The sequence below is a fragment of the Rattus norvegicus genome, chromosome 2, assembly GCF_036323735.1.
Source record: "Rattus norvegicus strain BN/NHsdMcwi chromosome 2, GRCr8, whole genome shotgun sequence".
NCBI classification, from domain to species: Eukaryota; Metazoa; Chordata; class Mammalia; order Rodentia; family Muridae; genus Rattus; species Rattus norvegicus.
In genome coordinates, this window is record NC_086020.1 from 194,545,401 (window position 1) to 194,606,348 (window position 60,948).

The following is a 60,948-nucleotide window of genomic DNA, read 5'->3' on the forward strand; positions in this document are numbered from 1 at the left end:
CCTTTGCTCTCCTGACATTTATAAGGTGGTACTAGAGGGGAGTGGAACAGGTGGGATCCTTAAAGACAGGAACTCGGGGCTGGAGAGATGGCTCAGCTGCTAGGCACATCTACTGTTCTTCTGGGGAACCTGAGATCAGTTTCCAGCACCCGCATTAGAGGCTCACAAATGCCTGCCATTTCTGCTCCAGGCCTGAGACCCTTTTTTCTTGCCTTCATGGACATAAACACAGAGACACACACACACATACATATGCATGATTAAAACAAAATAAATCTTAGAAATAAAATCAGAAACTTTTTTTTTAATTCCCCATCACTTACATCCTGCTGGAACACTGTAGGTACTGGGGAGCACTGTTGGCTGACCAGGAGATTGGAGAGCACCCGCTGAGATGTCCCATGAGAGATTGTTTCAGAGCGCGCATGGGCGCACGCACGTTAGTACAGACACACACACACACACACACACACACACACACACACACACACACACACACAGTGACAAGACTGTCAGTAACTGTTTCCTGCATCTAAAGAGTTACATTGGCTTTTTTCAATTGATCCAGCAGAATTACTGGCACTTGCAACTTTATTTCCCTTTGGGAAATGTTACTGATCTTAAAAAAAATCTACTTCATTATAAATTGAGAGCCTCCTGTCCACGCCATCCCCACTGGCACCCGATTCCTGGACTTGTGCAGATGAGAGACAGGAAAAGTTTCTGTTTCCCCTGTTCTGTTCCCCCATCCACCCACAGGGCACAGTGTCTGCTGCAGCTCCTTAGATGTTGTATTGCCCCAGGGCAGAAACCATTCCTTGTTCTCACACTCAATGTGCACTCTCAGGCCCAAGCTAACTGTGAACCCAAAAGGTGAGGCGATCATCAGACTACTCTTCAGAGACAGCCATTTTCAACTCACACTTTCTTCCTAGAGTGTGGGAGGTACCTGTTGTGAAGGCAGTATTGGGCAAGAGTGTGTGTAGTCATGTTCGTAGACACACCAACACAGCACACTCGTACACAGCCACATATACACACATGCACACATATACACACATGCACACATATACACACATGCACACATATACACACATGCATGAACACGCACACACACAGGCACATATGCACTCATGCACACATACATGAACATGCATAAACACGGGCACATATATATACACACATGCACACATACGCACACATACATGAATACACACACACAACACACAGAAACACATACACACACGCATCAACACATGCATGCACACATGCGCACACACTCTTATGTGGGCCAGCCAAGAGTGGCTTTCTTCCTCCCTCAAGTTCTCCTGTCTAACATTCCTCTGGTCTTATCAGGAGAGGAGCTCCTGGCCTTCAGAGTGAGTGTTGTCAATGCAAGAGACAGTCAGTTAATTAGAGACAGCGTCTCCATGAATAACCATGCAAAATGTTTACTGCTGGGGTTCCAATAGCAACAGTCTATGCGATCTCTTTCTTTCCCTTTTAATCCATTATGTAAACCTTTTAAAGAGTAGCCTAGGAAACAAATTCTGAAGAGTGTTTTTCAGCCTCATATATTAGAGTAGATCAGCAATTTTCAGGTTAAGGACAACTTCGGTTTTCGTGATTAGACGGGAGGGGGCCAAGCAGAGTTGACGCTAACCTACGATACACAGGGCCCCTACAACAAAAGATTACGGTGCTGAGAGTAAAATTCCCTAAGTCAAGTGGATATTTGGTCTGTCGTTATTATGCTACTGTGTGGGGAAGCAAACGCTGAGCGACTGTTAGCAAGCATGGAACACTGCAGACTAAAATAATCTTCCAGGGCGAAGGACTCTTCTGAAGCAGGCTGTCTTCCAATACAGGTTTTCATTCCATCGTTTAGAATTTTTCATTTCTCCTTAGAGTGTGATCTCTCACTGTTAATCATATTTTTTTTATTATTCACAAACGAATCGAGTTTTTATTACTCTAGGCAAGTAACAGAGAGGGAGCAGGGGAGCTAGAGATTTTTTTTTGTTAGATTTTTTTTTGTTTGTTAGATGGAGCGGCTGGCTCACTTGCCAACTGGTTGCCGCAGACTGTGTTTTCTGCAAATGGCTGCACGGCATCTCCCACCCCGCCTAATGCTCTTCTTACGACGCGAGTCTGGCATTGCTTCCCTGTAGAGGTAGGCAGCCTCTTCCCTGAAGTGGAATCTAGGAGTGTTTATGACTAAAGTTAGACCATGAGCCAGGTCATATAAGGAACGTAGCCTCCTCTGGTTCCTTGGATCCTAGTCAAGGAGGGAGGTGTGCAGGCAACCACGTGTGTGGGTGCTCTAGTCAGCAGCCCCAGGAAAGGTATTGTGACAGCCAGCATTAATCAGCAGACACCCCAGTGAGCAAGGCTGGTGGCTTCCTCCCTCTACCCAGAGTTACTCACCATCTCTAAACCTTTCCAAGCTTAGGAGGGTTGGGGGTAGGGAAGCTATCTATACAGGGGCTTTTTAAGGGCCTAAATAGCTTCTGTAGGCATAATAAAGTTGTTTTAAGCCACGAAGTTTTGGAATAATTGTCATGTAACAAGATAAGCATGGACTAGTAGCTCTCCCTCAAATATACATCACATGTATTTTATGATGAAAGTCCTAAATCACCGCCTATTGGGGACTTCTGGAAAAACTGCTAAGTAGTCAAAACTACAAATTCTTCATTTTTCAATGCCACAGATCTAACAAAGGGGTAAACAGGAAACGGGCTATTAGACTTCTATCCCACACCTAAGGTAGACATCACTATTGAATCCCAGAACTCTTTCTGGAGACACAGAGATCAGGCCCTAAAACCGATTCTCAAGAAAGCTCTCAGCACAACAAACCAGAGGCTGGGGCTGACCGTCTGAAATCTCTTAGCCATACTCAGAATTCTTTGAGCACACCGAAGCTGGGCTTCGGAGCCGTCTCCCCAGACAGGAGATTTAACTGTTATTTAACCAGGTGCACACACCAGATGTGTGCTTCACAGAGCTGGTTGCAAACTTTGTTATATCAGCTTGGCAGAACACCGGCAATGCCAGCTTACCATGGGGTTCAGGAATTTGGCCATAAAGTAATAGTAATCTGTTGATACCAAGAGCTACTTTTATTAAAAAAAATTATTAAAAAACAATCTCAAATCCCTGGTATAGCAGAAAAAAATGTTTAGCCCCTTTAAAATTTTGGAAAAGTCTCCAAAACAACTGAGCAGAGTCACACAGTGAGATGGACCCTCAAGTTCCACCCAGGGCTTGAAGGGCCGCCAGTGCTGGAGCTCGGTTCCTGAAGTGCGGTCTTTGGTTTTATCTGGATGAGGCACACGCGTGTGTGTGTGTGTGGGGGGGTGCTCTTGTGAGTGACTTTAGATGTTTGTGTGGTGCACATCATTACAAGTCTGACAGAGTGAATATGCCCTCTCCTTTTCAATTTTCTGTTTGTGAATTCGATGGCTTCAACCTCGAACTGACAGCTAAAGTCTCTCTCTCTCTCTCATCTACCAGAGATGCTGGGAGGCCTGAAGTTGTTTATTTTGAAAAGGAATGTAATAACGGTTATTTGAAGAAAATGACTGAGGTGACTGAATTCCTGGGCAGGCAGGCAGGCCGGCAGGCCGCACCACTTGACTGAAGCACTATTTAACCGAAGATTTCAAAGATTCTGGTGACAACTCCATCGCTTGCTCTTTTCATGGTAACTTCGTTTTTTTTAAAGCTTTGAATCAAGTCACCTACAGAAGGGAGACAAGGCAGACAGAAGGAGAGCCGCCACCATGCTGAGTTTCTCAAACTGGCCTTCGGAGAACTTCTCTTTGAAACGCTCTTTAATCAAGGCAATAACCCTGAGACGCTGTTAGCTCAGAGTTGCCCCCTGTACGTCTCTGCCTTCTCTCCTGTGTCCCCTTCTTCCTGTCAAATTCCCTTGTGACCCACCAGTTTTCTCCCTGACAAACCAACAAGCCTTGTCTTGTGTGTACAGATTCAGGTTATGATTTTCCTCCACAATGCCTTCCAGACTCCTCATTGTCCATTCTGTTCTTCTAGAAACCTTGTGACTCCTTCATTAGCTGACAAACTAGTTCAAGAACTTTTCCTACTAACAGTTAGTGCCCCAAAGGAGGAACGACTATACCTGAGAACCAAATAAATCGCAAAAAAACATATTTGCAGAACTGGAGTTAGGGGCACTTGCTGCTCTTCCAGAGGACCCAAGTTCAGCTCCCGGCGTCCCACATGGCACCTTAAAATGCTCTGTAGCTCTAGCTTTAGGGAGCCCAAGGCTCATGCATGGTACCCACACATAAATGCAGGGAAAACATTCATACATGTATAATGAAATGCTTTAATCTTCTATTTAAAAAGCAAATGGATTTAGGTGTTTTATTCATTTAGATGATACTATAAAAAATTTAAATTCCAGGGGCCAGGGAAGATAACTCAGTTGGTAAAATGTCGGGAAACAACCATGCGTGCATGAGTTAAGTCCCTGATACCCATGTAAGAAGCCAGTGTCTTGACTCTCCATGGGTCTTGGCTGCTGCTATTGGTCTTGACCTCAAGAGAGTTAAGATGACTTTTCTGGGCAGCCATAAGGAACAAGGGCATTTCACTGCCTGGTTTCTGGTAGCTAGCATGAAGTACAGAACACACGTTTGGAGGGCACCTATTCCTGAGTTCTCGGCGTGCAATTTGATTTGTAAACCTGAGGGGTGCCCACTGACACACTCGTCATTAAATGTGCACGGAAATGTTTCTCGGGTATGTTATATAACCTCTTGTCTCCTTAAGCTGGATATTCTAAGCATAATTTAGCCTTTAGCCCTTCCTTATATACTCAAGGCTCACCAATGTGAACATTAGCTACAGTTAACCAGCCGGTAAGACAGCAATGCCCTCGAGGGCTGTTGAAGTACATAGGGCTGTTTTTAACCTACATTGTAAGTGGTCCCAGGCTACTGTGCTATTTGAGTTCATGTGTCTGCTTTTCATAGATTTTTCTGCCGTGCTGTCAGCCTCTTGGTTATTGACTCTCGATGCTATTAGGATCTTCCGACATTAGTATTTCTTTCTCATCTTAGATTAGCTACTTACAAAGAATGAAGCCCTAATTCATAGGCGCATTTTGTCAGAGCAATGAGTCAATAAATATCCATTCTTATGGTTGAGGGGGATTTCTTAGGAGTAGGCAACATGAATTTAGTGAACTGAATCTATAACATTTCTGTTAACTTTCTGATTCTCTGGGCCAATATTGATGAGGCTGTTAGCTAATTAACGCTCTGGAAGCATCCATTGGTACCTGCGCTTTCTCAGTTCCTTTCAAGGGAAATTGTCCGACTAAGACACCCTTTGCTTCTCAGGTAGGTGCGTTTTGTTGGAGTAAACCACAATTTACAAATCCATCACACATGCTGTATGTGATTGGCTGGTAGGGGGCCCCTGACCCTAGGCCAACCAGATCACAGACTGGCCAGTCACCCTGCTACAAAGATAAGTGGTGTTTAGCCAATCGTAGGCTAGGGGATGAGAATCCAGAAACAAGGCAGAGTGCTTAGTATGGCATTTGAAATAGCACATTAGGGGTAGATGTGTATCCCTGAGGTCACAGCCCATATGATGTTGTGAAACAGCAAAAACTATACGCAGCCAGGTGGAGGAAGGCAGAAGCCATGGGAGGAAACTCAGCAGGGCCGAGGCAGGGCAAGTGTGTGACATTGTGTGTGTGTGTGCCTTTACAGTCAACTCCATTGTTCTTGAGGCTGAGTAAGTCTATATTTCCCATCCAAAACAACAACTATGAAAAGTAACTTATTGTTTCCTGTATAAGCAAAAAGACAAGCTGTGACAAGAGAGTTCAAACTGGGAGACACTTACAACCAGCATTAACACAAAAGATGAGCTCATTAAGAAAAAGGCTACAGCTCATAACTATGCCTGACGCTGGCCGGCAGCCTAGTACAGCTGGAATAATCAATCCATCAAAGCAACCAGAACCAGAAGCAAAGACTGAGAATCTACATGATGAAAATGTAAAAGCAATCAGAAGAAAGCTCCTGAGTCCTGTGAAGGTTCTTTCTAATTAGGCAATTACAGCTGGTATATAACACCTGGCTCCCCCCTCCTCTCCTTCCCCCTCCCCTGCCCCTTGTGATCTTATAAGGGAGTGTCACTATTCCCTGTGAGGTCCTACAGCAGCCTGTGCAAAAAGCCTCACCTAGACAGGTGCTCCCACGGGAGTCAAATAGGGAAGAAGACAGATCAGAGGAAAACAGTTACAAAAAGGAGCCAACCAAGAGACTACAATTCATCCCTTAACACTTGCTGAATGGAGGATGCGGCTCAGTGGATGCTTCATGACCTTCTCAGGACACCCAATAGGGGTCTTCAGAACACGGTCCTCACACTATCAGGAAGCCTGCCTAAGCCAGGAACTGGCAGGCCACACATTGCTGGAAGCCTCAGGCCTCCTGGGACTTTGAAGCAGCCTCTCACACCACAGAAGGTGGGGCAGCCCTTCCAACAGGTGATGCCTGTGTTCTGAGGGAATACTGCTGAGACGAAGGCTGATGCAAGACTGAAAGGCAGTCAGGGTCCTCACTGGCAAAAGGAAAGAATGGCTGAGCAAGATGATAAACAAAACTGAGTAGCAAACGCCTAGGAGAGGGTTGACAGCAAGACAAACAACCAGGCTGTGCTGAAGGCTGTCCTGACTGCTCACCTAAAGGAGCCTGGGCCAGGGTGAGCTGAAACCTAGTTATGCCCAGGCAATGGAAAAACAGCGACATATTCTGCCTTTAATTAATATCTAAAAGAAGCTGAGCAGCAATGGTGCATCCCTTTGATCCCAGCACTCAGGAGGCAGGGGCTGGCAGATCTCTGTGAGTTCAAGGCCAGCCTCTTCTACAGAGTGGGTTCCAAGACAGCCAGGTCTACACAGAGAAGACCTATTTCGTGGGAGAAAAATGGCTGAAAGAAAAAGGTAAAAAAGAGAAAGAAAGGGCAGGAGAGAGGGCTCAGTAGGTAAAGGCACTTGTTGCCAAGTCCAAAGACCTGAGATTGATCCCTGGGACCCACACGGTAGGAGAAAACCAACTCCTACCATACAAGTACAAACACACAGTCAATCAGCTAAATTTTAAAGGGAAGGAACACAAAAGATAAAGAGCAGAGGGGACAGAGAGAAATCATTTAAGAGTGCAATTCAAGATTGCGATACAATCTGAGTAGTTAATGTCATCCCCAGAAATTTTACCTCTTTGGGAGAGGAGGGTAGGCATTAAAGACAGACTCTTACCATGCAACCCTGGCTGGTCTCAAACACAGTGGTCCTCCTGCCTCAGTCTCTCAAGGTCTGGGATTATATAATTGACTTACCCCTTTCCTCTCACTAAGGAAACCTTTAAAAAAAATTGAAGTAACCCTCAGGAAGCCAACAAGAGGTTTCACGAGATGATAATTAACAAGTCAGCAACTCTTCATCAAGATGCTAGAGCCTAATTTGCATAGCCCACTGCAGCTTTGCTAATTCACCCCTTGGAAATCAGAGTTTGTAAAACTGAGCATGGTATGTGTGGAGACATATGGCAGGAAGGAAAGCAAGGCGTCTTAGTCAGGGTCTCTGTTGCTGCAATGAAACACCATGACCAAGAAGCAAGTTGAGGAGGAGAGGATTTATATTCAGTTTATATCACCAAAGTCAGGACTGGAATTCACACAGGGCAGGAACCTGGAGGCAGGAGCTAATGCAGAGGCCACGGAGGGGTGCTGCTTACTGGCTTGCTTCCCCTGGCTTGCTCAGCATGTCTTCTTACAGAACTCAGGACCACTAGCCCAGGGATGGCACCACCCATAATGGGCTGGACCCTCCCCCTTGATCACTAAACTGACAGCTGGATCTCATGGAGACATTTCCTCAACTGAGGCTCCTTTGTCTGTGATAACTCCAGCTTGTGTCAAAACCAGTACAGTACACAATGTAACCTACCCTTCTGTCACAGGGACAAGTTCTCTTTCAGAGGAACTATTAAAGGTTCTAGGGTAGGACAGAAGTGAGCCAAGAAGTGAAGGGTCAGGAACTCCTGGATGGCCCTGGGTGGCAGGCAATACATGCTGAAGAGCAGTGGGGGTAGAAGTGGACCCTTCTGAAGAGACACATGGCAGCATCCTCAGTACTGAGCTGTCTGACCCATCAGCACCACCTACACCTGCTGGCTGAGCTGCCTCTTTGAAGCCAGAACAGATCATTTTCCTGAAGCCTTTTCTTATTTCTTGAGAAGTCATGGGCATCTCACTGCGTTGCCTAGACAGGTCTCACACTTGGGACCGTAAACTAACGTAAACTATCCTCCTGCCTCAGCCACCCAAGTGCCAGTACTACAGGCATCTACCACCACAACCAGCTTTTTTCCCTTTCTATTGGAATATTTCCAACATGCCTAAGAGAAAACAGGGCTAGAGAGATGATTCAGTTAGAGCATTTAACGTGCAAGCATGAAAATCTGCATTTAAATCCACAGCACACGCATAAAAAAGCCAGGCTTGCCGTGCATTTTTTTTTCCTTTTTCTTCAGAGCTGGGGACCAAACCCAGGGCCTTGTGCTTCCTAGGCAAGCGCTCTACCACTGAGCTAAATCCCCAGCCCTGCTGTGCATTTCTTTAACCCCAGCACAGTAAGGCAGAGAGAGGTGGATCCTGGGAGATAACTGATCAGTCAAGGGCGAGCTTCTGATTCAGTGAGAGAGCCTGTCTCAAGGCAAAAAGGCAATAGTAAAAGTGATCCTTCAACTTGCCCATGTGATTGAGCGTATGCGCTCCCTCCCTCTCTCTCTCTCTCTCTCTCTCTCTCTCTCGCTCTCTCTCTCTCTCTCTCTCGCTCTCTCTCTCTCGCTCTCTCTCTCTCTCTCTCGCTCTCTCTCTCTCTCTCTCTCTCTCTCACACACACACACACACACACACACACACACACACACACACACACACAGAGTAAGGCTCCTTGCATCTGCCGGCCAGTTCATGCTCCTTCCCCTTTACCTTGGACCCCTGCAGGCTTTCCTGATCCCACAGCTACTCTGCAGTAAATCCTAGTTAGCATGCCCACTGTTTGAATTTCAGCAAGGATCTTTAAGGACTCTCTTTGTTAAATGATAACCTTGACCACATCGGCTGCTGCCCAGAAAACACTCAGGCACTTCAAATATCTCATCCCCGCTCACATTCCCCAGATGCCTGGTAAGGAGTGCTCCCCAAATCCCTTCCCTGAAGGAGGTAGGAATGACATTTACCACCTCCTACCAAGGGCATAAGGACAAACCAAAGTATGATTCCACCCTTACACTTCCTGGGGAGCCAATGGTTTATTGGGCTCATTACAGAGAGAGTATAGGTGACCCTGAAAGCCTTCACCTAGTACAATGATGGCTTCCTCACTGCACATCAGCGGAGTTACCACCGCCTTTTATAGCCTTCCTAAAGACTCTTGAGGTCAGCATTTGCAGTTAGACAGAACTGCATGCAAATGGGATGAGTGGCTGGATACTCCTGTGAGAGGCAATGACCCTTCCCACGCCCATCTTCTAAGAGGAGATGTCAACCATTCACAGATTGGATGGTGATGGACTCTCAAAGGTATGCGTGGCTGAAACAATGAGGATGGTGGCAGTTTGCCTGGGAAGATGGCACACTACACAAGGCTTTAAAATGTGGTTTGCAAATGTTCATTACACTGAGTCATTGATCTGCTTAGAGGCATTTGCAAGAAAGGCTGTTTGGGCAAATGGTATACTGTATGACACACGACAGCATCCCATACAAAATTTTTTGTTTGTTTGTTTTATTTTGGGGAGGAGTTGCAAGGGCAGAAGGTGGATATGGAGGGATGGAGATTAGTGGGATTGGGGTGTATGGTGTGAAAGTCACAAAGAATCAATAAAAACGAGGTTTGCTTGTTTGCATCCACAGTCAGATCAAATTCACATGCTGTGTTAATGTTTATTTCCATTATCTTTAAACACCCTTCTTTCAAATCTTCTTTTCTTCGAGGTTTTTTTTTCTTCTGTATATAAATTAGATTGTCCTATGAAATCCTCCGGTCTGGACTGATCTCATCACATCTACGCTTGCGTGACTCGCCATGTCCCTGTTTGTGGTGTTAAGATCCAGCGCCTCCATCAGGTTCAAGTTAACACGGTCTACTTCTGTGGGTGGGGTTGGAAGTACCTAAGGTGTGACTGAGTCGTCCATAACGTCAGAAGTCATTGATATCGGATGCCTGGTGAATTCTTCAACAGAAGCTGCAAGGCTCTGGTGTCATTTATCTCATTCCTCACCCACAGATGAGCTGTAAGGCTTCTCCAAAGGGGACCTTCTTTCATTAGCTATTTTGTGACCCTGAAGTACATGCAGAAAATCAACTTGCCCAGCTTGCCCAGTACCTCCCGCTGGCTGAGGCCCAGGGCAAGTCAGCGAGCTCCTTCTCCACATCCCCAGTGGTAAGCTCATCCCACTTCCCACAGCAGCCGTGGAAAGGTTAAAGGAGATCCTGTACAGCGAGTTACCGGCATGCAAGCCTCCCGTGGACTGAATGGCAGTCCTTATTTTCACTTATTTCCTAAAAGGCACCCAGAGAGCTTGCTGTGCGGGTCGTGGGCGGGGCTTGGCTGACATCACTTGTATGACTAGAGGCTCATTGCAGCTATTGGTGGAGCTGTTTCCAAGGAGAGCCCTGGTACCACGCAATGCTCTTTCTTCGTGCCTGCTGCAGTCACCCACAATCTGCTCAGCACAGAAGATGCATGGCGATCCAAGCAAGACAACACCAAGGTCATCTGTAACCAAGACAGTCCCCAAACAGCACTAGGAGGGAAAGGGGGCTAAGAAGTCCCCTTCATGTGTACCAAACGTCCTTTCTCACACTCACACATACACCGCGGTGCGTCTATGCAATCTTAACAGAAGGCTGAGGCGGGAGGACTGACCCGGGGTGCCCAGTGAGTCCAAGGCACTCAATGACTCTACCTTAAAAACGTAAAATGGGACGGGGTACAGCACAGCTGCAGAGCCCTTTCCTAGAATGCAAAAAACTCTGGGTTTGATCCCCAGCACTACGAACACACACACACACACACACACACACACACACACACACACAATGTCCTTCATCTGGAAACTCTTATTAAACTCTTATTAAGAATCTGCTCACTTTACTCATTGTCTGGTTTGGGCGAGCCTGTACATTAATTTAACCTATAGTCAGAACAGTCGGTTGTTCATTTATAACCATGAGAATGGTAGAAGGCTTTTTTAAAACTACTTGCAGATTTAGGGTCTAAAGACATCTTTCTCAGAATTGGCTCTGAGTTTGACTTCTGGATCTCTGTGCATATTAAATCTTTATATTGTCTTTTACACCCTTGTAATGGTCTCCGATTCACAGAGGATCCTTAAAGCTTTGGTTGGTAAAAGCAAGAGGCCATTTGTAAGCATGAATCTGCGCAAAGGTAAATCTCATTTTAGTGGCTTCACACTAGAAGGGGAGTTCCCAAGGTTGTCAGCAGTCTCTGTTGGTAAGCACATATTCAAAAGAGAGACTTCGAGAACAAGGACAGCCTGCTGTGGCCTGAAGGGAGCAGGCAGTTCTCAAAGGGACACAGCTAGGGGCTTCTTCTGTCCCTGTGAAACCCAGGAATGAAATGGGGTACCACCCCTCTTTGCACTCAGATCAAATGCTCAAATTGTGGGATAAGAGAACCTAGTGACTGCACAGTCCTGAGATGGTCCCTTCACTTCTTCAAGCCTTCATTTCCTCACCTATAAAGTAAAAGTCAAAGATGGCTCGTGCCTATAATCTCAGCACTCAGGAGCCCCAGACAGGAGGATTGGGAATTTGAGGCCAATTTACACCACATAGTGAGACCCTGTCTCAGAAAAACAAACAAGGGCTGGAGAGATGGCTCAGTGGTTATGAGCACTGGCTGCTCTTCCAGGGGTCCTGAGTTCAATTCCCAGCAACCACATGGTGGCTCACAACCATCTGTAATGGGATCCGATGCCCTCTTCTGGCACACAGACATATATGCAGATAGAGCACTCATACATTAAATAAATAAATCTTTAAAAAAAAGAAAAAAGAAAAACAAACAAACCAATGGGCAGGTGAGATGGCTCAGTGGTAAAGATAGCTGTGACCTGAGTTTGACCAGGGTCCATGTGGTGGAAGAGGAGAGAGTCAGCTTCTGTGAGTTGCCCCTGACTTCCAAGCAAGCATCCTGTGGCATGTGCACTCCCGCACATAATAAATTTATTATCAACATAATAAAAATATTAATACAAGTAAACGAGCAAACAGATAGCTGTTGCCAATGAGGATCAAATGAGATAAGCTAGAGAAAACACCAAGCGCCATATACAATACCTCTTAAGGGCTCATTCATTGTTAGCTATTGCTGTTATTATAGCTACTAATTTGGTTGTGGACATAGCTATCAAGATTTTTGTTTGGCACAGTATTTCTCTAGAATATTACCTGACAATAAAAAGGTGCAGGCAACAGCAGGCCATACATTTCAGAGAAGAAAGCCAGCCTCCAAGGACCACGTCGATGATCCCTCAACACTCTAGCTAGGATGTCACGTCGGAGCAAAGGTCCACAGCATATTTAAGTTCATTTATATAACATTCTTTAAATGACAAAATTAGAGACAGGGCCCAGATTAGTGGTTGCCAGGGTAACATTAGGGATGATGAGAGGGAAATGCATGGCTTTATGATGGTAGCAGAAAGGACAAGCTGCCTTCGAAATAACTCGGAAGCTTCCTTGCTGTGGGCACGTGTGACCCTGCACAATCCATAAGGGAAAAACACACGTGCAGTGTTGTACGACGATGTCAGTTTCCCAATCCATTCTGTGTTGTCCCTGTGTACTCTAGCCTCTGGGGGAGGGGTCAGGAGACATAACCACTGCATTTCCTGCATTCTCTCTGCACCTTCCTGCGAATCTAAACTCATTCCAAAATAAATTTCAAAACAAAAAGTAAAAATCGATTCTCATTTCAAAAATCGTTTTTAACTTATGAAATCAAAATATAGTACCCAGCTGAATCAAACAGTATGGTAGGATAGCATTTCCATCTTTAGGTAATATAGCTCCCCCTTAGATTTAAAAACTGCATCATTTAATTTGCATTTCAATTTACCTAGTATTAACTCCTCCCATACAATGTCAGAACTCTAAACCCTCTTTGATGCAGATAAACACATTAGAAAACATGTGCAGTCTGCCTTTTCATTAGTGGCATCCTTCCTGTCTAGTACCAATCTGACTTGCGGCTATCTGGGTTTGTTCTGGAAACATCCACGTCTGAAAGACTCTGGTAACCAACTGTATATAACGAAATCTTAAGGGGGTGGGAGGCTGTTTACAGGGTGCTGAGATTTCAGAACGTGCAGTATTTCTTTTTGCTTGCCTGGGCTTCTGAATTTGCTGAAGTAACCCAGGCTATGTCACTTCCACAGGCCTTGCCCCGCAAAAAGGGAAGAGGGTATCTAAGCCCAAAAATAAAAAGTCTTCTTTTAATAGCTTGAACATGTGTGACTGGGTCTCTGATCCCCAACTGTCACTGCCTCTGGGGTGCTCCCCGGAGACCCATCAGTGACCCCGTCCACCCTAAGTGTGCTCCTGAGGAGGGCCCTGTGTGGATGTTTGTTTTGCTTGGGGATCTAACCCAGATCTTTGTGTGTGTATACAAGTACTCTGCCACTGAGCTAGGTCCTCAGCCCCTGCAATCTAATCTTTACCATCCCCTTTTCACCAGGGCAGGGCTCTCCTCCAGATTCTCAGGGGACAAAGGGGAGCAGGGACCTTCTGAGCACAAAGTGGAATGCCGACAGAACAGAGACTCCAGCAGTGGTCTGGTCGTAGAACGACTATTTAACGGACAAGCCACTCTGTTTCATCACTAAATTTAACCTCATCCGGATTCTCTACATCTTATTAGATCAAGGAGCCTCTTATCTCCTTCACAGACAGGAACTACTTTACAGTGACCTTCTCCAGGGCACTAGAAAGGGCAACGGAAGAAAATTCCTCATAGCTGGGTAAAAGGGAGAGAGAAGACATGGGAATAGAAGCAGAGGGATGAGTTGAATCTTCAGAAGGGACAGTCCCAGCACACTCCAATTTCTCTCAGAAGGAAGCATGACTCCCTTTGTATCCCCTTTCACCCCAGAGGAGTAGTATCCCCCCTCCTCAAATACACTTCCTCACCCCTCCCACAGCACCACAACTGTGCAGGGCAGCCGGCTACTCCTTGCAGACTCTTAGAAACTGTGTGGACTCTCAGAAGCTTGCGTCTCTGTAACAAATACTAAGAACTAGAAAAACTTTCAGGTAGAAGTGAGTCCCTTTGACTCAGAAATTCTGAGGTAAAAATCCATCAGACCTCTTAACATGGAGTGATTGGTGGGTTTTCTGCTGCAGATCTTTTGGGGTGGTGGTGGATTGTGTTGAAAATGTGTTGAACAGCTCCCCTCACACCCCCAGTTCCTCAGCCTAGCTTCACTTTATGTTCAAGACAAAGTTATTGATGACATTTCCAGTAAATGGTTTTCAGACTCCCACAATCTTTCAAGGTTCTCGAGTTTATTAAAAAACACTTCCCAAGAACATTATAAGAAAAATGATCTCCTATCATACAGCTCACCATATAATGGGGCCCCCCCCCTTTTCCATCCTGTAGCCACTCTTAACAAAACGTCATGGTTTAAGTGCAGAAATCTCAGAGAATCTTGTGGCAAACTAAAGTGCTTTTAATTCACTCATTTGATTTAAGAAGTAGTCTGAGTAACTCATAGAAAAGCCTTTCTCCAAGATGGGGTATATATCTTTTTTTTCTTTTTCTTTTTCTTCTTCTTTTTTTTTTTCTGGAGCTGGGGACCGAACCCAGGGTCTTACGCTTGCTAGGCAAGCACTCTACCACTGAGCTAAATCCCCAACCCCGGGGTATATATCTTTATGTGCATAACAGACCCCAGAGGTGCTTAATCAATTTCTTTCTCCATGGGGTTGGAGCAAGGACTCAGCCATGGGGACGGCATGTTGCTCTAAGAGAGAACCCGAGTTCAATGCCCAACACCAAAGCAGCAGCTCACAACTGCCCTTAACTCCAGCTCCAGGGGATTGGAAACCCTCCCTGGCCTCCAAGGGCAACACAGTCACATGAACATTTTTAAAAGCAAATCTATGGGTTTTCATAAGACAAGGAGAGCCTGTCTTATGCACATAAAGATATATACCCCGGGGTTGGGGATTTAGCTCAGTGGTAGAGTGCTTGCCTAGCAAGCGTAAGACCCTGGGTTCGGTCCCCAGCTCCAGAAAAAGACAAGGTTTGCTTCGATGGCAGAACACTCCCCAGATCCAGTTACCTCAAACAGAAGCCTGGAAATCCCTCTTCCTCTCCTCCTCACTCTTCTCTTCCCCCTCCCACTCTGTATAGCTAAATTGTTAATTTTTACTAAAAAGCCCAAGAAGCCAGAGCCTCCTGGGCAATCCTGGGGTGACTCACAGGGGCAGGGGAACTGTTCATGCTTTTTCAAATCTACTTTTGGTACCAGAAGTTCTCTCTTTGAGGATGGAACAATGTTTCTAAATTAAAGATCCTGGCCATATTTTTCACAATAACACAAAATTCATTCCCTCTCTCCCATTCCTCCCAACCTTCTCCTCCATTCCTCAGAGGCTCCGTTCCTAAGAAGGGTTCATCTTGGCTCCTTTTCTGAAGTTCACAAAACAGTGGTTTCCTGGTATTTAGTTCACTTCCCCCACATTTTCCTTTTCTTTATACAAAGTAACTCTAAATTGGGAAGTACCTCCATGGAGACAGGGATGGGCAGGAGGAGACGTTTAACTTCACCCCTTCAACACTATTAAAATCACGCTAAGCTCTTCATATAATTTAAACACAATTTTTGTAGCTACAATGAGTATTTGTTTTCATTGTCAGCAAACGCAATTTGTTAAAATATAGAAAACAGTGAAAAGCTAAATGTTGTTCTCATTCTTCAAGTATGTACCTGGAATGTCAAATTCCTCTGGCCAGGAACCCTGTAGGCTCCTGGAAGACAACAGGGAAAAGGAATGTACCTGAGTTGGGGAAATGGTATCTTGGGGTCTAAATGCTCTGACATCTTCTCAAGCAACCCTCACCAGGTACCTGGCAGACATCTTTTTACATGTGTTTTGCTGTTAACGCTGGTCTGTTTGCTTTTAGCTTCTAAATTATTTTTTATTTTGTTTTGGATACGGAGTCTCTTAAATCCCAGGCTGGTTTTGAACTCCTGATCCTCCTGCCTTTCTCCTGACTGCCTGGGCCTCTCAAAAGCTGGACAACCACTGGATAGCCTGAGCCCCAAGCTTCTAAAGTTTAGCTGTTGTCTTCTCTCCTGTTCCGTTAGCCTGAGGATATTTTGCTTGTTTTGGTTCCTATTCATAGACTCTTACAGGATTTTCTAAATAGATAAAGGTTTGTGTGTTCAACTTGGCATCTTTAGGAGTTGCCCACAAATGGCTTGAAATATCTAACAGTCTTTTAATGACTGCATAGTCACCGTTGCAGGTAAGTGGGCCATGATTTATTTGATCTCATCTAACAGGTATGTTTCTGTCTATATTATTTACATTGCTAAGATAAAATACTAAAAACAGACTTGTTCCTAAAAATAGAGGCAACGTATAGACTCTTGGCGGGTACATCTACATACTAGAAGGGTGTCTGTTTCTGTGTCCAGGGCTTAAAGGGGAGCCCCTCCCTGCTCCCTGTGAGTCTTCCCTGTCTTTCAGTTCTCCACTCTCTAAGACTCTTCTTCCTTGAGAAATCCACATCCTCTTTGGCTTTTGCTCTCTATACAGTTCCTCTGGCCCTTGGGGAATCGTGCTCTGAACTCAGCTAGCTTCACACTTACCTAACCAGAATCAGAAGCATCAGAACCTACAAGAAACATCATCATTCAGGGCTCTTTTCAATCCCAGTTTGCATTTTGCCTAAGTTTCCACTTTGGATCTTCTGGGTAGGAACCTTCCTCAGAATGCTGGGCTTTCTTCTTTTTAAGATTTAATTCTATTTTTACGTGATTTGTCTGCATGTATGTTTGCACACCAAGTACATGCAGCACCCACAGAGGTCAGAAGATGGTGTTGGATTCTCTGGACTGGAGTTACCGATGTAACTCCATCAGGTGGGTACTGGGAATTGAACCTGGGTCTTCTGGAGGAGTATCCAGTGCTCTTAGCCACTGAGCCACCTAGCCCAGGATGCCAGGCTTTGCGGTTCAGCCTAGTTAACTTTAATGATCCTAAGCCATGGTATCTCCTCTCTTCATCGGCTTTTTCCGATCGAATGAAGATTTGTGCTTTAGCCCTATTAGTCTGTATCTTAGAATCTCTGAAGCAACTGTGTGATTAAATTCAACTGTGATTTTGTTGTTGGACTACTCTGCGAAGGGAGAGAACTTGACAAATTAAAGAACAAGACAAGCACTGGATATTTTTGTAGGTAAAATGCTCCTATGCATAACAGACTGACTCTTCACTGTCTAAATGTACTGGCTTGAATGTGTCTGTGATCGGGGAGATGTCCTGAACCGGAGCATAGGCCCCTTTCATTGCCTTCTCTTAGGTCCAGGGAAGAATCCTAGCAGATTCCTAATCACTAACTGAAAGTAAAGCCTGAGAGTTTCCCACAGGGTCCAGAGCCCCTTTGGCTCCTAATTTCACTTGTTTTCACTGCCAACTTGACTGGGTTAGAATCACTGAGGGAACACATGTCTGGGCTTTCTGGGAGGCCAATTCTAGAGAAATAACCAAGGACAAAAGACCCATCCAGCTACAGGACTGAATAAAAATGGAAGACGTTTGTCTTTCTCTGCTTCCTGAGTTTGGAAGTAGTGTGACCAGCTACCTCAGGGCTCCTTCCTGCCATGTCTTCCCGCCATGATAGACTATATCAACTCTTAAACCTCCCCTCCTCCCCTCCCCATCTCCCCTCCTCCGATCCCCTCCTCCCTTCCCTCTCCTCCTCCCCTCCCCTCCCTTTATTCCTTCCCCTCTCCCTCCCTTCCCTTCCATCGTCATTCTGTCAGATATTTGTCATAGCAATAAGTAATGAACATTAACATCTCTGCCGATAAAGAAGCCTCCCCAGCACTGCCAGCCCAGCGCCGGGGACCACCAAACGCTGCAGTAGTTTTAGTTTCCATGACATTACCAAGGGCAGAAGATGGGGTGATGGTCCCCCTGACCTTGCTCTATTCCTTGTCCTTGCTGTATCTTTTCTGTTTCACCGTTTTGTATTTTATCTTTGGCCCCGTGCCAGCAAGTCTGTTTCTACTATTCACTCTCTCCTTTTCCCCTTTTCTCCTTTTCATTTACTGTTTCTCCTTGGTCTTTACCTCTTCAGCAGGACTGATTGCGTCAAATTTCAACCACCGAATACCCGTCCACTGCTGCTCCGTTTGATGCACTCAACTTTTTCTGTTTCCAATTCTAGAGATTACTAGGGCTTTTTTAATGTGATTTTCCTCTTTATAGTAGAAATTACTTTTGAATTACTTGTTTCATGGCTCAACTTTTGTCTTCTGTGGTCAGTAACATCTGATGTCAGGGTTAGTCACGTGCAGAAGTGCTTACTACCAACTCGTCCAAAAGACTGTCAAGACTCTGATGCTGTCTTCTACCCATTGCTTTCTTACTTTTATGTGCATATTTTTATGTTTTCTAATATTGATGTTTCTGCGTATGTAAGTCAACATGCCATGTGCATGTCTGGTACCCTCAGAGACCAGAAGACTGTGTTAGATTCCCTGGAACTGGAGTTACAGGCAGGTGTGAGCCCCCATGTAGGTCTGGGGATTTAATCTGGGTCCTCTAATAGAGAATCATTGCTAAGCCATCTCCCCAGCCTCTGTTTTATACCAATCCCAATGCCTCCTGTTTAAAAAGTGTTATTACAAGACAGATTTCAAATATAGATGACAAAAATGCCATCCAGGCTTCCTCCCAGCACTGACCTTCTTAATCCTTGATTCTGCTTTTTGTTTGCTGTGAGGAATGGTCTCACTGGATTTGTAGGCACCACACTACACCAGACCACATCCCCACACACCCACCTACCATCCTCCCACCCCCCATCTCCACCACCTCACCCCCAACACCACCCAAACCCTACCCCCCCGACCCACACACACCTCTTCAATACCACCATCCCACTCTGTATTTCCTTATCCTTATTGAGAGAAACAAAGGTTTTCACTTAATAAAAACAAGCACGGAAGACTAAGAGTGGCCAAGTGAGGCAGTTCGTTTTGCAACATTACACATGCATCAGCCCAGGACAGGAGGACGGATAGCAGAGAATAGTTTTTCTAACTCTAACGCAGCAAGCCCATCCTCCTTACCTTTGCAGCTGAGTGTGGCAGGCTTACACACCGTCTAGATGTTCCCTTCTGCCGCTTACACCCACCTTTGATTTCATTGTTCCAACAAAGATCACGTGTTCATCTCTACATTCTACAGCCTGTTTATTTTAAAGCTTAACCCAACCTTGTCATGGCTAAAGGTCACTAGGTTATCCAGACTGTTGGGGTGTAGGGTAGTTTAGCAGGCTTCCCAATGTTTCCTGTTCATCTGCAACTGGACCTATGAAGACACAAGCCACTTCTATGTTGAAAATGAACCATGGGAGGGGTTGGGGATTTAGCTCAGTGGTAGAGCGCTTGCCTAGCACACGCAAGGCCCTGGGTTCGGTCCCCAGCTCTGAAAAAAAAAAAAGAAAAAGAAAATGAACCATGGGATTTTATCTCATAAGGGACTGCATTTTTCATCACTTAGTTTCAGGTTGCCCTCTCTCCCTGTGCTCTGATCACTGTTGTATCCCTGCTTCTCAGAGCAGTTCCTGGGAGCTGCAGAGGCAGTCACAAGTCAGTGACTGAAGCCATTTAATCTCCACCATGTCTTCGATCACCACCCCCACTTTAAAGATGAGAAAATAGAGGCACAGTACAGTTGAGTGCTTGTAACAGCAGTCCCGTCTGTAGGTGAAAAAGTAAGCAGCCTCCCCCTGCCCCCACTCTTGCTCCACAGTCTTTGCTGGTGATTAGCAAGAGTGCCCAATCTCTGATGTTCGATTATTTTCTAAGCAAAATGGAATTTTATAAAGAAACAAAAAATCCGTAAAGCCATGTGAGGCCCCTTTCAGCCTTATCCATTTCTGCTCTCAGCAGCTTCCCTCACAGGTAGGTAATGGCTGGAGCTGGTGTGTCCCCTTCCCGCCTTTGCCTGTCTGGCTTGCTGTCTGGAGCTGTCTTCCTGTGGCTGCTGAGCCAGAGTGGTGCCTGGGCCTACACAACACTCCCAGATCCACCAAAGGCGAGTATCAACTCTCATTACTTTCACTTTCCTGGTGTTGGAGTGATTTTTTTTCCCTCTCTTTTCTACTTACAGACACTCATTTTTCTAGCTGAAAATAGAAAGTCTTATCAGATTGGAATAACAGCCCTTTTTGCTGTAGTTTTTTCCCCAAAGACTGGATGAATTTGGGCTTCGTCAGAAAGCCATCTGCTGTATACGCACAGACCTATTCCGAGCCAGAAAAAGAAAACGAGGGAGGAGAAAACCCTGGCTTCTCATCTTAATGCGAAGAGCCGTAGTCTGTCGACTCCAACTCCTCACAAGGGAGCTGACCACTGCCCGCATGTGTGACTGGGGCCCTGGACCGGGGAGGTCTCGTTGAGCACAATGCCCTTGCAGCCAACGAAGACAGGACTCTGTCTGAAGAGGGAATCAAGCCAGTCTTCCGAAGACCTACATGGTTTGTGGCCAGCCGCTTATTTCATCCAGACCACACCCTCTCCTGGTCATAACTAACCACTTGTCATTCCTGCTATGTTAGACCTCACCAGTCTCAGGCCAGCACGATGTCAGAAAGACTTTCTGGTTCTCTAGAGACGACCTCATTCTCTCATGGAGTAGCCTTGACACCAAGGAAGCACTCACATCTGCTCCTAAAGACAGGCAGAGGACGAGAGGGAGCACTGTGTTCACTGTGACCAGCGCTCACATTTGCTGCTGTGCACAGAGGGAGTGCTTGCACTTTACTAAGTAGATGAATGGAGGGAGCTTGCCTATTCGTTTCTGTAGATGAGCAGAGGGAACACTGGCTTTCACTGCTGTAGACGAGAAGGGGGAGCACTAATAGTCACTTCAACAGATGAGCAGAGGGAACACTGGCTTTCACTGCTGTAAATAAGCAGGTCCTCCACTAGGGCAGACTCGTGTTCCTGAAGAAAACTCTCATCTCTACCTTTCTCAGGCCAGCACGGCAAAAATTAAAGTCAAGCGGTGTCATAATCTTAAGAATACCCAATGCTTTTGGCTGAGAGATGGCTCAGCAGTTAAAAGCACCAGCTGCTATTCCAGAGAACCCATGCTCAACTTTCAGCATCCATGTGGCAGCTAAAAACTGTTGGTGATTCCAGTCTCAGGGAATTGAATGTCCTTCTCTGGCCCCCATAGACACTAGGTAAGCATGTGGTGCCCAGACATACACGCGAGCAAAACATCCATACACATAAAATGTATTTTTGTTCAAAAAGATACTCGATACTTCTCTAAAATCAATTTAATTTTTAAGGTCTGCATTTTCTTAAGTGCAAAAGTAATGTAAGCTGGTTCTAAAGCATTTAAGGAAGACTTACATACCGGAGAAAGTTAAAGGCCTTTACTGCCCACTGCAGGAGCAGTCACAAGTTTGTTACATATGCTTATAGACTTCACCATCTGCACAGCCGTGACACGTGTAAATCTGTATACCTGGTAGGACAGTGTGCTTTCCAAAGGAATGGCCCTCCCCCTCGCCTCTGGTTTCTATTTAGTGTCTGTTACTGTTAGCATCTCCAGACTGCCAAGTGTCTGCAAGGAACCCCACCACAGTCTTCTGAGATCGAATGGAAACTCTGTCATCCAAGAACATCTTCCTCTTGGTAACTGTTGGGAAGCCATGACCATGTTCCCAACCAGAGATCTTGCCAGCATCCAAAACCTCTCATGCAGGAGCCTCCCGGTTCCACCTTAGGGGGAAGGCACATTCCATTTGGCATTTCTGAGTAAATAACTACAGAGAAAAGATTATCATTCATTATTTTGGAGCACAGCAGTGTTCAGGGACTGGTTCGTGAGGCATCTTGTTGAGTAAATGACTCGGTCATGAAGGGCGGTTCTACTTGGCCGCCATGGAGACAGAAGTGTGGGCCTCTCCACTCTTGGCTGGCTCCCACAGCTCTGGGCTCAGAGCTGTACAGTTTATTCAGCTCTAAGAGCCGAAGCAGACCAGGGGCTCTGTGGCATCGCCCGGAAGTGAGGCTCTGCATGAAAGCCCAGTGTTGTAGCAAGACTCCTCGTGGATGTAGCCATATACAGAACATGTCTGTCCACGCGATCAAGGCTGGTCAAGCATCCACGCAATTCTCATCCATCCAGCAATTCTCTAGTGCACAATCCCCGGGGGATAACCGGCCTCCCAGATGGCTCTGTTATGGTGTGATCAGTTTTTTATTTATTCATTATCCAGTTATATACCCTGGGCTCCTTCATTTCAGAGGGGACAGTTTTCCTCAGAGAGAACTTGTGCCAACTCTTCAATAATGTGTCTCCACTTGAAGGACGTTCATGGTTTTCCCTTCAGTTTTGATTTTTCCTTTCAGCTAGTTTCAGAAGGAAATTCTGATACAGAATAGTGTAGCTGGGTTCTTTGAACGCTCATTGCCTTAATCATAAAAAGGGAAATAGTATTTCCCTCCGGTTTTCCCCCTCCCATTCCCTCCCCCTCTTCCCACCACTCTGGTACTTCATCCATTCTTGTTCTGTGTGGCACAGTTCAGCAGAGCCTTGCCTCAGCCTCCTGAGGGCTGGAATTCCAGGCCTGCACCCCTACACCCAGGATTTCTTTTTAGAAGGTACACTTTTACTTTACGTGTGTGAGTGTTTTGTTCCCGTGTGTGTACGTGTAACATATGCATGTCTACTGCCTCAAAGACAAGAGAGGGTATAGAATCCCCTGGAACCGGGGTTACAGGTCGGGGGAAGCTGCCATCCAGTTGCTGGGAACCAAATTATGAAAAAGCAAAGGTACTCTTAGCAATTGAGCCATCTTTCCAGCCCCTAGCATTTGATTTTTAAATATGGTTTTATAAAAAAAAAATCCTTGTTAATTCTACTCTGCCAAATTACTATATAAAACTAACCTACCAAATATTAAAGTATCTTTCAACATTTCAGTCACCAAATCTATGACATTAGCCAGACAGAGCATAGAGAATACTATAAAATTGTACATGGTTCCAAGCACATAAAGGGTTATATGGGATTAAGCACATTATAATAGTAACACTTCAAATCAATAAAGAGATGTGGTGGTGGAAATACCAGACAATCATTTGAAAAACTAAACCTGGATCCAAATCTTATTTTTATAGCAGAATAAAACCCAGTAATATCGCCAAAGGTCACATATAAAATGTAATCATAAAAATAATAAAAATAAGTTAAGTTTTTAATAATTTTGGGACACAGAGAGAGAGAGACCTTTAAAACTAAAAACATATAAAATTCGAACAGAAAGTTATAGTAGCATTTGCCACATAAAAATGGAAAGAAATGCACCAACATTTTGAATGACAGAGAATAAATTCTTTTTTTTTTTATTTATCTGCAATTATTTTATGCTGGATTTATTCCCGTGCCATGAGTTTTGTTTCTTCAGTTTCCTCTGGGGTATCTTTTTCTTCTGTGTAGCCTCCTCTTCTGGCTTTAGAACAATTGTCCCTTCTCAGTGAGGAGCATCTCAGTGTGGCAGAGGAGCTCATAGATAGGTTATGAGCGCTGTAGGTTCGTCGGCGCCATCTTAGGTGCCGTGTTCACCCGCATGTGTGCGATGATAGAGAATCTAAGTCTAAACCCTTAGTCCAGCATCACTCTCTGCATTTTTCAGCACGTGCAGCAAAAATTCAGCACTCTGTTTTGGCCACCGTCCCTGTGTCCAGCCCCACTGTTTGGCCTGGGCGCACCTACCGACTCCACCGTTATACCGCCAGAACGGCACACACTGCTTCTTTAAAGTGACATCCTTCAGATACTTGGTGGCTTTGCGGATATGCATACCCTTGATGGTCTGGGCAGTTTCCTGGGTATTCTTAAAGCGAACACAAAGGTTTGAACCTCTTGAGTTGCATGATTTTGTGGGGTTTTCTGGATCAAGGGAGTAGCGAGCCATCTTCACAGGTCACCTCTGGCCGCTTACAACAAGAGGGAGAATGAATTCTTAATTTTACCTAAACGCATACATACCTCTGTACAATAAACTTAGTATTCTCACTATAGAGAAAGCCTTAATAAATCAAAAATATTAGCTATCATGGGATATTGAACCCTTCGCTTCTCTCTGTTCATAATTTGATTTTCTTAAAGTAAGGTTTGTTTGGGGGAGGGGACAAACCAGTGCCCAGGGCCCAGGGCCCTGCAAGGCACATTAAGAATTTTTAATGTTAAACCTACTGTTAATTAAAGCAATTAAACATAGATGGACATTTTTAGTAGTTAGATCTGAAGCCTAAAATGCATTTGCAGAATCATCCTATGATTCTAGCCTCTTCTATCAATCATTAATAGCCTTCCATAATCTGTGTCATAATCCAGACAAGCAATATGCCTGAGAAATAGTGGGGAAATCACGAGCACAAATTTATAATGAAGAATTTGTTCTTCAAAACCTGATTCCAATCTGTATCTTTGGATTAATTTGTCTTTAAAAAAAAAATTCTCCAAGGATAACCGTCCGTTTAGCAGAAGCTCTTTCACCCCCAAGACACTCATTTTTAATTCCAAGGTCTTTTCGTCTTAATACAGGTGTCGCCTCGACACCTCTCTCCTTTCTCCTGACATCTAAGTCGTTCCATTAAATAAAATGTATGATTTAAATTTCAATTTTACTGAAGCTGCGGGTAGAATTAAAGGGATCATTCAGATGAGTGATTTCATTGAATGTCACTTCACATGAATTTACATAAAGGTTCAAAAGGAGACTGCACAGCCTCTAAAAATTCTTATGAAGGAGAAAGGAGGAAAATGTATATATATATACATATTGGGCACCTATGGTTGTCAAGCAATGGACTGGATTACTTTATGTCATCCCATTTAGTCCCTTTGGCCAGCAGGTGACACTGGCAGTCTCACACCCAATTTCTAGGGGGCAGAACAACCCCCAAGAAATGAGGTGATCATCAGAGAGTCACAGTCAGCTGACTGCAGCCACACTCTTGGCCTCCCCACACCCCTGCAATTCTAGTGTAGCTATCTCCTCTTAGAGGGAAATTTACACAGCGTCGAGCACAGTTGTGGTCTTCAAGCCACAGATGAGTCCTATCCACTGCTGGGACATAACCGCATTGTCCTCCCTTCAGGTCCAGATGCCCCGTGGGGACCACACCATTACTGCTCCCGAGGCTGAGAGGCCTGGGCCACGGCTGAAGTCGTGACTTCCTTTCCCTCCCCGCCCCTCGGCTAGACGCTGCTGGCATCAGTAGCACTCGTGCTCCCACAGTCACGTCTGGGATGTGGAGAATGAGTGTGTGGAAGTGACCAAGCCCTGCCTGGCTCTGCACAAATGATGTGACATCTCAATGCCCACCTCCTTCCCTGAAGGTTGGAGTCCTCGTCTGGTGGCACCGTGGACTTAATGCTGTGCTGGTGTGTCAGGTGCCCCATGAGTGTGCACCGTTGCTCTCACGGCCACGGCTGTCGGCCTCATCACAGGTCCACTCAGACAGCAGAGTCACCCTTCCTGGTCATTACGTCTCCACCAAACTGGAGCGCTGGACGTTTTTACCTTTGGGACACACTTTCCCACATCCCCACCATGAGACCTATGGTCATTCTGGATTCCAGGATGGCTCCAAGTTAGTCACAAGCTTGTTCTGGGGATAGAGCCAAGTCTTCCCTAGGGTAAATACAACCCCAGATGCCACGCTAATGGCGTCAAGGTTAAATTAAAATTTTTCCTGCCGACAACTGGTCTGTGGATTTCTGAAGGGAAACTCGTCTACAAGACTCAGTGGTGGTAAGGAAGACCATGGCTGGAATGCGGGTGATCCCTTAGGACTCCTCTTAGTATTAATTTTTCCTGCTGACAGTCCTGCCGAGACTTGTTCCAACAGAATAACGGATGGATGGCAAATAAAAGGGCATCTTCCGAGGAAGGCGCAAGCTGCTTTTCCCTTTGCACTGAAATCCCAACGTACTCCTGGGGCAACATGAGGAGGCTAGGAGACCTCTTCCTGGGGTCTCTCTGGCCTGCTCTCTTCCTACCCACTTTCTTGACCTTCCTTAAAGTCTTTGCTGATCCCTATCGTCATCTTATAGCCATGCCTGACTCAGACCACTGTCATCTCTGTCCACATTTGCCACTGCCTAGGACTCTAAGAGATTGAACAAAGAACCTCAGCTACAGGTAGGATAGCTCAATGCTTCCCACCAAACCCCAGCCTCCTTCCCTCCATTAGCTATTCCCCTCCTCTGATGCTCCAACTGCTCCCTCTTTGGGCTCCAGCTTTCGGGGCTGGAGAGATGGTTCAGTGGTTAAGAGCACCTGTTGTGCTTTAGAGAACCTGGGCTCCATTCCCACACGGTGGCTCACAACCATCTGTGTAACTCTAGCACCAAGGGAACCATTGCTCTCTTCTGAACTCTGAGGGTACCTAGGACACACATGGCACATACATGCATACATGAATGCAAAAATATTCATACAAGTAAAATTAAATGAATCTAAGAGAAAAGGGGGGGAATGCCTTCCCCATCTGTGGGGGGTGAGGTGGGGGAGTAGGAGTCATTGATCTCCACAGTTTCAGATATCTCATCAACATTTATGACCTGCCCAAATCTGTTAGCAACAACCCCCATGCTGCTCTCTGTGTGGGGGTGAAGAGAGAACACTCACAGACACTTCCACTTAAGGGCTATCGTCATATTGTTCTATTTTGTACATATGAAAACAGTGTTCTGGGACAATGTCTCTGTGTCCCCTGCCTCTAACCCTTCCCCACAGTTTATTGAGATGTTGAGATGAGCTGGGTTTTCGTAGATGATGGTCCTCACAGCCAGTGAATCAATGAATCCTCAAGTAACATGCCCTGCCCGGAAGGGTGTAATGTCCCGTGGATTATTCTAATGTTATGCATGCTGCTATGCTAGTCCAGGTCCTGGATTGGCTGTGGGGCTCCTGGGCAGCTGACCCGGCTGTCTCTACAGCAGGCTGGGATCCAGCCGCCAGCATGTCTGTGGCTTCTCAAGGTCAAGGGAAGGCTCCATCTTGGAGCACAGGCTCTCAAGTCTGAAGCACAGCCTCAGCAGAATTTGCTTTTGGCTAATTTGTCTTTTTTAGCATCCAATGAGGGAAACTGAACTCATTGTTCTGCTCTTAATAAAATGAAACACAGCCTGCAGAAGCTGGCGGTGTCACTCGGCCATGCAGGCCAGCTTTCTCTAAAATTGATTGATGGCTACACATAAAATGATGTAATTTTTATGTCTCTGGAAATCCCTCATTACATATTTTACCCCTCCTCGAGGGGCCTCAGTAGTGAATGATTCTATGTAGAGAATATTATAGGAAAACCACCCCAAGATGACAGGCACAGGCAGAGAGTTGGGGGGCAGGGGGAAGGGGGAGGGGTCAACACAAACCATCTGAGGGCCTACTGTGTTCCAGAGCGTGCCACACAGTTTGCTCACATACTGCCACTGTAACCCTCTGGGTAAGGTGGAAAGATCTACACCTCAAAGATGGGGAAGGTAAGAATCAGAGATGGTGAGACACTCACCCCAGCTGGTAAGCACCAGGGCCAGGCTGGAGCCCATTGTGGCCTTGCTACAGAGCTTTCTCTTACCCACAGAGGGATCTTGACCTTTAGACCTGTGTTTATTCCTGCATTCAGCCCTCTCACCTGGATCTGTCCATGTGTCAACGATCCCTGGTGTTGTCTGGCCTCACCAGAGTCCCTGGGAAGGTGTGAAATGTCCCACCTCGCGTTACCAGCAGTGAGCAAGCTGGCAGGCAAGAAAGTGCCATGGTATTCTAGGGCAGGGTTCCACAACCTCCCCCCAGGCTTAGAAAGGACATGGGAGTTTCTAAAAACCCCAAATCCTCGGTTGCCTTTGCTCCTTGGTGCCACCGTTCCCTCCAGGCACCATCTCTGAACATCTTCACAGAGGTTTCTCTCATCTTTTCTTACAGAAACCTCTCCAGCCCAAAGCAGACCACAGGAATGGCCTCTGTCACTGGGGACCCCAGAGCTCCCACTCATCAATGCTTGGATTTTCCAGGAGCCCAGAGGCCTTACACCTAAGGAATGGATTTGTGTCCATGGAGCTCTTTGAGTAATGGGCAATCTCAGAGATGCTGGAATAGAGGGGGTGTGGACCATCTTCCTGTGGAGTTCTGCAATTCCGTTTGGCACACAAGTGAAATGGCAAAATCTGCTCTTTAAAGAGCAGCATCTGGATGGAGAGTCTAGGCTTGGTTCAGTGACCTCTGAGGCATTCGCCTGCTCCCGACCCACTCTTAAATCCCTTTAAACACCCTAGAGGGCCACAAAGCCTCGGTGTCCAGCCATGCCTCTGAGCTTGCTGCATGGGTCTTGCTCCTTGGCTGCCCATTTGGCTACTGTCTGGAAATGTCAGGGAGTGTATGTGGGTCAGTATAGACCCCATGACTTGGTCCTAGGGATGAGGGTCTGTGTTAGCGCCATAGATATTCTTGGTTGTCAACTTAACTACATCTGGAATTAACTGAAACACAAATGACCAGGCACAGGATTTTTTCCTTAATAAAATCGTTGGAAGTTGGAAAACACACTTTTAATCCAGATCTTTGAGGTGGGAAGATACAACTTTAATCTGGGCCACCCCTTCTGCCAGCAGCCTATATATGAAGGCCATGGAAGAAGGAAGCTTGCTCTCCTTGCCTGCTTGAATTTGCCCTTTCTAGCAAGTCTATTCCTTCACTGACATTAGACTCTACTCCTTCAGAATTCTGACATATGCTGAAGACCAGCTGAGACATCCAGTCTCGTGGACTAAACAAAGACTGGATTACTTTGATAAAAGACCAAAGGACTAGCTGGATCACAGCCTGTAATCCACTCTAATAAATCCTATATTATCCATCTGTGTCTGTCTATGACTATGTCTATATCCAAAAGAAAGAAAGAAAGAAAGAAAGAAAGAAAGAAAGAAAGAAAGAAAGAAAGAAAGAAAGGAAGGAAGGAAGGAAGGAAGGAAGGAAGAAAGATATTCATTCTATAAATTCTATTCCTCTAGGGAACTCTGAGCTGACTAAAACCAGGTCTCTGTCCCCAAGGAGCTTTGTCTGATAGGGGAACAGGGTGACCTCACCATATGTCCACATATTTTTGCTGCCTACAAGTGGGTGCTGCGAATAGCAAAAGCAGCTAACACATGGGAATGGCTTTGGAAGTGGGCCTGCTGAGTGGACAGTTGCGCTCTGTTTTAAAGTGATGTGTTTGGGTGCAAGTTGGCAAGGAATATATTTGTGTAATTAATCTTTATTGTCAGTTCAACTGGATTTAGTCTTTTGTAGAAGAGATGCCTCTGGTCAAGTGTACCTGCGAGGTTGTTTCCAGAGAAAATTAGCAGATGGGCAGTAAGACCTCCCATGAGGTTCAGTCCTTGGCGCTACAAAAGATGGATGTGGGAAACGTGTGCAAGGCCTTCCAGAAGATACTCTCACATCCGGGTTTCAGACCCATTTCACAGACATTCTTTGGTCACCTGCCTCATGTCTGCTAGGTATACTTGCAGGTCCCAGCATCCAGAGCTGGGCAGCCAGCCTCTCAGGAGCAGATCTACTGCTGGCTGGGCACAGTAATCTCCTTTCTGTTGCTGTGATAAAAGTAACCAAAGGCAACCTACAAAAGAGAAAGTTTATTTTAGTTTATAGCTCCGAGAGATAAGAGTCCATGGTGGGGAGGTATAGGGACATAGCAATGTCTGTCAGGCATGGGAGAAGAGGCAGGAAGCTGAGAGATCCCATCCTCAGTCGCAAACATGGAGTGGAGAGAGTGAACTGGAAGGAGGGTGAGTTATATAAAACCTGCCCCTGGTGACACACTTCCTCCAGCAAGGCTGCTCCTCCTACTCTTCCCCACACAGCGCCTCCAGCTGGGGCCCAAGTGTCCAAACACCCAGCCTATGGAGAGCAGTCTCCATTCTGGCCACGACATCCCCGGTGCCCAGATGCGTCTACAGTGAAATCATTCTTCCATCTTGAAAGCTTTCTCCTTGTCTGTTCTCCGTCTCAGTATGTCTCAGCTTTGCCCCATCTTTTTAGCAAAGGGTGCTCTATCAGTTCTTTGCTTAGACAGAAATGATGAGGTGCCATGCCTCGTTTTCCCTTGCTGTCACCTCTAAAGCCACTCTGCAGCCAACCCCATCTATCAGAGCACAGGAAGGGGCGTGTGTCTGCTGCTTTCCTGTCTCCGTCACACCCAGTCTGTGTGCTTACCTTCTCTGTCTTGGTATCTGGCATCCAGAAACTCTTTACACGTCTGTTGAATAGAGGAAGGTGTGCACTGTGATAAAGTCAGCACAGAACAAGCTTGGATCTCCTATTCCTTAGAACATACTGTCACCTCTCATCTCCTCTCTCCTCCCTTCACTGAAATACTATCTATATTCAGTAAATGACAACTTGACTGTTTCAGCTGTAATCTTATAGAACAACTCACATCACTGCTCCTGCTCCTGGAACATTGCATCCAGACCCCTGAAAACCCATCCTGAACCTTGCTGAAACCTGAATTCCCTCTGTCCACGTGGCCCACCCTGCTCGGCACTCTGCATACCTAAAGGCACCTTCTCCTAGATACCTATTCCCAACATGGTCTATGATCCGCTCAGACTAGTACCTGACAGTTCATCTTTTTTTTTAAAGACTTATTTATTTTATGTATATGAGTATACTGTAGCTGTCTTCAGACACACCAGAAGAGGGCATCAGATCCCATAACAGATGATTGTGAGCCACCATGTGGTTGCTGGGAATCGAACTCAGGACCTCTGGAAGAGCAGTCAGTGCTCTTAACTGCTGAGCCATCTCTCCAACCCTCTGACCATTAATCTTGATGACTAGAATCTGATAGGAGCCTGGAAGACAAGAATACTGAGAGAACACAGAAAATGAAGGGCTGGTTTATAAGGTTTCAGAGAACAAGAACTCTGCCAAAACCTGGGCTAGAGACCGTTTATGTGAACCTGTCTATGTCTGTCCATGTCCTGAGAATCTGAATGGGGTTGGATTTAAAGGTAGGGGGACTAATTCGATAGGAGGAGGAAATTTCAAAACAGGACGTCAGGCAAGCTGTGCAATTCAACTGCTCTTACCCAGAGCTACAGTGAGAGAGAGGGAAGAGGATGCAGAAGGTGTGTGTGTGTGAGCGACTTCACAGCTTCAGGCAAGGAGTGTGAAGATGGCACAATGTTGGTGATTAGTGTTACTAAAGAGAAACCTGGTCTCCTAGTGGGGACCATAAAATGACCTGAGGGACAAGATCCTATCTAGCAAAGTCCCCAACTGGTGAAAATGCAAATTCATTTAAAAGGAGAAAACCTAAAGTGAGAATGGCTCAAAAATACCTACCTATGAATGCTTTGTCCTGGGGTTAACACACAAAGGCTGGGCTCCAAAACCAGCCAGGCTCCATCCCAAGCTAGCTTCAGAACTTGGCAGCATTGATCAAATAGTACTGGTATTGTAGGCATGAAAGGTGACTGAAGAGGTTATGGAGTCTTCTACCATGATTCCCGAAGTTGAGCTAGCTGGGCGAGGAGGTCCCGAGAGGCTACCACAGGAGGCTGTGAAAGTAAAACTAGGTTGCAGTGGAGTCTCCAGGACAGTTAGTATATCAGCTATGCTGGTTAACAGAATAACAATCACATCAACAAATGATAAGGGATGTTGGAAATGCCAAGACCAAGGGGCATCTGCGGAGGAAAGCCACAGACATGAAGTACAGTTGGCACAAGAGAGCAGCTATGTTTGCTGCAGGTAGCAGAGCTGGAGGAGTGGACCACACAAGCCCTTTGGAGCCTGAACAATTCTATCAGTGTTCCCAGAGGTCAGACATCCAGCTGCATGATTGCTAGTTGCCCTGCTAGGTTTCCGTCTACAGTCCGATCAGTTCTTGCTAGTCACCTATCCATCCCTTTTGTAATGGAGATATTTGTTCTACACCATTGTAAACTGAAAGAATAGAATGTGTTTTTAGCTCACAGGAGCTCACAGTTAGGAGATTGCCCAAGTTCATGATGAGGCTTGGACTTTGGACTTATAAACAGTGATGGATTTGTTGAGACCTTGAGGACTTTTGAAGTTCTACTGGATACATCTTATGTCATTAGATGGCCTTGAGCATCTTGGGAGAAGGGTGGAAGATTATGTCTGAAAAGTGTTATGCTCGGGCTGGAGAGATGGCTCAGTGGTTAGGAACACTGACTGTTCTTCCAGAGGTCCTTATTTCAATTCCCAGCAACCACATGGTGGCTCACAACCATCTGTAATGGGATCCAATGCCCTCTTCTGGTGTGTCTGAAGACAGCTGCAGTGTCCTCACATGCATAAAATGAATAAATAACCCCCCCCCCCTTTTTTTTAAAGTGATATGCTTAGGAGTCAAATTGACCGAGGTTAGGGCAGTTAATCTTCACTAACAACTCGATGGGGTTTAGAATCAACATGGAAATAAATCTCCAGGTATGTCTGTGAGGGCTTATCTAGATTGAGCTAAGTAAACTTGTGGGCTGGGGTCCCAGACAAAATAAAAAGAATAAAGTAAGATGCGCACAGACACTCATCTCTCCCTGCTTCCTGGCTGTGAACGTAATGTTCTCTGCGCTGTAAAATTCTCCTGTTAGACGATGCATGGCATCATTCCAAGTACCGGCCCACATTACAATGCTCAACAAATGCTAAGCATTCGAGATCTCAGGAGGAGCAAATGGGGTTGGCACAGGGGTCACAGGCCGAGGTTCTTTCTCTGAAGTTCCTTTTCAGCAGAGCCAGCATGTCAGAACTGGGGCCGAGGAAGACCCTTCCTTACTGCCTGACACACACTGCACGGGTTGCAGCCTGTGTGCTGAGCACCTGCAGGGAAGACTACTTCATATTCACACCACTGAAGCGCTGGCGGGGGAACACAGCCTGGAGAAAGGCTCCCGGCTCCTGACCTGGATAGGCAGGTGACCGGTAGACACTGGAATAGGATATCCTCATCAATAATAAAGGCATTTCTCACAGGCAGGGCACACTCATGTTTTATTTTATTGTTTTATTTTATTTTATTTTCAAGCTGCTCTTAAGAGAGGACAGGAATCAACCTTTAAGAAGATATTTGACAGAAGCACAAACAAAAACATTAAGGGAAGCGTAACAGTCAGGCGCCTGTCCAAAGCCCCACACTGCGCCACAGCAGGAGAGAAACACAAGCTGCCAGGCTTGCAGAGCACAGGAGAACCACGCCAAATGTCTCATGCAAGTGGAAGCCAGGGATGCTGCAGATCAAATATTCAGGGGTGGCTCTGTCATTATCTCTGAAAATTAAGTTAGAAAAGCTTCATTAAGACCTTGGAGTCAGAACAGGCTCTCATCTTGCAAACCTAAACAAAAGTACGCATCCAAAGGGAAGCCCGGCTGCTCAGCAGATCTCAAATCCCAGGCTCAAACCAAGCCTAGTGTGAGCCACTGTCCCTGAGCGGGGAGGCTGGGTGCTCCAGGAGGTCCTCTCAGTCTATGGGTTAGGGGAAGGGGGTGGACAGGCCTCTGCGTGCGACTGGGGTGGCATGCCCGTGAAACGGACGGCCAGCCACCGCAGCACAGTGTGGAAATGGAACTGGGTTGGTGATGGCCTGAGTCGAGAAACTCAGACTGACAAAAACAAGTAACACAGCCCTGAAGCCAAAGTGTGTTCTCCTTGTCCTACCACCAGTCCTCCTGTCTGTCTGCTTCCTCTCTCATAGCAACAAACAATTAAGACAATCGGTTTTATTTTTAAGGTTTTTTTTAAAATGTTTTTATTTGTTGACCCTGGATTATATCTGTGAGCCAGAGGCCAGAAGGCACTAGAGCCCTAGAACTAGAGTTACAGCAGTTGTAAACTGTCAGGTGAGTGCTAGGAAGTGAAGCTGGGCCCCTGAAGAGCCGCAAGTGCCCTTACCCTCTGAGCCATCCATACAGTCCCAAGTTGACTAACGTATTTTTTTAAAAAGAGCCAAAGACCTGGGCTGGCTCAGGAGTTAAAGCATTTGCCACTGCTAATGTGAAGACTGTAGTTCAGACACCCAGAACCCACACAAACGCCAGGTCACTGTGGCAGCCTGCCAGTAGCTCGGCCTTAAAAGGTGGAGACAAGGAACCTCCAGAGCAAGCAGGTTGGCTCTTGAGACTAGCCCCGTCTGGAGTTCTGAATTTGATGGTGAAACCCTTCCTCAGTGGAAGAGCTGCTGAGAATGATCCAGGTATCGACCTTAGGCCTCCACATGCGCACACTTGCACATGCACCCACACTCACATGTGCAGATGCACACATAAACATGCATACATGCTGTATATGTTCCTGTCCCCACCCCTATGCAAGCCATGCACACACACTCGTGGACACACACACCCCATGCCCTCCTCTGGGCTCCTTGAGCACCAGGCATATATCATATATCATATATGTGTGTGTGTGTGTGTATACAAATATATATATATGGTGTACATATAAACATGTAGGCAAAATATCAATACATGTAAAAAGATGATACAAAATGAAATAGAAAGTAAAGAATGGGAAAACAGTGTTTAAAGTCCAAAGGCATGGATGGAAGCATCCATTGTCTATGGTTTCCTTCAAAGAGGAATGTTCCTGGCAGTAACTTGTTCCTAAAACTGAAGGACTTTATTCCTTATATTCTCTAATCAGTTTTCTAAGGCCCAGGGTTCTGGTCAGGGACAAGCACAATAGGCTGGGTATGAGTCTCTTTGGGAAACATGGAAACTGCTTTCAGGGTCTCCCAGGCCAGGTGAGACCTAAGCGCGCGCTCTCTCTCTCTCTCTCTCTCTCTCTCTCTCTCCCTCTTTCTTTTCCTCCTCTTCCTCCTCCTCCTCCTCCAAACAGGGTCTTCTTGGTTATCCTACCTAACCCGGGCTAGCCTAACACGACCAATCCTCCTACCCTATCCCTGTGTGAAATTACGAGCATGACCCAGCACAGTGAACCCTCGAGCGCCGTCTTTAAGTCTGCATGGTAGTTTGAATGAGAAATGTCCCCCACAGGCTCAGGAATCTGAACACTTGGTTCCATCTGGTGGCGCTGTTTAGGGCCGTTTAGGTGGTACTCACAGGAGGGAGGACGGCATTGGGTTTGGGCTTTGAGAGTATATAGCCTGGTCCTATTTCCATTAGCTCTCACCTGCTCTGTGCTCAAGTTTGATGATATAAGCTCCGTTGCTGCCATGTTCCCTACCATGATAGACTCGGAATGATAGCCAAAGTAAACTCCTATAAGTTGTTTCTGGTCATGTTGTTTTTATTTCAGAAATTAACAAAAATAACAAGAATTAATGCCGGCTGCCTTTAGCTTCCATTTCTTCGCTATTTGTCTTCACACTGCCTTTATTTTCTGCAGACAACGTTTTCTTCCCCTGAAACTCAGGACTCAGGATGATTAACTTGACAAAATCTAGAATCACCTGGGAAGAGAGTATCAGTGAAGGATTTCCTATACTGTGTTGGCCTGTGAACCTAACCTGTCTGTAGAGGATTTTCTTTTTTAGTTAATTGATGTAGAAAGACTCAGTGGTCCCACTGTGAGCAGCACCATTCCCTAGGCAGGGGTCCCTGACCTATATAACAGAAACTGGAGCAAGCACGAGTAAGCAACAAGCATGCACACATTTGTTTCTCTCTGCTTTTGACTGTGGGTGGGACATGTCTTGCCTCAAGTTCCTGTGTTGGCTTCCCCTCAATGATTAGCTGTGACCAGAATAAATTATCTCCTAAACTCCTTTTCACCAAGGCATTTTGTTGCAGCAGCAGAAATGAAAGTAGGACCATTCCACTGAAGATGACTGTAAGAGGCTCAGCTCTCCCCAGTACAGATGGTCTTTTCAGTGGTCATACCAGGACCTGAGGCACACTGTCATATGCCCAACTCTGCCAATCACTGTAATAAAAGATAATAAGTCATTCAGATTGGGCAGACAAAGTTCAGGTACCTCCCCTAAGTCAGAGGGGGTTAAGGGTTACCCTACCTGAACCACATGGTCCTCCAAGGAAAAGTAGAGTTATTTCTGCAAGTAGGATAGCAAGCCTAGTAAGAAAAGAGCAAATGTTCTCCCTTTGTGGGTAAGAGAACCCCACTTTGTAAGTGGGTAAACTGATGCTCTCGATAATTAGAAAGAGAATGAATTGTATTGGCCTATGTTGGAATTCATTTCCAGGAAACACCCTGAGCCCTCTCAAGGACCACCTTGAAAGCATTGTGAGTAGACGGCTGGCATTCATGGGAACTTCTCTTCCTCACACCACCTGAGAGTCAAACAGCAAGTAACCCAGGCACCCGCTCAGAGGATTCTTCTCAGCTCTGGACCCCACACGCTGGCAAGACGGGTTCTCCCAGCCAGAGACCCCTCAGCTCCATTTCTAGCTTGTAGGTCCAATGTCTGTGTTTATTCAACAGGCCCAGTGAAGCAAAACAGTCCTCCAGTTCCACCATGGCCTCAGACAGCAGGGAGGGCCTTGATAAATGTTCACCGAGGTCCTTCCACAGCAGGTAAAAGTATAGATAGATAGATAGATAGATAGATAGATAGATAGATAGATAGATAGATAGAATGTAGATCAATGGTATATATATATGTATATATATATATATATATATATATATATATATATATATCTTTATGAGCGTTCTAGAAAACACACATGTAATCAAAGACCCACACCCATGGCCATGCACAACTGTTTCCACCCAGTTAGTAACTGCTGAGTATTTGACAATTGCTTTCCAAAAGACCAGAAAGGTGTTCCAAGCCAATGGGCAGACAGCTCATTTATCTGCCCAACAAGGCTGGAGGCAGCCCTTGGAAGGGCTCAGCCTCACAGCGGCAGGGAGGAGTTCCGAGTTTTGCCTGGCTTCTCCTGCTTCTCACCAGCTACTGCCAAAGAAATCGGTCAGCCAGGCTGAACCCCACTGGGTCCTAAATACCTGTCATTGCACCCCGGGTAACTCCAGAAAAAAATTTATTTGTACTGTTCTGTTGTCCATTAAGTTGTATAGTGGTAAACCCTAAATTCCCACCACTCCAACCAAATTTATATGTTGAGGTTCTAAACTCGAGGACTCTAAAATGTGAGTGTATTTGCAAATCGAGTCCTTAAAGAGGTAATTAGGCTAAAAACAGAGTAAAATGAGGTCATTAGGGTGGGCTGTCATCCAATGTACCTAGTTTCCTCATAAAAGACGATTAGGAGACAGGTGTTCACAGAAGGAAGGCCATGTACAGAGGGGAGGCAGTCACCCACAAGCCAAAGAAGAGGCTTTGGAAGAAAACCTACGGCCTCTGTGACCTCAGAATCCCACCTCCAGAATCGAGGCACCAAATGCCAGCTGTTTAAACTCCCCAGCTACAGAATTTTGTTACCCTAAGAAACTAATATACAGGCTCTAAATTTGCAAAGCTTTTTTTTTTTTTTTTTGGTTCTTTTTTTCGGAGCTGGGGACCGAACCCAGGGCCTTGCGCTTCCTAGGTAAGCGCTCTACCACTGAGCTAAATCCCCAGCCCCGCAAAGCTTTTTTCTCATAACCTCACTTAATTTTTAGGAAGTCACTCTGCTCATAAGAGCTTTGGCCCCTCAGCCGCTGATTCTGAATCCTTCCGATGGCCTCTACTTTCTTCTTGCAAGGCAAGTGCTCAACACCACTGCTTTCGAGTGTTCCTAAGATTGGATCCTAACCCGGGGAGACACCACTGAGCTCAAACTTCTGCAATGGGTTGGCAGCAGGAATGTCATTCACATTCCTGTGCTTTGTCGCAGTAACAAAACGCCTGAGGAAAACAACTTAAAGCAGAGGAAAGGTTAGGGTTAGGAAGAGAGCTCAATCAATAACACATTTTGTCCTTCAAGCATGAGGACCTAAGTTCAGATGCCCAGCCCCAGGCCTGTGTCTGTAACCCTGCGTCTGGGAGGCAGACCCAGGCAGACCCCTGGAGTTTGCTGACTGGACAGTCTAGCTGAATTAGTGAACTCTTGCATCATTGAGAGGCCTTTTTTAAAAAATAAATAAAGTGACCAGAACTTGAGAGGAAGAGGCAGGCACCTGACATTGACCTCTGGCCTCCACATCCATACACACACACACTCACACTCACACACACACACACAGAGACACGCAGACACACACACTCACACACACTCACACTCACACACACTCATACTCACACACTCTCACACACTCACACACACTCCTCACACACACTCATACTCACACACACTCTCACACACACTCTCACACACACACTCACACACACACACTCACACACACACTCACACACGCACTCACACAGACACATGGACACACATGGAGATGGGACATTTTGACTCTCTGTTTCAGGTTGGTTCTGTTATAGGAGATGGGGGTTGGGGTTTCTGAGGCAAGGCAGACTATTGTGGCAGAAGCCTGTTGTAAAGGAGGTGCCTATATCATGGTGGCCAGGAAGAAAAGGAGAGGAAGGGGCTGAGGGCGCAAGGTCCTATTTAAGGAAATATTCTAGTGGTCCAACTTCCTTCTAGTAGACCCACCCTTCAGCAGCACCACAGATTGGGAACCAAGTCTTCAGCCCACCATCCTTTGGGAGATATTTAAAATCCAAGGCACAACGATATTCAAGTGGCTCAGGTCGCTGTGAAAGGCTGGTTTCTTGTTTTTCCCGTTCATGTTTCCAAATCCAACGAAGAACTAGTGAGCAGCTTTGTGGCTACCAGGCCCACCTCTGCTCTCTCCTCCAGGAGAACAAGACCCACTCCCACCCTGACTGCTGGCTGCCCGGCACCCCCAGTCCCCACCCTCTTACCCCCTCCCCCCACCCTCCCTACCTCCCCCACCCCGCTCCCACCCAGACTGATGGCTGCCCCGCACCCCCAGTCCCCACCCTCTTACCCCCTCCCCCCACCCTCCCTACCTCCCCCCACCCCGCTCCCACCCAGACTGATGGCTGCCCCGCACCCCCAGTCCCCACCCTCTTACCCCCTCCCCCACCCTCCCTACCTCCCCCCACCCCGCTCCCACCCAGACTGATGGCTGCTTGCCTGCCTTAGGCCTCCTTGTGGGGCACCAGGGGACACCACACACAGGAAGGAATGCCACCAGAGAAATGGGTTCACCTAAGGTTTGCTTTCAAAATAGTCATATCTTCTCCTCTGACTATCGATTGAAACGTTGATAGCATACTGAGGAGTCAGACTGACAGACCCCAGTGGGTCAGCTTCATTTTCCCCTTCTGTGTGTGTTTTGAGGGTTGGGGGGATGGGTTGAAGGGGGATGAAGGGCAGAGGCCCGCAGGATGGTAGTACAAGACAGCAAGCAAGGTTTTAAAATGTTTTTATTTCTATTTTTTATTATAAGTGTATGTATGGGTGGGTATGTCCATGTGAGTGCAGGTGCCCACAGAGTCCAGGAAGGGGTGTTGGGATTTCTGAAGCTTCAGTTACAGGCTGCAGTGAACCACCCAAAATGGGTACTGGAAAACAAACCTGGGCCCTCTGGAAGAGCAGCAACTCTGGGCCATCTCTATAGCCCCTTAAAATATATTTTTTTTTAGTTAGATACCAGAATATATCAAGAAAGGTGAAATTATACTCATGAGCTTACTCTCCTATATCCTTAAAAAATATTCCATTCTGGTCTTATCTAGATGTTCATATAATTTTTACAGCTATATTCATGGCAGAAAAATGAGATTTGATATTTCCATTTAACATCACACTAGAGCATTCTTCCAAGTCACCACATAATCTTCCTGATTATATATTTTTTTAATGGCAGCATAATGCAGCCCAGAGCAATGGAAGCACAAAAGCACAGCCATTCTCCTTCAATGGCCCATTTAGATTCTGTCCAGTTTTTCACTTCAAATGAAAGTCCCCCTCCCAAGTCTGCAGGAGAGCAGCAGATTCCTGATGTAACTGGGAGATGTGGGCACAGAACAGTGGTTCCAAGTCCAGGTGCTTTGCCCAGGACTCACCCTCGAAAGTGAAAATAAATCGATGGCTGAGCCTGGTAGAAAGGCTGGGTAAGCAGGGTGCCCTGGAAACGCAGAGTGACGCCAGCCACATCATCCAGTGCCCAGGTCCCTCGGGAACCCTGGCCAGCCTCTCGGCTGGTGCCAAGGTAAGGGGGCACTTAAGGTGAATGGCACAGGGTTCAATCTAGCTCCTGCAAGAACAAAGTTTCCAGGGGTAGAGGAACTCTACCTCCTCTAAATCTTGCCACTTTCCTGAGCCTTGAAGCTCCAAAGCATGAAAACTGAGGACCTCGTGCTCCCCCCAGGGCCAGGCAGAAGTGGTGTGCATCTTCCTGGTTACAGCTCTGGCTGGTCCAAGGCTGGCTCTTGTCATTCTCCTGTAACCTCTGCCTCACAGACAGGCAGTTCTAGCCCAGGTCGGTAGCCCAGCACCACCCCTCATGTTGACAGCGCCAACTGGGATTCGTGGCTCAGGAGTCTCTCTCATGGCTCATTTGGGAAGGGCACCTGGTAATGAGAACTGCTGTCAGCTTTGGGAGGTGACAATAAGCAGAAGGCAGAGGATGTCACCATTGCTTTTAAGGTCAGATCTATTTGGAGAGAATTCAAAAATGCAAGCATACTGACGCAGTCACCGTGGCCAAGTTAATTTACTGCCTCCTGCTCACAGCTGCCCGGCCCCTTAGAATGAGTTGAATTTTGAGGTCTGGTGTTGGGGCAGAACCCAGTGCAAACTCTGCCATCATCCATGGTCAATGTCAAGGTCAGTCTAGGCTTGCTTTTATTAGTCACAGAAGTAGCCAACAGGATTTATTGTTCAATATTATGTGATACAGTACCTGTGTTCTACACAAGATCCTGAATAATCCTCACAGCAACTCTGAAAGGAAGGGCTGTTGCTAGCCTGTCCAGTGGGTGAGAAAGCATAAGGGCAGGAAAGTGGAGTAGCTAACCCAAGCCAGCTAAGCAAGCAGCACGCTAGCGAAGATGCAGGTTCAGGCCGGGTCTGGTAGCAATGACCCATAATCCACCCTCCAGAGGCTGAGGTAGAAGGATCATAAGCTATAGGGTGAGTTTAAGGGCAACCTGGACAACCTAGGAAGAAGTTATCTCAACACTAAAAGGAGGGGCTGACAAGATGGCTCAGCTGGTAAAGTTATTTAGCACCAAGTTTAATCCCTGAGCCCCACGTGGCAGAAGGATAGAGCCAACTCCCAAATTCCTCATCTCCAAATGAACACCATGGCACAGGAGTGTGTGCATGTGTGTGCGTGCATGCATGTGTGCGTGTGCACACACACTCCACTCAGGCAGGCTCACTTGTATGCATAAGCTCCCTCTCAGGTGAACAAACACCTTCTGTCAGCTTTGCCACAACCATGGTAAAATAATAATAAAGATGGAGCCCTTAGGGAATGCCGGACACTGTACTGAGAGGTTTGCTCTGGCTCCGAATGAGGACATTGGGAGTTAAAGAGGTTATGTAAGGGGGTTGGGGATTTAGCTCAGTGGTAGAGCGATTGCCTAGGAAACGCAAGGCCCTGGGTTCGGTCCCCAGCTCCAAAAAAAAGAACCAAAAAAAAAAAAAAAAAAGTTATGTAAGACCCGTGACGACTGAGCAGCCAGTAATTTCCTCTCCAGCCTGGCTCCTCCTTCCTACAGAATAATAGACCCCACTCTTAGCTGCCACGTGGCCTTCTAGAACGAAGACTACACATCCAAACTCGGGGGATACCTTCATGTGATTGATGAAATGGTTGCAATGGGTGTAACCAAAGTAGCTTTCTGCCACCGCCAGACTTCTCCTTTCCTCCCAGATGATGGGACACAGCCATGAGAGTAGAGTTACCTGGCGCCCAGGGCAGCCAGACCAATGAACAGCTCCGCCACCATGACAGTTGGGCCCAGGGACAGGACAGCAAGAACCTGGCTCTCCAGGGGGTTTATGAAGTCGAGATGAGGTGACTGCCTGTAGGTGTGTGAGACTTTCAGCCTGGCTCCATTCTTGTTAGCAAAGTAGACGAGCCAAAGGCCAAACTCAAACAACCACTGCAATGTATTGGAGTCAAAAACCTCATAGTAAAGAGAATGGAAACCCTGTCCTGGGTGGAGTCCTCACGGTTGGGCCTGAATGGTTCACGTGGCCAAGGACTCACCCTGAGGAAGGCAGGCCCACCTTAAGACATGTCAAAAGACAGGCAGATGCTGAGTTATTCAGAAAAGAAGTCTCCTCCTTTCTATCTCTTTTGTAATGATACATCCCTCAATACTTCGGCCTTTTTCCAATATTCTGGGCTTCCTTACTCTGCCCCTAAAACCTCCCTCCTTGATATGTGGCTGGTGATGGCCACACCTCCATGATCTCCATGCCAGCTTACATAGCATGGCGTTTTCTCTCCTCTGCTCCCTTCTCCTTCTCTGGGTAGTGCCTGAATTCTATGGTTTGCCCACTTTGGGGTTTTTCCTTTAAACTCTAATAAAATTGCCCTTGAGCTTCTGCTTGAGTCCATTCTTAAATTATTTTATTAATAAAACTCAAAATCACAAAGGGGGACCCTGATTTCCCCTGTATCAATGTTATTTCTACTACAACACTTTGCCCAGCTTGGTGACTTGGTTTTAACCAAAGCATCCATTCTTACCCCGCCCCCACCCCACACTCCATCAGTCCACTGATATTCATCAGGGCCAAGACCTGTGGTAGGGACTGTATCAGTTATGTCCTGTGCTGCTTGACGAAACACCTGAGGAGAATCAACTTAAGGAAGGAAGGGTTTGCTTTGCTCTTACACTGAGAAGCTACAGTCCATCACAGCAGGGAAGGCAGCAGGAGCAGAAAGAAGCTGGTCACAAGAAGGAGTGATGGGTGACACTGTTACCCAGCACTCTCTCTCCTTTTTGTTCATTCCAAGAGTTAGAATGAGTCTATCCATGTCAGCTCACCTAATGTAGGAAATCCCTCATGGATATGCAGAGATTTATCTTCAAGCTGACTCTAGATCATGTCAAGTTGCCAACGGGAATAAACCAAGGTTGGAGTGTGAATGTGACTTGATTTATATTCTAGAAGAGCCGGCTGTCCATCTTGGAAGATAGATGCTAAGCACATAAATAGAAGGCAGGGCATTGAGTCTTGTGACAGGGACATGAGACCACTGCCATGGGGCATGTAGAGGGGAGTGACTTACTAGGTGCTAGTCAGGACACTTAAATCAGAGAGATGCCAGGGAGCTGGGTCTGCCATGTGGTCCGGAGCAAGCCTGACATGCCTGGTTCTCAGTACTCACCACCTTGCTACCTCAGCCCCTGGGTGCTGGGATAGCAATGTATATACCACCAATTCATTCAGACCATTGCTCTCCAAGCCTCGATCCGGTCCAGAAATGCCCCATGTTTTTGTTGGCCTAGCATTTTAGATCCTGATCTCTCATCACTAGGGACCCCTAGAGCCATGCCCTGGGCAATCTAGAACTTTCTGTGAAGTAGATGCAATACTATGAAGAAAAATGTGGGAGGGAGGATCCCCAAGGCCAACCTCCTGACAAGGAATAAAAGGAAACGGGAAACTGAGAGGCCCACACTGGGCTAGGTACCCTTCAGCATTGCATAGAAGCCATGAGTTCTGTCTGTAATGACTCCACACTTGAAAATGGTGTTTCCAATGTGACCTTTCTCTCTGCTTTTCCAACAGTGGAGCTGCTGTCACTGTTAATAAAAGGCAGTCGTGGCTGTCCCTGACTGCAGCCAGTTAGAATTACCTTGAGAAGTCAACAAGGATAACTTGGTTGCTAGTGAGGGCAGCTGACATCTGGGCACTGGCCTACTTGCCTGGTCATGAAGAAAGGGAAAACTTATCCCACCGAATGGTCTCCTTCCCACCACGCACATCCAACAACTACTACTCCATGAGGACCAGCTTTGACCAAGGCAATTTGGGTCACTAGGCAAAGGGGCTTCCCCCTGGGTTAGTGACACCAAGCAGCTCTGCCCTTACCAGCAATTACTCCTTGTCATGGCTAATCTTCATTGTTGGCTTTGGGTCCACCTAGGAGACACACCTCTAGGAGTGTTTCCAGAGGTTGAACTAAGAAGGGAAGAGCCGCCATGAACGTGAGCAGTGCCATCCCGTGGGCTGAGAGACTAAACTGAATAAGCCAGGGAGTGAGAAAATGAGTGAGTGCCAGCGTTCATCACATTCATCACTCTCTGCCTTCTGATTGTGGCCTCTATGTGGCCAGCTGTCCCTCATCCCTGCTGCCTTGCCTTTCTGCCAGGATAGACTACACTCCCTGGACTGTGGAGTGGAACAAACCTTCCCGTCCTTAGGTTGCTTTGGTCAGGTATCTGTCACAGCACTAAGAAAGTGACTGTACACTCACTATGTATTTTCTCTGCATCTTTTTTTTTTTGGCTGAATACTCTTTCATCACTTCTTCATATTCAATGATTATGTGATGTTTTCTGTAGAGAGAAAGGGAAGATAATTAATCTTCCCTCCAGCATAATAAAAATGATATTTGTATTGATGGATGTAACAACTTAAGCCCGATGGGACATAATAGACAAACCAGCAGAGGGAAACTCAGAATGAAGCTAAGGAAGTTTAAGCTTATGGACCTGAGGCGTGGGGTGCAGCTTAGGAGTGAAGCATTTACCTAACTGGAGCAAGGCCTTGCTTGTGCTTGACCCACAGCACTGAAAAAGGTCAGTTTGGGGTCTACCACTCACACGGTCGAAGTTGCTGCCTCCTTCCATCCAAACCTACGCACTGTCGTACTGGCTGGTGCAGCCATTTTGGAGGCCTCGTTAAAGAGAAATTAAGTCAGGTAAAAATTAGGCTTTGGGGCTCTGTGGGCCATGGGTAGGTGGTCTGCAGTCACTTTTGAAAGTAGTCACTCTTCACTAACTGGTCCAGTGTGGAAATGGCATCAAGAGTAACCCGCCCCATGGGGCTAACCTATTCTAGCATTGCCACACTGAGGTCCAGAACCAAGGCTCTGCTCAGGAAGGACAGTGGCCCCTGGAGCTCAACTCTAGGTGTGTGGGTAGTATGGCAGGAAGAAGACTTGGACAAAACAGCCTGAGGGGGATTTGTCCTGTCACCCACTGCATGAAATAGAAGCACAGGACTAAGTTGCCACCGTCAGTCATGGGTAAAGGACTGTAATGAGTAATACTGTGAGTCAGTCATACCCTGCTCATTTGTTTCTTTTTTGACGGGAATGACGCCCAGTGGGATTTATGAGAATTCCCGTTTGTAGGGTACACACTGCTGCAGTCCTAGAAACAGCAAGTGTACCGGGCTGTGAAATCATGTGTGTTATGCACTCCATCCATCAATACAAAGATCATTTTTATTATGCTGGAGGGAAGATTAATTATCTTCCCTTTCTCTCTACAGAAAACATCACATAATCATTGAATATGAAGAAGTGATGAAAGAGTATTCAGCCAAAAAAAAGAAAAAGATGCAGAGAAAATAAGACAGTGGTGTACTAGGCAGTTAATTAATGCAAAAATCCTATTGTTTCTCTTCGTTTTGTGATATTTGTGACATTTTCCCCACACTAAATAAAGACTTGTTTTCGATTCTAATCTTATATTGGTAATTCTGTATTGTTCTTAAAGGGATCCCTCTACACGGTGTAAGCTTTAAATTCACCCCTGGATCAGTCTGTCTTTATTTATTCCTTATCGTTCCTAACAGGAGAAGCCTTATGTATGCCCAACACATGCCAGGCTCTGCACCAGAATGAGAGCGCAGAGAGAAAGGGGCAGAGCTCCCTTCCTGCAGAGACTGGGAGACAGGGAAGATGCCGGGAGAAGAACTTCCTGGAGGAAATGTTTCCTCTGAGAATCCCAAACTATGAAAGATGTGGCTGGATAGAGTTAGAGAGCGCACAGGCCAATAGTGTGGGGTCCTGGACAAGCTCAGTAGAATATACTCAGTAAACACCTATTGAATTAAAACAAGGAAATCAACCGTGTGACTTGGGTCAGGGTTGAGATGCTATGGTGCTTTGGATTGATGAGGGATGTACATCAAGCCCTCCCCACAGCAGCTAGCAATAGAGAGAAGAAGGAGGAGAGTCCGGACAGACTTGATGGAACTTCTGATGCTGAAGTACAGAATGAGCATGTGCAAAGGCCCAGGAGTCAGGGAAAGAGCAGAGAGCAGCTCTGCATGGCTGGACCACAGTATCGAGATTTGCAAAGGAGAAGTTTTTGAAGGAAAGTTGCCCATTTTAGAAAAGGTGGTGGAATATGATGTCTGGCAAGAATGGGGCTGGAAATGCCCACACCTCAAAAGCCTCATAAATCATGATGAAATATGGGGGGCTCTGGGTTGGATGCTATGGTGACGTGCTCTCAGGGATTGAAATGACATGCTCAGATCAGTAAGTTAGAAAGACTGGGTTTCCATGGCTGACAGAAGCCTGGATGAGGGAGAAGCAAGGACATGAACAGCTCAGCTCAGCTCAGCTCCCCTCCCTGATGACAAATGCCCATCAGCGAGGGTGTGGCACCAGAAGAAGGGACCTCCCTGAGGAACTCTGTGTGCCTGCTGCAGAGGCAAGTAAGAGGTCACACCATGGCTGCGACCTGGCCGTCCCTTTCCAAAGCTACTCTCACAGAAGACCCATGGTGTTCAGTGGAGGATATTTCTGTACAGAGATTGCCGTGTCCCAGTATGGTGAGCCTATGGGGTATTTCCTGTTTGCTCAACCCCTCCTGAATTTCTGTCCATTGACTTCTCTTTGGAATTTGCCATTGGGAAAACCCCACTAGAGAACAGACAACAAGGGACTAGAATCACTGCGTTCAGTCCCCACGGCCCCCATTAGGAGGCCTCAGTGTGGCCATATCTCAGATTCTTCAAGATCAGCTCTCTACCATCTCCACATGACCTTTCTTCCCACTTCAATATCTACTTCCCTTATCCTTCCACTAGGGTCTGGGTGGCTATGACTCCCCTCACCAGCTACGGGATCACCCAGTACCCTTCTGGTTGGGCTACTTTAATGAGTGAGACGACTGGTCCTGTAGGGACCCTCACGGTGTCACACACATGCCCTTGCCACATCAAGTTGAGCTGTCATGAAATACTCTCTTCTCCTTTAAGTCAGGTACCAACCCGCAAGCCCATAGCCACCATGGCAAAGAATCCTTCCACTGCCCAGCCTTGAACCCTGCACCCACTGGCCAGTCAGCACCATGGAACCTCTTTCCTGCTTCTGGGCCTGGACTTGAGTTTTCCTTGAATTCTGGACCTGGGGAACATTCCTGCTATTTATTCCAGCCAGGATGCTCCTACAGGGATAGGGATGGAGTTGGAAAGCCCCAAGAACCTGTCACCAAGTCACCAATGACTGAGATTCCCTGATTCCCCAGAAGGAGCTTGAAACACCAGCCACGTTACTGCTCTCAAACTCAGCATTCTCTGCTCTGTCGGCTGACCTGCGACCTTTGGCCTTCAGTATGTCACCTGGGTTAGGTGTGAATGGATTAATCGCACCACCGTAAGTCCCTACTCCTCCTGCTTGGAATGTAGGCATCCAAGGCAGGAACTTGCTCACAACTGTGTCCAGGGCCAAGTCCAGTGCCCAGACATGGTAGTTACTGAATAAGTACCTGTTGACCAGCAACAGACCAATGACGAGCCTCGAGTCACTTCTTAACCAACTTCCTCCTTCCAGAGAACAAGACAGAACCCCACGGAGCCAGGAGCCTTCAGGTCCCATAACTCCACCATCTGTAGCCCACTGAGAAGCATCCTTTAGCACTGCAGCTATTCCTAGCAACTGTTTCCGGACCAACCACTTCCTCTGCTACAAGCTTCAAAGGGCCGCCCACTCTGGAGATACTCCCCTGCCTCGTTAGCATCTATTTATCAGAACTGACCACATGGATTTATCTTTTGATTTAATATTAAAGCTCAGTTTATGCTAAATATTTAAAAAGCAACTTTCTGCAGCCGGGTGAGGTGGGTCACATCTGTAATCCCAGCCGTCGGGAGGCTGTAGGGAAGAGCGTTGCCGTGAGCAGAGTGAGACGCCGTCTCAAAAGAAGAGACAATTTAATTCCCAGATTTCCTGCCTGTAAACCTGTGAGTGAACTCCCAGCAGAAGTTGACCCCCTTCCTTCTCCTTGGGCAAGTGATTGGTTTGTCTGTTGGGCACTAGTTCCCGCCTGTGAGGGTAATTCCATGCATCATATATGAACTGGTTAAAAGAAAGTGGGGCCTTAGAGATACGACCCTGCCATTGATGTTTTCAACCCAGACCACTACTGGCCAGATATGGGAGTAACCTGATTGCTGAAAATTTAATGTTTTCTTCCAGACTCTAGATGAACAGTCACCCCACCTGTACCTCCACCTCCCACTTAGATAATTAACAGAGCTGAGCCTCCCAAATCTCTCTGTGGGGACTTTCCCACCCTAGGCTAAGGGATTTCATGAACCGAGTGAGGGTTGGTTAGAAGAATATTCTCTGAAATGTCTAACCTTACCCTATGCTGCCTTTTCTCAGGGATGTGCTGACCCACCCTCCACAAGCTCCCTGACAAGAGTCCACAGTAGCCTGAGGCTTCTCTCTGAGTGACACCTTGTGATCAGCACCACGCACGGCACAGCACAGTCCATCACGTGGCACGGCTTGCTGTATCATCACCTTCAATATTAGCTACCCCTCAGGTTAGTTACAGAACATTCCAAACTCTGTGTGCGTATGTCTCTCTGACTAAATTACAAGCTCCCGATGGGCAGAAACTGTTTTAGATTCCTGTTGGCTTGGGTAGAAGTTGATTTTAGGAGACTCAATGACTTGGGCAGAGGCCTCTAGAAAGCAAGTTTTCAGGGGGTGGGGAGGCAGTGAGGGGTGTGTGTGTGTGTGTGTGTGTGTGTGTGTGTGTAGTGTATAAGATATGTGTGTATGAGGTAGGTGTGAGTGTGCACATGTGAGAGAAGTGTGAGGGATGTGTGTGTAAGGAAGGCTATGTGAGATAGGGGTGAGTGTGTGTGTGTGTGTGTGTGTGTGTGTGTGTGTGTGGTGAGGGCTGTGTAATGTAAGTGTATATGGGTGTGTGCTATGATGCAACTGTGCTGGGAGGGAGGAGTTGCCATGGGTGCGAGGCCCCATTTGGAGGAAAGACTATCTTTTAGGTGTGAGAGAAAACTCTGGCTTCAAAAAGAAAAGACAGGATGATCAGATGACAGCAATGTTGCTGAGTCCCAAAAGTTGACACCCAAAATTGTCAGGTGGACCGGTCGCCAGGACAGAGGAGGCTGTTGTATCCGACAGCTGGGAAGTTGATAGTGGCCTTTAGGGTCCTTGTAGTAAGTATGGTGTCACCAAGGACAAAGCTACTAGAGTGATGGAGTGGGGACACAAGGCAGAGACAGCACTGGAGGAAGTCCAGGGGTGAAGGAGGTCTGGCACACGGGCATTCCTGGGCATAGCTTCTCATATAAATGTGAAGTGGCTGGATATTTTAATAGACTGTCACAGTATTGTCAGCCATGTTTATGGGACAGGATAGGCAGAGTACTGGGGGTTACTGTGCATGTGCGTGTGCGTGTGTGTGTGTGTGTGCATGCGTGTACGTGTGTATGCATGCCTGTGCGTGTGCACACTTGCGTTTCCTTCCTGCAGTACTGGGCCTGAGCCCTACACCTTGTATGTGCTGGGTAAGCACTGCAGCCCTGAGCTACACCCAGCCCTGAAAGGAGTCTTTGCGTGGGAGCGTTTAAAGATGAGAGTGGGCAGGTCTGGGTAGAAAAGTGTGGGATCCTCAGTCAGACGGAGGCCACACACTCAGGAAGGAGAAAGGCATTTCCTGTGAGGTGAGAGTAAAGGAAGAAAGGAAGGCAAAGAAAATGGATATTTGAGGTGATGGTTTCCCCGGCAATTTTACCAAGTTCTTAAAATGATCCTGGCCCCTCCTGCTCTGTGTAGAAGCATTATGGTAGCTTCTGGTGGCTCCCAAGTCTCCTGCAGAACAAGAAATCTCCACCATTGCATTAAAGATGTCTTGGGGATGCTGGGGCAGGCCCAGAAAAGAACCACGGAGGGTTCAGAAAAGCAAAACACCTCCTTCAAAAGCAGACAAGGCAGTAATAATAATTTTTTAAGGGGTTGGGGATTTAGCTCAGTGGTAGAGCACTTGCCTAGGAAGCGCAAGGCCCTGGGTTTGGTCCCCAGCTCCGAAAAAAAAATAATAATAATAATTTTTTAAGAGGCTTACTACCAATTACTACAAAGATGAGATAGAAAGAAATGGGGGAAAAGCAACTCTAAACTCTATGATCTGCACTCTTCTTCCTCATAACCCTGGCAAAAGCTAGCAAGAGGCAAATCCCATTTACAAGGACAGCAGAAACTCTGTCTCCTCCCTGATTCATGCCCTTACCATGCATCATAAATATTCCCACAGTCGTAAATATCCCTGATGAGGAAGCAGAAGGCTCTTAATTGGCTCCAAGTAATTTCATGGTGGAGGGTGCTGGGTGAGGTGCACGGGATGGGAAGAGGACGAGGGAGGGGCATCCCAAGAGGACACTGAAGTCTGACCTTCTATGCTGCATCGAGAGAGAGAAAAGTGGCTCCTGAAAAGACCATATTCTTCCTTTGTCTCAAGCCAGTTGCTCTTACAGCCGTTGATGCTCTTTGTTCTATACCATTGGAAAATAAGAACCATGACTGGCATTTATACAAAGAAATGTTGGAATAATAAGCAAGCGGTGGTGTCTTGATGCAGTAACATACAGTGTAGCAATGAAAATGTGAGCTATGATCACAGAGCACCGACGAGTGTCAGAGACTGTCTACAACACTAGGCATAGGGTCTGTAATCACAGCACTTGGGAAGCTAAGGCAGAATCATCTTGAATATAAGGCTAGCCTGAGCTACACAGCAAAGTCCCTCACTAGCCTGAGCTATATAATGAGACTATCCTGTAGCAGTAATGTGTTAAAATCTGCTCTATGCTCCCAGCGCACACTTCTCGCTACCCACCTAAATGTTTTGGATCCATGAATGAAAGACATACATGCAACCTTTATATTTTAATATGCCATACTTAGCCCAATGGCTGGGCCACTCCTGAACCTCCCAGTGGCTAGCACATGCCCCCTCTGATATTTCTGAATTAATACTTATTAAATACATATTTTATCTTTGCTGCCCTGGAGCCTTCTAGGCAGCCCTCTTGAGGCCACTTTCCCCTTTCACCTACATTTGGAGAGGTCTCTCTCCTTATGTCCTACTCATAGCAGAATGTCTCTTCCTGTTTTCTCAGTCCCTTCCCAAGAATCCTAAAAGTCCTGCCTCTGTCTCAACCAACTGAGGGGCAGGCTTCCTTTAGTCCAATGTGCAGGACATTTCAAACATGTTTTTGGCAGCATAAGTATCGTGAGAACACAAGCCACCACACTATCTCATGAAAATCACATATGTGACAGTAGCACAAACTCCTGGAGCAGAGGAGCATTACGTGTGTTATGAACACACATGAACCGGGTGAGATATCATGTTTACACACACAAGTTACCGAGCACAGACTAATCACTGTAGGTAAGCAGACAGGGACTACAAAAGCCCAGGAGTCACTGAGTGCCAGTTCCCGAGGTTCAGGAGTGAATGGAATGTCACCTGTGCCTACACCACTTCCAGTTCAGCCAGAAGACCCTGCAAAGGAACCCACACTGGGTTTTGTACTCTAGGGAATTTGGCTTGCTGGGCTAAAACACGCTGAATGACATCCCGTTTAGAATCCAGGCTGTCCTAGCGAGGTCCTCCCCATCTCAGGAAGCTGCACTCAGTGGTTCTAAGTGAGAAAAGGGTGGGGGTGGGGGTGCCAAGGTCACCCAGCAAACTGTCTCGCACGTGATTCCCTTTACAGGATATTCTATTTTTCTACTTCCTGTGACAAAATGTCTGGTGAAAGCAACGTAATAAATGAAGGTTTATTTTGACCCACGGTTGGAGAGAATTCTACTTACAAAGATGGAGAGAGTATGGAGCAAGACCACAGGGTGGCTGGTCACAGTATATCTGTACTTAGGAAACTGAGAGGGGAATGTCGGTGTGCCTGCTGCACTGGTATACACACTTTCCCCTCTAGTTCTTTTCATTCAATCTGGTTTCTTATCCCATGGAAGGACCTGCATTCAGACTATGTTTTCCCTACTCAGTTAAACACCTCTAGAAACATCTTCATGGATAAGCCTAGAAGTGTCTCCTAGGTGATCTTAAATCCAGCCAACTTGACCATGAAGATTAACCATCATAAACCTACGCCTTGTTAACTTGGCATCCAAACACATCACTATGTGATTGTATTAACACAAAGTTAATCCCTAACATTGATTCCACTCTTAGCCTCATAGAAGGCCCATAGCCATCTCAGAATACAAAATGTATTCAGTTCTTCTCCAAGAGACCCCAAAGTCTTAATGGTTCTAAATTGCTCAAGCCTCCAGAGTCTTCTGATACTCAGAGTAATCTCCTAACTGTGAGCTCCTGTAAAGTTAAAAATAATAGTAAGTCTCAAGTGCTGGAGAGAGGCTCAGCAGTGAAGAGCATTTACAGAGAACCCAAACTCAGTTGGCAGCAACTACAACAGGTGGTTCTCAGTGCATCCAATTCCTGCTACAGGGGACCAATGCCCTCTTCTTGACTCTGTGGGTGCCCCACTCCACACACATATTAAAAATAGAATAAATCTTTTTTAAAGTTACACGTCTTCACTATATAAGAATAGAATAAACATTTAATTCCAGAAGGGAAGAACAGGGTCAAAGTGAGGAAAGATTGAAGTGAAGCAAGACAGAAGCCTATCAGAGTAAACACCAAATCTGTAACCTCGGAATCCAGCATCTGCTTCCATGATGGAATTTTCTGGGCTGCAACAGACAGGCAGCCCTGCTCCTCCTGATTTTAGCACACACAGCCTCTCTCTTGAGCTAAGTCTACCTTGTGCCTTCAGTTTTCCTCAGATGTGGCGTGGTCCTGGCACCTCAAACATCCTAGGACCATCATTCACCTTCACAGCCTCACCCACTGGCCTCTCAGAGCTCGTCTGTAGGGTGTCCAACCTTGTCCCGCTCACCTCAACGGCCTGTAGAACCTGATGAAAGCCTCCATTACTACCTCCAAAGCTTGCACAATCACCATCACCTAGATAATGCTGACAAGTTCTTAGGCCAGCTCAACATGGTCTGGTCCACTTCTGCCACGGTTATAAAGAGCTCTGTGTGCCTTGGTCGCCAAACCTGAGGGGCAAAATCTTCCATAGGCAGTTGTTTTTTTTGGTTTTTTTTTTTTGTTTTTTGTTTTTTTTTTTTTTTTTGGTTCTTTTTTTCGGAGCTGGGGACCGAACCCAGGGCCTTGCGCTTCCTAGGTAAGCGCTCTACCACTGAGCTAAAACCCCAGCCCCAGGCAGTTGTTTTTAAGTAGAGAACTCCTTTAGCTACATTCTCCATTCTGTTCTCTCCTTCCAAATAAACTTGCATTTCCCCAGGCTGGAGCTTTAGATAGGAGGGGTCTTGCCCTCAAGGCATATATTCTAGTTCTAGTTCAAAGTGAACGATTTCTCCTTAGCTGTGCTAGTCTCTCTAACAAGTCCAGCTGCTTACTCTCCACCCTCAACCACAACTTTCAACACAGGCATGTTCTTGTCCTCCCCAAACTGCTCTCATTCCCAGCTTTCTTCACCACCTGCTGCCCTTCCTCATGGCGCACTGGAATAGGAGTAGTGAGCACAGCCCAGCCTGGGCATCGCACTCTCCTGAAATGTCCTGTTTCAAAAAAAAAAAAAAAAAACTGTATCTTTTGGATTCAGTTTCACTCAGACTTCATAACATGGGAAGGGTACAGATTCTTTGCCAAAATAAAACATCAATGGCGTTTAATTAAGTTCCCAACAGAGTTCATATTCCCCTCTGAAACCTCATGGGCAAAGTCTTACTGTTTATATTTTTCTCCATTCTGATCCTTCCAGCTCCCACCAGAATGGCCCACTAAGCTCTGTTCACAACATCTAGGACCTCTCTAGCCCATACCTCAAATTGTTCTCATTCCTGCCATCAACCAGTCCCGAAAGACCTGTGAGGTGCAGTCAGGTTTGTCATAGCAACAACCTTCCTTCTGGTATCAATTTTCTACAGTAGCTACTTTTCTCATAGCTAGGACAAAACATCTGACAGTGGTGACTTAGGACAGGAAGGGTTTATCTTGGTTAATGGTTTGAGGGAAGACAGCTCATCACAGAAAACTGGTGTTGTTTCAGGAATGAGACAGCTGGTCACACTGCATGGACAGCCAGGAAGGAAAGAGAGGTAGCAGGTGGCTTCCTCCTTCTTCCTCATTCTACCTCAGTCAAGGGGATGGTGCTGCCTCCCTTCAGGGTAAGTCTACTCTTCAGTTAAACCTCCATGGAAATGCCATGAAAGACCCTAAAAGGTATATCTCCTAGGTAATTCTAAATCTAGTCAAGCCAAGAATAATGGACCATTCGAGTAATCTATTTGGGAAAAGAAAGTATGAATGGTGGTTGGGAAATAGCCATAGAGGTGGAGGAAGGCAGGACCTGAGAAAGAGCAGAGGAGAACTTTCTGGTAGAAATGTTCCATAGAACTTCATGGGACTTTATTTTGCCCAGGTGATTATAAATGTTAAGACTCAGCAAATAATTCACATGTCTTAGTGTTCTATTGCTGTGAAGAGACACCGTGACCAAGCAAATTTTATAAAGGAAAGCATTTAAGGGGTGGGGGGGGTGCTTACAGCTTCAGAGGCTTAATCCATTGTCGTCAGGGTGGGAGCAGACCAGCACCTCAGGCAGGTACAGGGCTGGAAAAGAACATGAGAGATTTACATCCTTAGACAGCCAACAGAAAGAGAGACAGAGTGGGCCTGGCTTTTAAAACTTCAAAGCCCACCCCCAGGGGCACACCTCCTCCAACAAGGCCACGCCTCTTAATCCTTCTCAAACAGTTTACAGACTGGAGACTAAGCATGCAAATATATGAGCCTATGGGAGCCATTCTCATTCAAACCACACATATTCAAAACATTCATTCAAAACACACACAGGACACATATTGTTGACTCTAAGCTTACAGAAGAGTAACAAAGTATAGATTCACATGCGGAAGAGAAAAGTGCACTAAGGTCTGCAGTTTGCTTTGAAATTTATCATGAAAATAAGATGGCTTCATGGGTAGACAGAGGGATAACTGATGGACAAGCTATAAAAAAGCTCTAATAAAATGATAATGGCAGGGTCTGGGTGGTTCATATTATACCTCTTTGGTATGCAAGTTATTCTTTCTTTCAAATTTTTCACAATAAAATAAAAAAAGAGGTAACTTTTAAATAGCAATGATCAACTGGTTGCCTGGGTACAGGGAGTTTTATAAAGATTTTCCTAATCCCATTATCCTAATGTTGCAGGTCAGAAAGTTGAATTCGGAGGCTAAGCGGCTTGCTCAGAGACATGGCTACAAGCACTGAGCTAGACCTGCTGGATTCCCCTACGTGCTGACATTTAGAACTCCACAGGCTTCCTGCACTCTGGGAGAGGGACACTTGTTTTCGCCCTTTTTCTGTACATGCTCCTCTGAGGCAGGATCTGAAGAAGCTAGTCCCTCTCAAACTTCTTCTTAGTACTGACTTTGTGGTCTCAAAGCAATGAGGGATGCATTTCTGAGCCTCAGCCACAGTCCATCAACAGCCCCATGAGTATTAACGGAACAGTATGTTTAGGGACTTTGAAGAAATTTAGGATAGTGTCTACATTCAAGAGGCTACTAGGATAGTTATCCTAGCCTGGAGAACTAGACTCTCAACCCAGGCATGATGGTATATCTTTAACTGCAGGATTCAGGAGGGTGAAGCATGGACTCTATACAATGTGTAAGGAGCTTGAGCTTCTATCAAAAAGAAAAGGAGAGGTGGGAGGAGAAGGAGGAGGAGGAGGAACAAAAATATTAACTCTCAACTTGACTTTGGCATGGGTTGTGTGACCTTGAACACCTACAAGTCTCCTCTGCAATGAGAACTTATCCCACAAGTGTCCCCAACCCTCATGTTTCTGTGACTTTGACCCATGGGCGGAGGCAACATATGCTAATGGATGTGGATGGGACAAAATGTCTTGTGCTAGGTGGAAAGTTAGTCAACTTTCATTCTCTGAAGCAGGGTCTAAGAAGGGCTTCAAAGAATATTCATGGAGGGGAACAAACGTCATTTGAAGTAGAGAAATGGCAGCCTCAGGGGTCCAGAGGAGGGACAAGCAGACTATATGGTATAACATGGGTCCATGAGAACAAATGCTGATTTGTCCCCATATTGATAACCGACCGAGAAATCACTTGGCCCAAGTCTAGCTTGGTGAAGCAGTGAGTTTATGGGGGTTACTCATGGGAACATAGGTGGCTCAAAGGTTGCACCACTGAAGATCCCACCCTGTGTGGGGGATGACCTACAAACGCTGCTGGTAACACAGAGCTCCTGATACAACTTGCAAATAGTTTAGCTGATCACAGCACCTCTCCTTCCCAGCAACTGTTTGCCGCGCACATAACCTTGGAGAGGGTCCCTGGGGATCTTGTTAAATTCCAGGAGCTTCCTAAGCCTTTTAAATTTCATTTACTTCCTGGCCTTGTATGTTTTCCTTCCCAAATCTTACAAGTCTCCTTTCTTCCTTCAAAGGGGAATGGTTCCATTTTGGAGGGAATAGCTGCATAGCAAAATACAAACAGGCCAGGCTTGAGAGGGCACTCAGGGACCAAGGTGAGATAGAAGTTTTGACCTTAACATGTGAGAAATATTCATTCCAGGGGCCTGAAGCAGAGTGATGTGTGAGGAGATTGGTATCTGAAAAAGATTGATCTGGTTATTTATAGCAGGGTAAAGGGAAAACAGTGGCAAGAGATCACTCAGGTGCCTCCGCACCATCATGCTGTGCTCTTCCACCCGCCAGGTCTTTGGTCGTCTGCAGGGTGCTCCTGTCAAGTGCCTCAGGACAGGAGGCGGCTAGGCTCAGCCCACACCCCACCTCAACTGCAGCAGCAAGCACACTGCACATATGGGAGCTCCAAATGAAACGTACTCTAAAAGAACTCAACAGACCTCAGCAGAATAGCATCGGTAAACAGAAACAAGTGGCTAGGGTGAGAGAGATAGCTCAGCCCGTGAAGGACCTCTCCACCAAGCTTGACAATATCAGTTTGGTTCCCAGAACCTGCATGGTAGAAAGAGAACCAGGTCCCAGAAGTTGTCCTCGAACCTCCCACATGCTATGGCAATCACACACGCGCGTACACACACACACACACACACACACACACACACACACACACACACATGCACCCCCGCATGCATGCACGCACACAATGCATGCATGCAGAAATAAGTTCCAGACAAATATATCAAGAGATGGTTATAGGAGGATGATACCAAGCTGTACCTCACAAGATCAACTGAAACTAGTACATTTTAATTGAGGTGGAGCTCTGACCAGAGCTGAGGTCCTCCAAGAGCTGGGAGAGCCATTGTGCCTGGAGTTGGAAAGTCACTGGGCCTAGTCTCCCTCCCTCCACCTCGCCTTTTGCCTATTAACACCCAGTCCACCTCGGGCCCAGGGGAGCTCTGTGACCATCGTGGTTCCTTCCACAAAGGCCTGCTCTTTTCTTCCCCTCTGCATCGCCCCTAAAGTAGCCTTCGGGGCTCTCTCCTAGTCCTTCACCCGCTTTCTTCCTCACCTTTCACACACATTTAAGAGCTTTTGACCCTGCAAAATCAATCCAGGATCAAAACAAAAACAAAACAACAACAAAAACAACCAAACTTGGGGAACCACACAAGACTTAGATCCTTGAGAACATTATCTTGAATCTCTCAGGTCCTGAAGAACCAACTTTAGCCCTGCTCTGGGCTCAGGTGTTTCCTGATCCTCTGTCCTCTGAGGGAAAAGTCCCTTTCAGTAAGGATTTCCTCACAGCTGTTTCACCACACTTGTGAGTGACCTCATGGCGGACGTGTCTCATCTGCCCTGCATGTGAAAGTTCCAGTCAATCATTTACCACCTCTTGTCAATTCTGTCAGGGATGCAAGGGGCTCTCATTCAGTTGCAACCACCCGTCATCCGGGTCTGTCACCCCCACAAGGGTAAGAAAGTGTCATCCGGGTCTGTCACCCCCACAAGGGTAAGAAAGTGTCATCCGGGTCTGTCACCCCCACAAGGGTAAAAAAGTGCCATCCGGGTCTATCACCCCCACAAGGGTAAGAGACCCCACTTCTAAGCTGGCTCACTCACCTGACTGACAAGTTGATGGCTCAATTCTGTCCAAGGACTCAGTTCTACTCCATGTAGGCCCCTCTGTGTGACCGTTAGGCATGACTTTCACAGCCTAGCCTCAAACATCACACATTGCCACTTCTAAATCATTTACGAATCACAAAGGCCCTGCCCCTTCAGTGTGAAGGAGAAGCACAAAAGGCCCCAGGGTCAGCAGAGGACAGCTTGAAGCCTGGCTCCACAGACTATAAGGAGAATCAGAGTCCAAGGAAAGAAAACGTCGTCCTCTCATATTGCAGACGAATGTTACAAAGTGAGAGGGCACAGCCTCCACCTCCCGGAAGCTTCTGAGCCAGTGGGAGACGATTTTACAGAAACGTCTGCTCTTTGAATAAAACTGAGTCTCCTGAGCTCGGCGTCCACCTACTTCTCCACTCTTCGGAGCCTCTCTCCCTGAGCTCCACCTCACTGGTCTCTACTCTGACACTCTCACAGATCAAGCCCCAACCTTCCTTGGGGCCTTTGCACTGGCAGTCCTCTGGAATGCCCTCCCCAGTCTTGCATAACCAGGTACTTCATGTCATCCAGGTCACCAAGCATTTGCTGCATGATGCTTTCCCAAGTATTCATCCCCTGCCTCCTGCCACTGTGACAAGAGCTACAGGAGGACACAAACTCAGTCCTCTCCATGGCTTCACCCCTGCCTGAGAGCAGTGGATGTTAGGTAATCAGGGGTGAACGCGGCTCCTCCTTCCCAAGCAAAAGTGTACCTATTCTTCCCTCTAGAATACTGAGGCCTCAAGCCCCAGCCACACTACTTAGCCAGCTTGCCTTCCAAGAGTGGGTAAATTGCAAATCCAGTTTCCAACCTAACTTTGCTACCTGGCAGGTAAGCAAACAGCACACCTGCCCCGCCTCCTCTTCTGGCCCCAACTGGCCCGGGCCTGACTCCAGGACAGGTCTTCACTTTGGGTTCCCTTGGCTTGATTTCCAGTGGCCACCCTCCAGGGAAGTTCCATTCCAACGTCATTGTGCTGAGCGTGTGTTTCTGCCTTTCCTGGGCTGGAAGATGGAAAACAGCCCCTCATTAACACCCCAAATGCCTTTCAGAGGAAACAACATGATGCACCAGGACCCCCACGCGTATTTATTTTTAAAATATGTTTTTTAATTTGAAAGCACACGGCCGCCGCAGGTCTGCGGGCCACCTCACCTGCTGCGGTGTGTGATTAGCGGGCCTTTTCTCACTAGGTGGCACGGACAGCTAATGGACTGGTTCTCCCCATGTATGTTTATCTTCAGTTAATTAAAATTTTGCCAAATCTTCCTCACAGCCCTTGCTCACAGCAAGGCCAAGCCTTGGCTCATGGCCCTGATCTGGGCTGGCAGGCTGGCTGGGGGCGGTCATCCTATTAAATATTAATCTAAGAAAGCAATCGGGCCTACGGGCTTCACCCCTGAAGTTCTCCCGCTGGGAAGTCACAGATCGATGCCAGAGCTCAGCGTCTGTGGCAACCGTCCCTGCCAGGCCTTGGCCAGCATCAGAAACAGTTTTTCAGAACTGTTTGATGATAAATCGGGGCAGAATTCTGAGCACTCTCTCTTAAAAACTGGGGTGATTATACCACAGGTCTGCCTTGGAAAGGGATGTTAAGCGCAGCATGAAAGGGTACCTTATAAATGACGAGTGGACCCATTTGACAGCATTTATTTGCAAGTGCTGGGTTAGGTAAAGACTCACAGGTACCTCACACATCAGAAGCCAGGTCTGAAACTGTCTCTGAGGGAAGGGGAAGATGAGGGAAGAGCTGACTCCTCACAGCCTTCACTACCCCTTTGGAGATTTGTGGAAGCTGCTGTCTTTCAAGTTCACCTTGTCTCTTCAGCTGCTCTCAGTACTGTCCCAGCTCCCAGAACATCCCAGTGGGTACCTTCTGCTGGAAAATTCAGGAGACATAAGAAACACTCTGTGGGGCCCCAGTCGGCAGTGGCACACGCCTTTAATCTCAGGACTTGGGAGGCAGAAGCAGGCAGATCTCTGAGTTCGAGGCCAGCCTGGTCTACAGAACAAGTTCTAAGACAGCCAGGGCTACACAGAGAAACCCTGTCTCAGAAAAAAAACAAAACGAAACACGAAAACAACAAATGGTTTTAATTTGATCATTAGAAGGATCAGCCATGTCCAGTATGTGTCAGGACCAGATTTTGAAGGAGGATCTTTGCCAAT

At 46.6% G+C, this 60,948-nt stretch overlaps 1 long non-coding RNA gene and 1 pseudogene across 1 annotated transcript; both read right to left on the reverse strand.

Moving 5' to 3' along the window:
• Positions 1 to 23,771: 23,771 nt before the first annotated feature.
• Positions 23,772 to 25,977, reverse strand: Rpl17-ps14 (ribosomal protein L17, pseudogene 14; annotated as a pseudogene).
• Positions 25,978 to 32,994: 7,017 nt separating this feature from the next.
• Positions 32,995 to 59,413, reverse strand: LOC103691658 (uncharacterized). The gene is made up of 3 exons (XR_005501175.2): positions 58,740 to 59,413; positions 55,205 to 55,270; positions 32,995 to 33,721 (listed from the first exon to the last, which is right to left on the reverse strand). It is a non-coding gene; the product is annotated as an uncharacterized LOC103691658 (long non-coding RNA).
• Between the last annotated feature and the right edge of the window lie 1,535 nt (positions 59,414 to 60,948).